Source organism: Zingiber officinale, chromosome 8B (genome assembly GCF_018446385.1).
Source record: "Zingiber officinale cultivar Zhangliang chromosome 8B, Zo_v1.1, whole genome shotgun sequence".
NCBI lineage: Eukaryota > Viridiplantae > Streptophyta > Magnoliopsida > Zingiberales > Zingiberaceae > Zingiber > Zingiber officinale.
This window is the reverse complement of record NC_056001.1, coordinates 71,426,944-71,499,032: the sequence shown is the minus strand read 5'-3', so window position 1 is coordinate 71,499,032 and position 72,089 is coordinate 71,426,944. Positions and strand designations below refer to the sequence as shown.

Sequence of the window (72,089 nt, the reverse complement as noted above, 5' to 3'; positions counted from 1 at the left end):
TCGAAATTTAATTTTAATTAATTTTAATTTAATTTGAAATTTGAAAATTAATTTTAATTTAATTTGAAATTTGAAATTTAATTTTAATTTAATTTGAAATTTGAAAATTAATTTTAATTTGAAAATTATTTAATTTAATCCTTATTCATCTCACCCGATCTAGATTATCAATCAGGGAATCCTATAATTTTGTGAGATGAATTAGATTTAATTACATAGTTTGGTTTAACTTGTGTTAGATTCAGGTTTGGCTTTGGTCTCAACAAATAGGCATTCTTCGGATAAACTTCTAAGCTTGGTGAGTCACCTGGACATCATTAGAAGTAACCAACCCTTCGAGGTTTTCCGAATAGTCCTATCCACGGAGCTTAGTACCAAACCTTGGTCTACCTAGTTAGGATCCGTAAGGGTAGCTTCGGTCAGTTCCACTTGGCCAAATGCACCAGGTCGAAGCCATATCTTTCTAGACATGCGATGCCCAAGCTTCCCAACGTACTATCATCCAAAACTTCACCAGTACTACGTCAAGTTAAACTTTTGTCCCTGTTTATTCTATTCCTAACTACCCTGCCGGGTAGGTTGGTTTTGGGTACCCTACCGGTAAGTTTGTTTCGGTTACCCTGCCGGGTAAATTATTTTGGAGGTGCCACTATTCGGAGCCTCCCCTAAATTGTTGATTTTTATTTTTAAGATTTCTTGTATAATTAGAGTTAGTTTTAGTTAAGTTTTAATGTTTAATTTGTAATTTAAATTTAAGTTTTTAATTTTGAATTAATTAAATTGGTCAAATTATCTTTCTTTAAAAGAGTATATTTAATATTTAAATTTTCTTTCAATTTTAATTTTATTGGGTTAATTGACTTATCTTTCTTTAGTAGCTTATTTTTAAAGTTTAGGTTTTTATTTAATTTTGAGTTAATTAAATTGTTTGAATTATATTTCTTTAAGGGTTTATCTTTTAACTTTTTATTGATTGTTAATTTTGAATTTTCTAGATTATTTTTGTTTAATATGTTATCTTTAACATTTAATTTTAAGTTTGTTAACTTCCGTTTTGATTTTATCAAAGTGTTTGATTTTATCAAAGTGTTTGATTTTATCCTTATATTTTCTTTACCTTTTAAGTTGATATAATTAGTGGAATTTATTAAATAAGTCTTATCATTAAAATTTAATTTTTTGTTAATTAAATTATCTTGGGTTTGGATAGAATTTTCTAGATTGATATTGTCTAGATTATTAAACAATTTATTAATTGTGTTTAGATTGATATTGACCTTGTCATCCTTTTTGTTTGAATTTTCAAATTTGTTTAGGTTTAAATTCAATTTTAGATTTATTAATTATTTTCAGATTTTCTGTATTTTCTAAATTAATTATATTTGTTTTATCAGAAAATATCCTAGGGGTATTTTCTGTATTTTCTGAATTAATTATATTTGTTTTATCAGAAAATGTCCTAGGGGTATTTTCGCAAGTATTGTCATGTACACTACTTTCACATATACTTTCAGATATATCCAAATTAACATGCACATATTTTAAACTACTACTAGCAAGGGTGTTTTGGTAAATATTACTAACCTTGAGCGCAACCCCTAATTCAGCAGGCTTCTCCGTTGTATCTGACTCGAGTCCGGATTCGACTTTAACTTGATCTTCTAGCTCCAATGGCGTCTCGTGAAGCTTGATCAACTAGGTCCACAGCTCATATGCATTCTTGTATTTTTCTAGTCTGCATATGATATTGTTAGGTAAAATATTACAAATAATTTTACTTACATTTTTATTTAGTTCCGAGTTCTGAGAAGGTTTTTTCAATATTAGCATATAATCGATATCTACGCTTCCTAAGAAGCATTCCATTCTTCGCCTCCAGTAGTTGAAATCTTCAACGTACGGTGGTGGTTCATTGGGGTTCCATCCTTCTTGAAAAGACATTATTCTTGCACACAATGAAACAAAGACAAAATCCCAAGACTTGGTCTTGGATTAGCAGTGCTGGAAAAAAATAATATTTCACTAATTTTTTTTTTTAAAAAAAAATAATAAAATATTATTAAAATATTAATAAAAAATATTATCTCAAATTTTTGAAAATGTAATATTTTGTCGATACTAAATAATAGTGAAAAGATGACGATGTATTTTTCAAAAACAGTTTTGGAGGGAAAAAACGAAAGGCGTACCTGCTCTGATTGGTGGAAAAAACAAAAACAGTGTTGATTTATTTTAAAAACGAACGATATATAATTTTTCTTTAAAAAGACCCCCTCTTTGTCTGATTGGTGGTTGCACCAAATCAGAGCGGTACCTGCTCTGATACCACTTGTAAGACCGTTAAATTCGATAGAGGGGGGTGAATATCGATTTGAAAAAGACGAGTATAAACGCAGCGGGAAAATAAAATAGACACAGATGTTTTTACTTCGTTCGGAACCTGTGACGACTCCTACTCGAAGGCCCGTACTCCGTGAGTACTTTCGTTGGGCAATCACTATCAATTCGAATATTACAAAGTTAAGTACAAGAATTGACAGATAAAGAAAATACCGACAATAGAATTAAAACAAAATCAACACTGAGTCAGAGAGCTTTTCGTGGCGTCGCAAGAGCACAGAACAGCAGATCTTGGATTCTTAGTTGATGTTGAAGCTCCACCCTTGCCCCTTCTTTTATATGAAGCTCAGGGCGCCCCGGATCCCTTCCAGGCGCCCTGGTGGGACGTGGCAGGTCCAACCAGTGAGCTCCACGTGGCGACGCGCAATCGGGATAAAACTTGCCTCCCGGGCGCCCGGACCTCCGGGCGCCCGGACCCCTCTTCTCCAAAAAGTCCTTCTCCTGCAAGAAAAGGTTAGTCCGAGGCAAATGTACCCTGCAGCAAAGATTGTTAGCACAGTTTTATAGATAAGCAAAGTATGACTTAGATTCCGTCTTTCCGAGACCGGAATCTAGTCACGATCTCGACTTAGATATCCGAAATGGATCTAAGCCGGATCGACGCCTAATGTTCCCTTTCCGGAAACGCGTCCTCGCAGTCACTCCCCTCCAGTGACTTACCTTACTTACTTGCCAGACGTCCGGTCAGCCCGTCGACCCGTCTGGACTTCTCGCCAAGCGTCCGGTCAGCCCGTCGACCCGCTTGGACTTCTCGCCAGCTATCCGGTCAGCCCGTCGACCTAGCTGGACTTCTCGCCAAGCGTCTGGTCAGCCCGTCGACCCGCTTGGACTTCTTGCCAGCTATCCGGTCAGCCCGTCGACCTAGCTGGACTTCGTGCCAGACATCCGGTCAGCCCGTCGACCTGTCTGGACTTATCCTGCACACTCGATCAGAGTGTTAGATAACGACAAACCTAACTTAACCTGATTTGTCATTCATCAAAACCTGAGTTAGACCGTTAGTGCTAACCGCACCAACAGTATTAAGTCTCAGACTTTGTTTCTTTCAAATTGGGTTAGTTCTTCCTACATGGCTATGATCCAGTCTAGGTCAAGTAAGGATTCTTCTATCGTTTTGGGTTCAATTTTTTAGATCAAGGATATTTGACTCAAATTTCTAAAGCATGACCTAGTCTGAACTCTTAGGTCTAAGTCACCAATTATTTGGTCAATTGCATGATTTGAGTTTACTCATATGGTTCGAGTAGGTTCATTTAGTTGAAGTTGATCTTCTTCTTCCTGACTTAGGTTTTCACTGGCTCCCCCTTCACTAGTGGTACATCGAACAAATTCGATCGTTTGGTTCTGGGTTTGTTCTAGGTTTTAGTTCGACTCTTCAAATTTTACATTTAAGGTTTCTTCAATTCTTAGTGTAACTTTGTTATATACTCTGTAACCTCTAATGTCTAGTGAGTAGTCTACAAAGATTCTATTTTCTATTTTTGAAATAAATTTTCCTAAGTATTCTCTTGTATTTAGTATATAAACTGGGCATTCAAATACTTTAAAGTATTAAATATTAGGTTGTTTATTATAATAGTGTAACGTCACAGCCCCTTGGGCGGCCACACTAGCGGTCCAACTGGCGGCCCAACCTGGTCCCTTGGGCGGCCACAATGGCGGCCCAACTGTCGACCCTTTATGTCATCAACCGACGACCCTTCGGTCGTGCTGTTACTCACAAGGACTTCCCACTCCTGGCCAGTGGATTTTTACCTTCCCCAGTATTTGAACTCTAGATCTCCAAGTTAAATACTAGAGTTTATGAATCCTGGTAGCCAAGTGAGTGGTAAATTGTCACGCCTCGGGGGAGTCCCTGTCCGAAGAAATTTCGGCAGCATCTCCCCTGTACGGCTGACAATATGAAACTTTATGCATTGCCTTCAGGGCCACATATACATCGGCCAACACAGCCAGAACAATAATAATAATAAAATACAACACATAGACATCCACGCAGTTTAATAGATAACAAAATTAGAACAGTGATAAGAAGACTCAAAAACAACCCTACTCAACTACACCCATAAAGCACAAAACTGATGTCCTACTCCACTACACCCATAAATCTCAATCTGACGATAAAATCAACTCACCTCTTCTACCGTCTAGGCAGGCATGTAGTAAAATAAATCCAAATAAAAACTCATCGACAATATCCATAAAGTAATACAAGTCCAGATAGTGCAATAAGAAACATAACAAAAGACCAAATAAATGTATCCTCTCTGGATCTTCAGGGGACTAGCGACTGGAACTCTCCGGACAGCCTCAACTTGAAAATAGTAAATACTCACGGGGTGAGTCAACTCCTCAGCGGGTAACTACTGATATGCATAATAAAGCAAATAACAACCAGCACTAATCATGCATACAGTCTTCTGATACAAGAAAGATAAATGCAACTGAAATAAGCAGGAGAAAACTGTACTAACCAGGACCAGGGTATCAGTATAACAGGGTCGTCAGACCGAGAGGTATCAAAATCCTGTATGCATGTCAAACATATGCATCCATCCAAATGCAACATATAAGTACAGCAAACACAATCAGAAAATGCATAAATGCATATAATGCCAATGATGGGTCCTGGTCACCCCTGACGCCAGTCAGCCATCTCACACATGATGGTGAGACCGAGTGGGTAGGGCTGTGATAACCATGCACTCTGATATCACTACTCCTGATGAGTGACCGAGTGGACGGGATGTTGTCGGAGTACACCTATCCTCCTACCCTAAATCATAAGTGGGGGAGCTCAATGCTCTCATCTCCCTGTGCACGATGACGGGGAGGGATCGCGGCATGCTACCATGCTGCAGTACACTACCCATGAGCGTCCCAACGGAGCACCACCGAGCAAACTGACGTGCTACCACGCTGCGTCACGCTACCCATGAGCGGACCAGCGGAGCATCGACAGAGATGAAACTGGCGATGTGCTCAACAATAATGGAGCAGACTATCGCGCAGCATGTAATCATGCGAATGGTGCATGACACTAAGCATGGCAAAATCCTGAGCAGCATAGCAATATCCATATATATGTAAAATGTGTACCATAGGCAATGAACTAAATCAAAGGTACACAGATCAGATAAGGTATAAAACCTAGGTCCTGAACATAATAAAAACATGGTTGTGTCACTACCCCTATAAGCATGTATAATCAGGTAGGTACTAACATGATGTGCTTAACAAATAAACAAACAAGCATGTAGCAGATCAGGTAATGACCAACCGAAGCAGATAAGAAGCACAATCATTGTTATTTGTTAAAACATTACTATGCATATCAAATGACATAAAGTCAAAGTACCTACCTCCAAACGAAAAGTCCAAACCGATCCAAATTCGACGTCGAGATACTCGTCTGGCGTCAAAGTCCTATGTCACCAATATAAATATATTTTATTTAGCTACAATTTACATAAATAGCTAAATAAAATTCTTAAGAACTATTTAGGGCAAAACCCTAAACCAACCTCCTCGACCTGCTTAAATTAAATCCAAATCATACCTAATTCAATCCATACCTCTAATCAAGCTATACATGATCATCTAACTACAAAACATATCAAATCCCTACCCCCTTACCTCGATTCTCAGCCGTGCTTTGTACCGGAATCCAAGGTTTGCTGTTGGAATACTTCACAGCAAAGCCTTCCTCTCCCTCACAGCCCCTGAATGTTGATGCACAGTACACAACACCCTGCTGCAAACCCTTCCCTACGGTTCAGTTCAAGGTGAAGTCAAGATAGAGATCACAAATGCAATAACAATAACCTAATCTTACCTCAACAGGGACCTAGGACACAGAGGAAAGGCTCGGCAGAACTTGGTGGCCGATGACAGTGAGGTGCAGAGGTGCGGCGGCAGCTGTAACCCAAAACTAGGGCACGACACCTTAAGGGAAGAGAGAAGAGATGGCCAGCGATGGTCAGAGAGCGCACAGCGGGTTACGACCGGCTCTCGTCGCTAGGGCAGAGGGAAGGGCTCTGCCCGGCGATCGGCGCTAGGGCTCGGCCACAGAGGAGGAAACACTTCGGCGAGGCGTCTGCGGTAGGGCGCCGGCGCTAAAGATCATCACTGCGAGGGGCGAGGGGCGACGGTGGCTAGCTAGGGAACAGTGGTGCCAATAAGAAGAGGATGAGGAATGAGAGGCTGGCTCAGGGGAGGAAGAAGGAGAAGAGAAGAGATGGGCACGGCTTTAATCGCGAGGCAAAAATGGAACCGTCGCGGCGCCGGTTAGGGCACGCGAGGAGAAGGCGCAGGCGGGCTCGGCACGCGGGGGAAGAAGCACAGGGAAAAGAAATAAAAAACAAAAAAAAAAGAGAAGAGGAAATATAAATAATTAAACATTTCCTCGTTAAACGGGGTAGCCTAAACAGGCTTTCTCGGCCCCGTTTTTTTTATCCCCGTAAACTCGTCCATACGAGCTCCGAAAAATTTCTAAAAATTTCAGAAAATTCCCTTATCGTTATTCGTCATTTTTTGGTATTTTACAAATAGATTTCAAATAATATTTTATTATGAGTTTTATTTATAGTAGTCCTATTTTGTACATAACAGGTTGTGCTAACAGCTTCTGTCCAAAAGTATTTTGGCAGGTTATACTCATTTAGCATTGTCCAAGAGGCTTCAAGTAGAGTTCTGTTTTTTCTTTCTACTATTTCATTTTGTTGGAGTATTTTAGGGCATGAATATTCGTGATGATAACCATTTTCAAGGCAGAATTGATTAAAGTTATAATTTCTAAATTCACCTCCGTTGTCACTTCTAATTCTTTTAATTTTTTGATCTTTTTTATTTTCAATTTGTTTGCAAAACTTACTAAAGATTTCAAATATTTCATCCTTATTTTTTAAGAATTTTATCCAGGTAAATCTGGTGTAATCATCTATTATTACTAGGCAATATAGGCTTCCATTATTGATTTAATCCCATGGGAGTCAAATAGATCTAAGTGCAATAGTTCTAGTATTGAATTTATTTGAAGTTGATTAGTTGATTAGTTGATTTGTAAGTAGACTTTGTTTGTTTTCCTTGTTGACAGCCATTACAAATTGTTGAGTCTAAGTTAGGTAATTTTGGTAAGTCTCTAACTAATTCATTTAATTTACTTAGATTTCTAAAGTTTGTGTGTGACAATTCTTCTATGTCATAACCAAGTTTCTTCCTTTTGTGTTAAGTAACACTTAGGTGAGGAAATGGTTAGGTTAATTACATAGATATTGTCTTTTTAAAACCCTTTTAGACTTATAGAAGAGTTATCTAAGTGCTTAATTAAGCATTCAGAGGATAAAAACCTAACTTTATATTCAAAATCACACAATTGACTAATGTTAAGAGGTTGTATTTGAGATTTTCAACAAGTAATACTTTCTTAATAGTAAAATTAGTTTTAAATTCAATATTACCTACCTCAATTACCTTGAGTTTGCTGTTGTTTCGAAAAGCAACTATTCCTAAGCTTTTGTATGTTAATTGAGTGAACTTGGTGTGATCCCCCGTTATGTGTTTGGAGCAACCATTGTACAATATCCACTTGGTTTCCTACCATAGGTAGGAGTTAATATCAATTTAATTTTAATTTTATTTTTATTTTTATTTTTATTTTTAAATTTTAAATTTTAAATTTTTAATTTTAAATTTAATTTTAAGTTTAATTTTTTTAATTTAAAATTTTGAGTTTTATGTTTAATTTTAATTTTAAATTTTTAAGTTTAATTTTTATTTTTAATTTTAAAGTTTAATTTTAAGTTTTAAGTTTTAATTTTAAATTTTAATTTTAAATCCTTAGTCATCTCACCTAATCTACGTTTTCAATCAGGGAATCCTATAATTTTGTGAGATGAGTTAAGTTTAATTTCAGGGTTAAGTTTAACTTTATGTTAGATGCAGATTTAGTTTTGGGTTCAACAAACAGGTATTCTTTGGATAAATTTCTGGGCTATGGTGAGTCACCTGGACATCATTAGAGTAACCATGACTTCGAGGTTTTCCAAATAGTCCTATCTATTGAACTTAGTACAAAATCTTGGTCTAACTAGTTAGGATCCGTAAGGGGTAGCTTTAGTTAGTTCCACTAAGCCAAATATACCAGGTCGAAGTCATATCTTCCTAAACATGCATAGACATAGTTTCCCTAACCTACTATCATCCAAAACTTCACCAGTACTTTTATCAAGTTATACTGTTGTCCCTATTTTAGCTAATCCTAATCACCCTACCGGGTAAGTTATTGTTTTAGAGGTGTCAACTAATTTGAAGTCTCCCTTTGAATTATTGAATATTTTGAGTTTAAGTTTTGAGTTTATGTTGATTACTTTTATAATATAGTATACTTGATTATAATTTTTGTTTATATTATATTTATTTAAGTTAGGTTTAAATAACTTAAGATTTTTTTTTGTTTTGTATTTATTTTTGAAAATTTGACTTTAGAGTTTAAGGGAGAGTTTTATTTATTTATTTTGATTTATATAATAAATTTTATATTTAGGTATGTAATCTTGATTAAGTCCTACTTGTGTAGTTAGACACGCTTTCGGAACCCAAGCTTTACTTTGATTTTTATTTTGTTTAACTAAAGATATAAAGGATTTGTTGGTTGAGCTGGGCTTATATTCAGTCAGGACTTGTTGTACACAGCTCTTTGTGATCCAAATATCATGTCAAGGTACTTGGATCTAGTTGTGAATTTTTCAAGTAATTCTTTTAGTTTAACTATTTCATTTTCAATCTAAAATTATCCTCCTCAAGTTTTGCAATTTGAGTTGGAATTTCAGTTTGAATTAATTCAGTTGTTGAGTTCAATTTTAATTGTTCATTAAATTTATCATTATCTTTTGTTAGTTCGTTTGTTTGATTTTCATAAGTAGTTAATTTCTTATTTAAGCATGCAATGATTTTAAAGATTTTTTTTATTTAAACTAAAGTATACCTCCTCGGAACCTTCAGAAACGATTACGGACTCATAGCTCGACTCGGGCTCGGACCCGTCTTCCGATTCACTTTCCGATTCTGATCTGTACGCCATCAGTGCGAGGTAGTTGGAATGCTTCGTTTCTTCGCTGCCTGAATCTTCCCCTGACGATTTGTCCCACGTTGCTTTAAGAGCCTTCTTCTTGTTCAGATTCGGGAAGTCGGTCTTGTAGTGCCCCTTCTTGTTGCATCCGAAGCAGGTCACGTTCTTGTTGTTGGAGTTGGAGGTGGAGTTGATCTTTTGCAGATCCTTGTTGTTGAAATTCTTCTTTCTCCTAGCGAATACTTTTCTTATCATGTTCACCAGGTGTTCTTTATCATTTGAGTCTGCGTCATACTTGACTTCAGGTTCTAGTTTCGATTTGGACTTGTCTTTTGATGACCCTGCAATAAGAGTAAGATCTTTCTCGGATTTGGCGTTAGTCTGTTCATGCAATTCTAGTTTATAGAATAATTCATCTAGTTTTAACTTTGACAAGTTCCTCGAAATCTTATAGGTATCCATGATGGATGCCCACAATCTATTTCGAGAAAATGCATTTAAGGTGTATCTTATCAGATCTCAGTTCTCTAATTGGTGACTGATTGTGTGGAGTCCGTTGAGGATGTCTTTTATCCTTGCGTACAGCTGACTGGCAGTCTCACCTTCTTGCATTTTGATATTAAACAATTTATTTAAAAATAAATCTCTCTTTGTTACCTTCGCGTCGTTGGTTCCCTCGTGCAGTTCTATGAGCTTATCCCAAAGTTCCTTTGCATTTTCATATGGGCTGACGCGATTCAACTCTTCTTTCGTTAGCGCACACTGAATTATGTTAAGAGCTTTGAAGTCGATCTGCACCTTTTTCTTCATTTTCGGATTCTAATGTTCCGGGTCCATTAGAATTCCGGCATTGTCGACGGGAGCTTTGTAGCCTCTGGTGATGCTGAACCACTGGTCGAAGTTGATCTTTAGGTACAGTTTAATCCGCTTCTTCCAGTAAGGAAAGCCGTCACCATTGAATAGGGGAGGGCAAACGGTGTTGTACTCTTCAAGTTGTGTCATTTCACAGCTGTAGAAAGAAAAACTAAAACGAGGTACCAAGACTTGGTCTTGGATTAGCAGTGCTTGAGATAAATAAAATGTAGAAAAATTTGAGAGGTGTTGCACCAATCTCAAATTAAAATCGAACAAAAACAATTATCTGAATAAGTAAAGTTTTACCAATTCAAATAGAACAAAAAAAATGGCAATTCTCCCGGCTTGATTGGTGGTTGCACCAAATCAAAGCAAACCTGCTTTGATATCACTTGTTGGATTGAGACGCACGTGAGAGGAGGGGGGGGTAAATCACGTGGTTTTCAAAAACTCGTCTTTTCGGTTTTGAAATCAAAGTATAAGCAACGGAAAAAGAAAATGAAAATAAAAAACGCAAGAAAAGCATGGGTGGTTTTACTTGGTTCGGAGCCTTCGATGACTCCTACTCCAAGACCCAGGTCCTGCAGATCTATCGATAGGTAAATCATTATAAACCTCTTCTGGTACCTCTGGAAGAGAGAATCAAGTACAGAGAAAGAAGGAACAAGTACTGTAACACCCTGTACTTGCCCTATTGCAAATAATTAAAACTTAATTACAGCTTGTTACCCAACACCTTAGAAGAATGTTAGCTTTGGCTCGATGTCGGTCGATTCCTCGACAGTAGTTGGGCGCAACAACGTCGTAGCAGGGTCACAACAATAGGCTGGAGCAGTCGAAACCTCAATTGGACGCGTAGAAGCTTGTATATTAGTTGTTGAAGAAGCTTTGGGCGAGCAACCAGAGCATGGAAGGCGCCTCCAATGAGGCAAATTTGATCCCGAACAGCCCGACACTTATCTGTTGCGACACTAAAATTTCATCCTATGGAAGACGCCTTTCATAACCATGGAAAACACCTTCTATGAATAGTACGAAGACGCCTTCACTGCTTGAAGACGCCTTTGGGCGCTGTTCATCCGAAGGCAATTTTCTTCTTTTTGTCTTGCAAAACAATGTTAGTCTAAAAATACCCTGCAAAATAAGTATTAGGATAATTTAATAATAATATAAAGTAGTAATTAGTTCCTGTCCTTCCAGGACCAGGAACTAATCAAGCTCTCAGCTTAGGGATCCCAAATGGACCTAAACTGGACCGACGCCTACTGTCCCTTCAACCGGGACACGTTCTCACTTGGTTACTCTCCTTCAGTGACTTACCTTAACTTACCAGTTTGCCAGACATCCGGTCAGTCTATCGACCTGTCTGGACTTCATGTCAGATATCTGGTCGGCCCGTTAACCTAGCCGGATTTCTTGCCAGATATTCGGCCAGTCCGTCAACCTATCTAGATTTCGTGCCAACTATCCGGTCAACCCGTCAATCTAACTGGATTTCATACCAGCTATCCGATCGGTCTGTCGACCTAGTTAGATTTCGTACCAGCTATCTAGTCGGTCCGTCGACCTAGTTGGATTTTCTGCGCACTTAATCAAGTGGTTAGATTATGACGAAACCTAACTTAACTTACTTATCATTCATCAAAATTTGAATTAGACCGTTAGGATAGATCATACCAATACAATACAAACTAGTAAACATTTTAGCTTCCTAATTAATTGCAACTATCCATGTTCTCAGTATGCGCAGTTTCTTCAAAAGAAGTATTCGCTTGGATCGTTCAACCTCCACGGGCATACAACACCAGCCCAAGCAGCATCACTGATAATTTTAGGCCCTTTTGTTGATTATTGGTTGACTAACATAAGGGTCGAGAAGTTAGATTACAATGTAACCGCTGTGGTAAGTACACGATGATGCTTTAACTGATACTACATTGAATGAAATTATTTTGTCAAATCACTTTTTCTTCCCTATTAAATGAAATTATTTTGTGCCGCAACATAGCATGTTTAACATGTAAATGTACTTTAAAGTCTTCTAACGTGTCATATCAAAAATTTATATGCTCACTTAAGAAATATCAAAATTTTATATGGTCATTTAAGAAAAGATATATACTTTTTTATTTATCTTTTTATAAGACGTTTTGAAAAACATATATATATTTTAAAACATGTACATAGACATTATAATGATATTATAAAAAAAGATTCACATCTAAGAGAAAGATATATGATATTTTATTATTCAAAACGTTCACTGTTATAATTTTTTTATTATTATCTACTAAATCGAGCATTGACTTAAACGTTGAGGGTCAACATTGAAAATCTTTTCTCAACCAGCACCAATCCTCCTGATTTTATAGAACAACGTAAAATTTTCATCCGATGAATCATAAAATCATAATCTCAGCCTATCATCTTGTCTATTTTTAGACAGGATCATTCCGTTTACCCAAAAGTTGCCACTTATGATGATCCCAGTAAAATTGGGATCCCGCTACAGGTTGCCTTCCTCCATTTAAAGTTCTTTATTAATTTTTTGATTGATTTAGTTCTGATTTCCCTTCTCTTAGTTTTTTTTTTCTTTTTTAATTTGAAAAAGACAGACAACGATGGACAGGATGAATGGTTTAACAACTAAGTCAGCTCAATCAAAGTCCCGGAAGTGAGGTGGCTAATTAGATCGTATCAATTTCTCTGAACAACAGTCAAATATTATTCTTGTTCCATTCAAAGTCAAATCTAAATCGGCCCTTTGTACCAGTCAAGATGGTTCAAAACTTCCATCGAACATTTTCTTTCTCGAGTGAAATTTCAAGGAAATTTCCAAGAGAATTTTAAAATTATAAATTAATTTCACTTAGAATTTGAATGGAAGTGTGTTTTAAGTTAATTTGTCTATAAACAGTGCGTGTGCTTTAAGTCTGCAGGAAACTGCTCTTTCAAAAAGCTCCGACCTTTCCTTTCCTTTCCTTTCCTTTCTTGTTGCTCCATTTCTATCTCCCAAACCCTAACAACCTTCTTCCAGTCGCAGCTCCTCCCGTTGCTCTTCGCCATGGCGTTCTCCTCGTCGCTGGTGGCGGCGATCGGCGCCTACACGACCCTAGCGCCCGCCGCCTTCTTCACCATCCTCGCCCTCATGGCCTGCGTCTACCACCTCGTCTCCGCCTTCTTCGTCTACCCGGACGATGAAGCTGCCGTCAAGAGGTCGCTCGCGCCGCCGATTCCATCGACGGAGGAAGTGCTCGTGCCGCCGCCTGAGCCTGTTCAGCTGGGGGACATCTCGCTGGAGGAGCTAAGGACTTACGACGGATCCGACCCCAAGAAGCCCCTGCTGATGGCGATCAAGGGCGTGGTCTACGACGTCTCGATCGGGAGGTACACTTTCTTATGCCAATCTTCTTTTCTCCCACATTCTCCTTTTTTTTTTCCCCTTGTCGGCAGTTGATTTTTTTTCTTCATCTTGACACAAAGAAAGTTAGAAAGCATCTCATAATAATTTATATCGAAATTTTCAAAATGAGATATTATTCTAATTGTGTTGGCAGTGTTGCCCATTTGAATCTGATAACTATGGCAAATTGTTCTTCTTCACATAACTTTTGGGGGTATGGGCTTTTAGATTCAGAGCATAAAATGAGGATCAATTAGATTTTTTTATTTTTTATTTTTTGTGCAAGTTTTGAGTTTTTTATGCTCTACAATGATTTACTCTTGTGAAATAAGAAAGTTAGTTATGCTAGGCATATGCTTTAAACTTTCATTATCTATGTAAACAATTCAAATAAGACTTGAGCTCTGCTTGTTTACCATGCCCCAGAGCATAAAATGAGGATCAGCTGGCCTCATTTATTTTGCAAGTTTTGAGTTTTAGTTTTAGTTCTGCATAATTTACTCTCGGGAAATAACGAAGTTTTATTCATTCTTTCAGTGCCCTTTTTTTTCTTTGTATCCCCCGTATGCAAGACTTTGGCGAAGCTTTGGTTAGTTTTCCGTGGTGATTTGTACCTATTTCTATTTTGTGAAGCTATATATCATTTGAAGGCACAGATATATTGGATAACGATTTAGCATCTGAAGGAAATTGATTTACGAGTCTTCTGATTGATGGAATACAAACTAATCATGCTGATTACATTTTTCTTCGGTATATGGCGGTTTGTGATAGGTTCAGTTCCTTAATGTGATCAGCCCAAACATAAATGAGATGTAGAATGAAGTTAAGTGCAATGCATTTTTTGGTTGGTGTTTACCAGGTTTAGTTAGGCAGTAATACTGGCATACGCATTTGCATTGTTATATTATGTATGATTGTTTTGGTGTACTAGGAGCAAGATTAGTAGTTGAATCAATTTGTATTGATATTGAAGTCGTTTAAGTAGGTTTTTAGAAAAAGTTGATGAATAAAAGAGAAAGTACAGTATCAGTTCCTTATACTGTTTTATCCCTACGAGATGCCATACAATGATTTTACTAGATCGATGGATCCAATAACTAAATTTAATAGATTAAAATAGAAAGCCATCTTATTCCAAATTCTCGTTATCTTCAATCAATTTTGTGCTTAAGAATAATTACCTAGAAATATGCTATAGCCTTTTCTCCCCTATCCGAACGGTGGCTCCTTCCCTTAGAAACATACATTTCACTTTTCCCGAAGATTGATGGAATATTTTTAGTGGAACCTCAAACTTCTCTATCTTTCTTCGGACAAATAGGTTTCGTCCAGTATTACAACTAATAGCACTTTGTTTTTGTTTTGTTTTCTTCAGGATGCTTTATGGCCCTGGTGGACCTTATGCTTTCTTTGCAGGAAGGGAAACTAGCCGAGCCTTGGCTCTTATGTCATTTGACCTAGGTGATCTTAATAGCGACTTGGACGATCTGGGTGAGGCCGAGCTCGAAGTCCTACAGGACTGGGAGGAGAAATTCAAGGAGAAGTATATAAAGGTTGGAAAAATTGTTCTTGAAAGATCTAAAGGTGGAGATGAAATGGAAAGCACCCAAGAAACCAAAGGAGGATCATAAATCAGGAGAGAACTTGAGAGCGGAATGCATTACGCGGAGAATCTACAGGCAACCTGGATGTAACTTGATTGCACAATCGACTGACTCTGCTTAACAGTGAGCTTGAGAATCACGAGTTATGAGAATGGCGTTTTATTACGTTTCTTTCCTCCACTTCTTCCGTAGATTTATATATTTGATATTGAATAATTACTACTCACGACCTCAAATTATTTCATTTCTGGTGTGAAATTTGTATCTTATCAATAGTTGACTTGCTTCACCCCATTGTTGATATACCCTAGGAAAAGTTGTACACATGCCATCTGTGGTGTTTTTGTTGTTGTTTTGATAATTCAGATGTTCAAGTTTCGTCTGGCTAATCTTTGAGGTGGATGACTTCCTTTTTTGGTTTATTTACCGGATAAATTTTAAGCACAATTTATGCACATTTAGAGGTTGATTTTTAAGATAGTCATTTCTATTGGGATTCTAATTTTGATCTTTTTGTTCTTCCAAGTGCTTTACTATCATATCACATCATTGGAGGCTCTACACATGCTACTCTAGATTGCTTTAATGAAACTATTCATGCTTGAGCTTTTTTATGTGATCCATTCATATGCATGATTAGGTGATAACTTCAGAGATTTTTATTTTTTTTTTTGCTTAGCATTCCCTAATATACTATTTTTTTGTAAGACTTGGAATTACAAATTAATTGCCAACAGTAGATAAATGCAAAATTATTAATATATATTTTTTTTCCGATATTTGCCTCTCGGATAAACATGGCTTACACATGCATGTAAATAGACTAGGGCAGAATTACCATCAAGGCCAAATCAACTCGGCCAGGACCTTTGTGCTGCTCAGATCCTCCTCGACCACTTGAGTGTTCTCGGCCTTTGATATTGATAAGGCGATGGCGGCGGCCTTCAACGGGTGACTCGCAGCGAGGAACTCATCCTTCTCGGGCAGGAGGAGCTCAGACAAGAGCAGAAGAAGAGAAGCCATTGTTGTGAGAGGAGTAAGTTGAAGTAGAAATCCTCTTTAACATGAAGACTTGGGTGAGTTAAATAACATGAAATAAGACAAGAAATCAGTTTTAAATTCTCAATTTTCAGTCGTTAAAAACAAGGCACGAAATATAATTAAAAAAATAACAACGCGAATGCCCCAAAATTCTATATATTTATTTAAAAATAAGAAATCCTCACTATATATATATATATAAACTGAAAAGCCGTGTTATTTTATTTTTTGAATTATACTATTTTAATATCTTCGGCGGACTCGCCGAAGTTAAATAAAGAAAAGCAAACGGCCATAAATAGACAGCATACAGGATTTCATGCTGACTCATGGTGGAGCGTGGTAAGCGCCCGGCTCTTTGTGGAGAGCGGAAAGTCGGCGTAGGATATTTCATGCGGAAATAGAGTAATAATTATGTTTTTCATACGATGATGGGAACCAATTACTAAGAAATCCAAATCCGGGTCTACAGAAATTTTTTAAGTATCCATAACCCATTTTTATTATAACACCATCATCTCATTTTATATATATATATATATATATATATATATATATATATATATATAGATATAAAATCTTACTATTATATATTTATTAAAATATTTATATATAATAAAATCTTACTATTAAAAATATTTTTTTCACCTACATTTATTTTAATATTAATATTTATTATTTATGAATATTATGATCTACTCAATTATCTTAAAATTATATTATAATAAATAAATATATATTAAAATTATTATTATATTTTTAATTTGAATTAAATAAAAAAATAAATTATAAATAAATAAAATAATATAAAATACAAGTCTAAATCATTAGAAAAAAATATGTAAAAAAATATATTATTTATCGTTTTAAAAAATAAATAATAATATTATTAAAAAATAATAATAACTTTTAATTTTACAATTTTTTTAATAATTAAAATTTAAATAATAATAATAATAATAATAATATACTCATAGGGTGAGCCAACTCTAACCCACCCCATGCTATCTTAAAGCATTCAAGAGTGAGCCAACTCTAACCCACCCCATGCTATCTTAAAGCATTCAAGATGAAAGAATAGTATAGTACCCTATTAATAGGAGCATTGTGGATGCTCTTATCACCTCATGTATAATAGTGTGATATTCAATCTCTTATTACCTAGGAAGATCCAATATCATAAATAATTCAAACACCTCACATAATATTTAGATATTCAAACTTTTATTATCTAGGAAACCTATCGCACCATTGAATTGATACTTGAAAGAAGAAAAGTGTTTGAAACAGATAAAGGATCTTGGAGAAAACTCATACAAGGAATCAATTTAAGCCTCGACTAGGAAAACAGAAATAGATGCAATGATGAATGTTTTAAATTTACAAAATTTGAAAAGTTACCGAAAAGATTGAACACCTCGCAACCTCTCTTCTAACCGCTTCTCTAAAGGAACAACCAATGAGCATGGCTGAATTTTAAACCATATTATTGGTCAATTTCCAAGATTCCAGATACAGTATGGTTTCTATCTTTGGCGTTATATACAAAATCTGGGATGGAGAAAGAATTCCTGACTCAGCCAAAATTTACCAGCGGCAAGGATCTTAAAACCTCCATATATCTGAAATGTACAGACCCTCTAATCCATACTAACAAGTTGGAAACTAAGTTTGCAGGAAACGGTGCCAAGGCTGAAAAACTGCATGATACAGAGCAGCGAAAGCAAGGCTGTAGCAGCAGCTCAACCTATGGCACGACTCCATGGTCATTAAAACCACCACACTTATTGTTGTTGCAGCCACCACTGCTGCTGCTGCACTCTTTTCCTGAAGCTGTGCCAGCCTTTTCCTTAGCCCTGAAATCTTCCAGAGTGCGATATTCTTCTCGAAGAAGCCTCTCCAACTCTGGGTGCTTTCTTAGAGCATCAGTTCTGCGGTGACCTCTATAATGATGAAATGCCCTACGATACAAAAACAAATTTTGCAATCAGTGAGGAATCGGAGCAAGTTTATGAACCATCAACTAAAATGGTTGCCACAGAGCACACTCCACGGCATTCATCTGACTTCGCAAATTGCAAAATGCGTATGGCCAAACCATTTGAATGCCAGACTACCATGCAACTTCCCTTCTAAAAAAAAGACAAATATCGGACAAGCAGTGTAGCAATAAATTCCTTTAGCTCTTTATTTTACGAACATATAAATAAACTAGAAAAACAAATTACAAAGGTCATTTCGTGCTTATGATTAAAAGATCATTAATAGTCCAACAACAATAGATTATTCTAGCATATCAGATATATTTGGGTCACAGGGTAGAAAATATTATACCGTATGGTTAAAACTATTTAAGTACAAGCATTTTGTCATTTGAAGAATTACCTTCTGCAAACAATCCACATGTCATTTGGAAGTTGCAGCATTTGCTTTTAGCTGCAGTAACTACTTGTAATTCATTTATCATAGGTTAACAGATGACAATATCATAAATGTTAAATGTATAATTAAAAAAAGTATGACACATTCGAGTGAAATAGTTTAAAACCAACCAACAATTGAGTGAGGTAGTACAACACATTCTCCTGGCCAATGATGCATCTGTTGTGTATAAAATCAATACCTACCATGAGTCCATCAATATGTTGATTATTAAGTTTAATTATGTATTTTGATATGTATGTGGTGATCTCTGATAACTGCAGTGCGCAGGTTTACACATTGCTTCAAGATATCAAGCAAGCTAGTTTAGTTAATGAACGTAATGAATTGGGCATGAAGCAATGTGGAACTTCTACCTTGAAGATGGTCATCAAACTTGAAGGTTGGACCCAAAGACTTCCGTGCTTCTGTTCTAATCTTTGGTTTTTGTTGGGGGGTAGAATGATTGTAAAGCTAATGTTTAGCATCTAAATAGAGTTAGTACTTAAAAGAGCTTCCACATAAAAGTATGGCAATCTAGAAATACTTGAGTAGCATTAGGTTGATGTCTCAAGGTTCTAGAGTGCCCTACGGGATTGTACTTTTACCTCCCCATTACGAACTACGAGGATTCAACCAGTTATAAAAATTTTCCACCTTCAATTAACCTGACTCCATTGATTTGAGACACATTTGAATGGGGTTCGACCTCAATTCAGCCTAAATCATTTTGGGCCCCAAATTGACCCAAACATGGACCAAATAGAATCTAACTCGAAAATCTTCCCTGTAGAACCCAACTCAACACCATAAATACTTTGTTAGGCTGACTTTCTTTCAAATTTGAACTTGTTCAACTTTGAGGTTGATAATTAAATTCCTAAAATAATTGCAGAATAGCAACAAAATTTATGAATTAACACATCGATCTAACAAGGAAATAGAGGTATAGTATTATTACCACAATAAACAAAATGTTAGACATGTTACCAGTATTTTTCAAGGCCATAAAGATTGCATTTCTTGTAAGATTCAAGTGTGAGTCGTTCAAAATCATCATACAGATCATCCCTAAATTGTTTCTCCAACCCATAACTGGAAAAGCATAAACATAAAAAAAAAATTAGAGTTGAAATTACTAATAGAAGATTAAAACAAGCAGTTTCGAAAACAAAAGCTCAAGTTTAGCAAGGTTCTCTCATGATGCTTAAAATATATTAGCAGTACCTGTAAAATCTGAAGAGACACTCCAGCCCATAGTTATAATTAGCATTTGCATCTTCCATTGCAAATTTACAAAATTCATCATACATTGATTTGTTGAACATATCTCGTAGGAAATATGACCAAAATCGGTAAAGAGTATTCATTTCCTGCATAGAGAAACCATAAATTTTCCAACATAGGTAAGAAGAACTATGATAAGCAAAATTCAACCAATGGCAAGTAACAGAGGTAAGCACATAGAATGTAAGGGATTAAGAACAAGGTCAATTTCCCAATGTTTAATCTACACTTGTCTCCCTTTTGGAATATACGTTATTAAAATGATTTTAAGAGAAAAATAGAAGTCAAGACCTACCTCACTGCAACCAATCCCTAATTTCTTTCGATCATTAAGGCAACGTTTGTGGAACTTCAGATACCTTCACCAAGAACATCAGTAGCAAACAGCGTGAATAGATCAAAGATAGTGATAATATGAGAGCAATAAAAGTTCAATGAAAAATCATATACTTTTGCTGCTTAAATTGATTTTTCTCTAGAAGGTGATGGCTTGGATGCTGAAATGGTGGAAAAGATTTTGGCATTGATCCCACAGGTGGGCTCCCAGGATGAATATTATGTGGTGAGACACTCAACTTAGAAGGCATAAAGCTGGAAAACAGTGAATGTGAAAGTAAGGCCAACAAGACAAGTTAATTTAACTAATAATAGAATCATATCTAAAACTAACTAGCAGTACTAACCAGATATTTTCTGGTGGTGTTGAACCAAAGAAAAAGCCAACCGAGTTGCTTGGTGGGCTCTCAGATGCAACTCCATGACGATTTCTAAAATTACTTGGAAAAAGACGCCTATGAGAGGCATGTGATTTGTTCACGCCTTTATTTTGGCGCTGTCGAGGGCTAGCTTGTCCAACGTCGTCAGAGGCATAATTTGTGATATTTAGGTTTGTCTTCAGATGCAAGGATGAGGTTACATTGGAGGGACCAGATTTAGTCATTTTTGTGTTGGTATTTCTATTATTACCGGATCTTTTGGCATGCAACTCCTGCAAATTAAATAAAAAATTATAACTATTTTTTTATTAGAAGTAGATCTGTTATAGCAAAAGTAGACAGAACATCACAAACACAAATGGCCTAGAACCAAATAGAACTATGTGAAAGAGAACAAACAATTACCTGCTCATAAAAATAAAGACCATCATTGATAGCAGAAGCAAGTTCATTAGATATAATTTCTGGTTTCCCTGAGCTAGTGCTATCATCTTTGTTGACCCTGGTATCCTGTATCGAAGTTATGCAAGACACCGTTAGTGCAGGAAAATCGATTCGTTATTTCTTACTAAAACGAAACAAAAATAACTAAAGGAAACAATGTGCAAAAAACTTCGCCTGCAAGGTGTTTCTAGAGATTTGCAATGTCAATGCATCTGAAAGGGCAGGGAGAAATGATTCTTACATTGGAAAAAAAACCAAGACAAAAAAGAAAGTTGTCCAGAGAGAGGGAGAATATTGAAATTAACATTATGAAAATCCAATTCATGAAGGTAAGCCTATCTGATAACAGTCGATCAAGAAAAACAAAATGCACTTTGCCTACTTCGCACCAGCTTGACATGTAATAGTAAAGCATAAATTCAATAAGCAATATGTTAAAAAGTCAACTAAAATAATGTAAATAAATAAGGAGTGACATAACAAACTTGTGTAACAATTATAAGCCTGTGCACGTCTTGATCATTAACATTCATTTCATCCTCTTCGTCATCAACCCTATTGAAGATTGAAACATGTAAGTGCAAAATTGAAAATAAATTAAAATAAGAGAAATATACAGAATCGTATTGAGGAAAGTGGAGTAAAAATTCAAATATAAGAAAGCTTCAAGGGTCAATGGCCACAAGTGGAATTATGTGGATGAACATAATTACAGTAAAGAAAAACACAAGATAACTAAATTAGAGTGAAAGCAAAATATCAGTCTTAACAAAAGATTGTTTGTTTAGTTTCAGTTTTGAATCATTTGAATACAATTGAATCAAATTGCCTTATTTCAAATTTGTTAATATCTAATAGTAAAGAAGACCTTTCTTGAGTATTCTCATTGATTATGTGCTGCCATTCTAGGTCTGGTTGCATGATTAGTTTGCTATATATAGCCTACAAACAAGGTTCTTTTGGACCCTAAAACACAACCTGCACTTTATAACTTACTAGCATCTCTCTCTTGATCTTGCCAACCTAGATCCTATTATTTTTGCAATAAGCTAACGTTTTTTCTCTTAAAAAAAGATATGATTTTGGCAACAAAATGATCCTGTTATTTATTAGGTATGACTATTTTGAAAGGAAGGAAGTAATCTTCCAATATTATATATTATGCAAAATTATGTACAGGTTGAGTAATATTTGATTACAGACTGATAATATCTACTGTATGAAAGCAGGGAATATGTAAGCGGTGGTCAATGGTCAGAGGCTTCTTGATATAGAGGATCTTGGATCAGCCAAATGAGAAACTGGCAGACATGGCATTGGTTTAAAATTCTTTCCTTTTCTTACACCAAATAGCCCTAGTATATCCCAGAAACTTCTTGTTGAACAGAAATATTTGATGGCTGAGAAGATGCTAATGGTTGATAAGTATACTTGGACTATGTTAGCAATGACTAATGCAACTTAAGAGCCTGCTGTCACTTGCAGATGGAAGATACTTATTAAAAACTAGGGGGAAAATAGGATATAGCAAGAAAAACAAAGACAAATTTAGTCAAATAAAGAGACTTGAAGAAGAGATTTCGAGAAGCCGCCTTGTAACCTTCTATTTAATGAAAGACGATCAATCTCATTTGCCGTATGCTCCAATTCAAGCTCCTCATCAAGCATAAAAGTACTTTGAGAATTGTACACATGAGGACTATCAAGAAAACCATTATCATACTCAGCACCATCTGTTGTCACCTTGTCTAATTTTGGACCAATGTCACAGGAGTTGAGATTGACCTCCAAGTTGTTAGAGATTTGAGAATCATTAATTATATAATCAACATCAACATTGCTGGCAATAGAGTTATTATTAGGCGTACATCTGCAATCACCAAGAGGATCTTTCTGTCCCTCCAAAAGTGTGTTACAGTCCATCTCCTTATCGTTCTTTCTATCTCCATTTTGATCAACTTCTTCAACACTAATAAGCACATTTCCTGTACTAGACTCTGAGAAAGTATTAGATTCTTTTGTAGAATAAAAAGGTGTTGAATTTGAATATCCATCTTGATCTTCACAATGGGTCCCATGAATTTGAGCACTATTACTTCTTTCATTAATGTTGATATTCACCCTTACAGGAGATTGGCCTTGTGTGGACTGAAATTGTGAAGAAACAACAGGAGATGGGGCTGAAATCCACTTGGACCAATCGCCACGCCGTCTTATGTTGTCATCCTGCCCATTAAACTGTGAATAAGGACATAGATATACCAAAGAATCATACTGTTACATAGCTTGTAGGTCAAACAAACTAAAAGGTGGAAGACAAAAAAATTCATTTTCAAAGAGTAAAACCAAATTATTATAACCTGAATTTCTATCAAATTTGAGCTACGTAAAGCATCAAGAATCAAGGGTATACTAGTCGTCATCTTCTTGAGCTGCAATGCCATTGTAATATTAGCAGCAAAATGTAAAATGTTCCAACGTCAAAATATATTCAATTGGGAATATAAAAATATTTAGCAACATAACCAATCATACCCTATTAAAATCAGCAATTTTGGTTATAGAAACCCATCCCTGCTCATCCAGTAATGATATCAGGTATCGATCCTTTTGCAAGTTCTCATCACTACAAATGAAAGAAGATTGTAAGCATATTTAAGTTCAAGGAATCATCTGGCTAGTATTTATACAGAGATAGAGATTATTACAAAACTGCTGTGTAAAGTCTGACACATTGAACATACTATTCAGAAGAATGTCTAATTAGTATATTGTAAATGTTCATGAGAAAAAACAAGAAATACAAGTGAGGATAACACCAATGATGCTTATGCCAAGAGGTCTCAAACAAACCTGAAATAATACTCAATTTGTTTTACTATATTAGTTTGCAAAGCTACCATCTCTGGTGTCATATTGGGATGGACTGGAGGAGAAGGGTGTGAAGGAAATCGAGGAGGGCCATGCAGCACTTCAAGAGTAGAAGCAGGAACATAATACATAGGAGGGCCTGAGTTTGAGCAATGTACAAAAGCTTAGACAAGAAAAGATATTCATAAAAAGAAAATATGTTCAGATTGAAAAAATACCAGGGAAACCAGGTCCACTGATAAATCTAGGTGCATGACCTAGAAATTGAGGAACAGGCCTGAAGAAAGTTCTTGGTCCAATGCCATGAGGCATATCTATGCTGTCCCTTGGACCAAAAGGCCGCCTCCACATTTGAGGAGGTTCATGGACATTATATGGTCTGCCACCATATGGAACATTGGGATGCCAATTGTTTGGATCTTGTTGCAGAGGCTTAAAATTTCTATTTCCATCATTTCCTCCAGGTTGGCTGGTTGGGACTAATCCCCGCATGTGAGGTTCGCCCGAATTCACAATATGTGGTTGAACATTAGGAAATGGTACATGATTAGACTGATAAGCATAATCAGGAACCATCAGAGTTGGAGGTTGTAAAACAGGATACACCATTGGCTGCCCTGGTTGTTGGTATGTGAAATGTACAGGAAGCGGTGGTCCACCATTAACTGGTCCATTACGTCTAGGGCCATTTTTGTGATGATGTTGCTTGGGAGAATTGTTACTTACAAAACCACCAGATTTCCGAATGCCCATTGATCCCTACCAAAGAAGAGGAGAAATAAGTTAACAAATGTCCATAAAGCACAAACAAAAATTATAACAGAAAAAAAACAGACAATTTAGAAAATTGCTATTTTAAAAACTAATTTGAGTAGTAAATGTATTTTCTGAAGATAAATAATGAAAACCATCTGATGATTCCATTTCTGCAAACATATTTAACTCTCTTAATAGAACCATGTATAACATAACCAGTTGCACAAATATTTTATAAATTAACTCGCCAGAAGAAATGACATCCATGGAATCATATTTCTTGAGGACACTGGAGTAACAATACATACTGTCACTAATTGGCACTCATTGATTATCCCACTAGCAAGTCAAAATTTTTCTATTTAGAGCAAAAAAGTAAAAATTTATCAGTTGGTACAGCACTTGATATGCAGTCTCACCAAATCCTGATGGAAACCATTTAAGTGTGCTAACCAAACTTGTCATTTGTTCACCAATTCAAAAGCTAACAACTAAAGTGCAAACAAAGTTTCAAGATACAGATTCCATTCACAAACATAGCACAAATGCATCTGTATTTGTAGATTGTAACTCAAAGACCAAACTTATTTTTCCATAATCTGGAGAGGTTAATTGTTGAGTTATTAAAAAAACATGTAGTTTATAATTGAATGCCCATAACATTCAATTTTGAAATTTATTCTTAATGGGATTATGTATCACCAGAAAAAACATAAACTTTCTCAAAGAATTTCCTGCTCCAACCTTAGCTCTTGACATATAGTAGTAGTTGAAATGCTGATAAATAAATAGTTAAACCAGTTCCAAATTTTTTTTAAAAAAAGTCCAGACATAAATTTTTTAAAAAATATATTTTCAATAAAAATCAACACAGGAAATGTGGGACAGGCTAACATAGCTTCATCAATTGCAGTTCAGAACAATAAATAAAAATCTGATGAGAACATTCTCCAAAAGTCTAAATAAAAGAAAAAGACCATGATATAGATAGGCAGACATAGCACTGAAGTTAAAATTGAATTTTACATTACAAAGCGAGGCAAATATGATATATAATAAAAAGGAGATACCTTCACTCCACCCTTTTAAATATTCTAAATTCAACAAGGGCCAAAAATACATACTTCTAATTAAAAATTATGTTTTCAGTCTGTTTTGCAAAAGAAACTCCTAATCCATCCTATGAAAGAATATTATCATCATCATCATCATCATGTGGTGTCCCAACTAATTTAGGTTGTCTAGGTGTAAGACAACGCTTGACAATTGCATCGACTAGGACATCAAATTTGGCAAACTGAGGCAAGAGATTACTGTTAATGCAATCAACCTCTAGGGTTTCGATGTTTGACAATATACCTAAGTTTAGTCAATTTAACCAAGGGTTTATCCAAACAACACTTGATGTTTGGAGAGAAGTCTAGTCAGGACTAGATGACTAGCAAAGGTAAGTCCTACCCAAAGGATAGGCAGGTGATAAGCCTACTAAGCGACTAGTCCTAACTGGAAGTTAGGCAAAGTGGAAGTCCTGGTGAGTGAAGCCAGGCTCTAGTGAGTGAAGCTAGGTGGTGGAAGTCCTGCTGAGTGAAGCTAGGTGGTGGAAGTCCTGGTGAGTGAAGTCGGGCCCTAGTGAGTGAAGTTAGGTGTTGGAAGTCCTGGTGAGTGAAGTCAGGCAATGGAAGTCTTATTGAGTAAAGCTAGGCAGCCCTAGGGAGGTAACCCTGGTTATATGTAACCGACTGGTTTTCGATGGACCGCGCGCGATCGCCGGGACCAGCGAATCTTAAAATCTGTTAAACACTATCTTACTTTACTGTGTTATCTATTGTGCTAACTCAGTGTTGCAGGAAGTCCAGCTAGGTCAACGGACCGATCGGATAGCTGGCATGAAGTCCAGACAGGTCGACGAGCTGACCGGATGTCTGGCAAGACGATAAGTTAAGATAAGTCACTGGAGGAGAGTGACTTTGTGAAGACGCGTTCCCCGTTTGAGGGACAGTAGCCGTCGATCTAACTTAGATCCATTTGGGAAATCTAAATTGAGATCTTGACTAGATTCTAGTTTCGAGAAGGCACTGGAGGAGAGTGACTTTGTGAGGACGCGTTCCCCGTTTGAGGGAACAGTAGCAGTCGATCCAACTTAGATCCATTTGAGAAATCTAAATTGAGATCTTGACTAGATTCTGGTTTCGAGAAGGCAGAATCGAATTACTACTCTATTTTGTTATATTGTGCTAACTTTGTTTGGAGTATACTTTTTATTGCCTCAGACTAGCCTTTTCTGGCAGAAAAAGAGTTGTTGGAAAAGGGGGGGCCCAAGCACCCGGAAGGGATCCGGGCGCCCGGACCGCGCTCGGAGTGATCCGAGCGCCGGGAATATCCAAGGCTTATCCGCTCGCCAACTTAGAGCTCGCTGATTGGTAGGTCGACGTCACGATCCAGGCGCCCGGAAAGGATCCAGGTGCCCGGAACTGCTTATATAAGCAGTCTTCCACCAAGAGTCAAACACAACTTCTTCTACGATTGCTCTCTTGCGTGCTACTCCAAAGACGCTGCGAAGCTTCTCCGACAACCTGCGACTCAATTTTATTTTCTTTGTTGTCAATGACTTTTATAGTTCTTGTACTTATCGTGTAATACTTTTCCAAACTATTAGTGAATTGTCCACCGAAAGCACTCTCACGTGCGGGGCTTGGAGTAGGAGTCGACGAAGACTCCGGACCAAGTAAAACTTGGTGTGTTAGCGTTGCTTCAATTTTTCTCTTCTACTGCGTACTCGATTTAATTTACAATTTTCGACGAACGCTATCCCCCCCCCCCCCCCCCCCCCTTCTAGCATTTTTCACGATCCAACAATTACAATTTAACACATGGAAAAGCAATTTGACCTTCATAATTAATTCATATGGCCATTTTCAGAAGACATGAACAGAGAACATACTATTAATCGTGCTAGGTTCTCATGTCAATTTACTTGAAATATACTTCATAGAGTATCATGAGTATTTAGATTTTTTTACTTTAAAAAAATACAAAATGAAAGCGACTAAAACTACTTTATAATTCATGGAGTCAGATGAAATTATGACAAAGACAGAAAAAGTAATGATAAGAGGTCAATTTATGATGTGTACTACAAAGTTCACATCTAAAAAAAAAACAATGTATCATATCGTAAAGTTTAAAGTTTGTGTGTATATGAATAGTATGGTATTGTGATTGATGCAAACACAATAATAGTTTAGCATGATGACAGATAATATAGCATTAGGTATAATAAGGAAGCTTCAAAAAAAACATTTATAATCTTCTTCTTTCCGAAAATAAAAATTCTTTTTGAAAATGTATTTTGTAGGAATTTCCAGGAAAATGAATACTACAAAACCCAAAATAAATAAAAAGTTTAATACTTATAGAAAGAGTCATGCATCTTTTGTGTAAAAATAATTTTCATTTCTTTTCATTTATAGATTCTCACTTTTTCTCTACAAAAGGAATACTAAAAACAAAAGAACATGAACCAAACCAAACTAAGTGCAATTAGGAACAAAACACAAAAAAAGAAATTGTGGCATAAATAAATAATCATAAAATGCTTGTGCAGAGTTAGAAATCCGTAAACTAGTATGACATCTTCAAATACGGTTAATAGACTATATAATAAGACAAAATAAATCAACTAAAATTGTGCCAAAAGTAAAGGAATGGCAAAGAAAACTCAAAATGGCGTTCAATGGAGGGTTACAATTTAAGGAGCTGAAGTCAAATAGTCAGGACATAGCTTGCTGATCATGTATATTTATTTAGAAAAACTGAGAACGAACATACAGATGCATTTAGATGGAATTTCATTCTAAGGCTGACAGGTTGGGAGCTACTTCCGTCCTAACCCTATATCTTTTGCATTGACTTGGTTAGCATCAAACAATCGTCAAAACGCCCATCTCACTATTAAATATCAACATCTCCTCTTATATTAGCACCCAAAAGTTCTTAGCAAAAGTATAGCACGTTAAAAGAATAGTAGTACAGGAAAATAAACCAATGGAATGACGAACAGCTATAAACAGGAAAGATCTACCTAGAGGAGCAGAAAAAAAATACCTGAATTGGAGCAGCAGGTGGTTGAAAACCCGGGTTAAGCATCGCCCTTGGTGGCGGCATAGCAGCAGGTGCCGCCTTAGTCGCAATATTCGACGAATCATTGGGCTTAGAATCCCCAAGGGCAGGCCACGACTCCGCACCCATCAACAGATCTCCCTCCTTCCCTTCCTCAGCCGTCGCCGCCGCTTTCCTCCACGGCGATGGCCCAGCTTTCGCCGGAGCCAGTGCTGGCTCTTGCGCCTCTGTCGTTCCAGGACCCGCAACGGCCGCCGCGGCTGGCAGCGCGGTGCCGCTCTCCGACGCCAGGGTATGAGTCTGCGGAAAAACCTACTCCACGAGAGATCACAATGCGCTGTACTCGAATCTAATATACCGTCTACGGCACAAGGAGCGGAATGACGGGGAGCGGCGATCCAGGAGCAGCCATCGGCGTGTAATCGTAGATGCCGCAGCGGCGGGATCACCGGGATTAGGGTTTTGAGGCAGTGAGCGTCGCAGAAGGCGGGATTAGGGTTTTTAGAATCGGCGGAGAGTGACAGTGCGGTGGATAAAAGAGGACGGGGGAGATCACAGAGACGGCGAATTTATAGGGTCAGATGAGGAAGAGAGGCTATTGGATGATTAATTGCTTCGTGTCCGGCCACTGATTTGAGATCTGAATAGAATCCAACTAATTGCCTTGCCAGTTTTATCCCAGGCCGGATCCTTGGATGGTAAACAGTGATCAGAGAATACTCTATTGGTGGAGATGAATAATTTTTATTTGTAAAATAAGTGGGGATCATTTGAGTCCGGATTTTTTATCACTTTTTGTGATGTAAGAGATAGATCATTCATATTTACGGTCGGATTATAATCATAATCCGATCGTAATTGGTTGTGATCTCTTTCTGGGTTCACCGTCCCTATCAGATTATAGTTTAGTTCGGAATGGACGTCCGGAGGTCGTCCAGAGGAGACCCTCGCTCAACGCCCAACAACCTAATCACTTATCCACCACCGATATCCTCCGGACGGCCTCTGGCCGTTCGCTCCGAACCAAACTATAATCTGATGAGAACGATGAACCCGGGAAGAGATCGTAACAATTACGACTGGATCACGGCCACGATCTAGCCGCAAAATATGAGTGGTCCATCCCCTGGACCATAAAAAAGTAGTCCAAGAGATCTACTTTCGGATCATCCATCCCCACTAATGAGGTCAGATCCTCTGGTCTAGAATTTTCTGGACCAGAAAAGACCCTGTCTATTTATTGGCTGGATAAATTAGACTCCACTTATTAAATAGGTGGGATCCAATTTATCCAACTAATGAATAAAGAAGGAACCAAAACTAATCCATCCTAGACCAAAAAATCCTTACCCCCACTAATACATGCAAAGGGACCGCTTTTTGCAGTCAAAGGATCTCCTCTCATTACTTTTTTATTATTTTAATCAATTTTAGGAACTCACAATTTATTCAGTTTTATTATATTTTTTCCATCCAAAATTTAGATATTCTAAACTTATCTGTAACGAACGGTAATCTCTTTTTCATTTTGATCCTTCGACCTTCGCTAATCGCTATAACTGTTAATGAAGTGTCTTTTAAATATTTTCTTTAATATGAAGCGTTTTTTTTAAGATATCAAAAAGAAGCAGGACATTTTTAAATTTTTGCTGAAAACTTGGGGGTGTGCTCGCAAAACAAAGACTCTGGTGGATGCGTCATTGTCATTTCCTCTCTAATTATTTAATTATTACGTAATTAATTGCATTTAATTAATAAACATTTTCCCACTTCGGCAGTCACGTGGCGATGCCAGCTCGCACGTGCCTTGGGCTTCTTTTGATCTTTAAAGCGAAGAAGCCGTCGCCGTTCCCCGTTCCCCGTCCAATAGAGCTCAAGAAGAGGAAGGCGAAACTGAGGCGTCCCTCCGCCAGATCGATCTCTCTGCTTTGGCTCCGTCGCTGAGTTCTCCAGGTACTCGAATTTTCCTCTCTATCGTTTCCTGTGATATTCTCATGTGGTTGGAAACTTGGAATTGTCCTTTACTCTGTAGATCCCCCCCCCCCTCGACATCTAGCAATAACTTCTTAGGTCGTTGATTCATTGTCTCTCTTGCCCGTTTTCTCCTTCATTTGTGGCGTAGGTCCTGGATCTAGACACGCTCGCTGCTTTATTTCGAGATCCGGGTGTAGATCTTAACATTTTCACCACTTTGGTTTGGTAATCCGAATTCGATGATATAAGTCTTCTACTAGATCTCTCCATTCCTGTTTGAAACTTTTTTTTTAATAAGAAAGTTCTTTCCTATAATTCAGATCTAGCAATCTTTACTTATGGTTGTCTAACTGCTGAGGAACAGGAACTATGGGTCTCACCTTTACAAAGTTGTTCAGTCGCCTCTTTGCAAAGAAAGAGATGCGGATCCTGATGGTTGGTCTCGACGCCGCTGGTAAGACAACCATCCTCTACAAGCTCAAGCTTGGAGAAATAGTCACTACCATTCCCACTATTGGTGAGTCATTTATCTCCCTATTTATTTTCTGTTTCACTGTATCGGTAGTTTCCAGGTATTGGCTATGGGAAAGTATTTAATATTTGCTTAAAATGTTTGCTATTCTTTGATCGGTCCTTGATGTGATTATACGTAGAATGGATCTATTTAACTAAGGGTCCTTTTGTTTAGTTAGTTAGTTTGGCAATTGGATGACTTTTGTTTTCTTGGTTCTTTTAGTCATACCTGTGCGCATTTTCTTCTCATTTGGCAAAAGTTGGAACTTGGACCAGCAAGAGTAGGCATTTACTCTAGTATGTATTTATATTAGCATCTCGTGAACAGAAGCAAATAATTGTTTTGCTTTTCGTTTTTTTCCTAACATTCTTAGTCCAGTTTTCCAAGGAAAAAAAATATTCTAAAAATAATTGCCCTATGTGGCAAAAGCTGTGTGCTCACCCTAGGCACCCTACGTTATTTTTCTTCCTGCGTTCCTCCGTGGAAAAATAAAGCAAAACTTTTCCAGTTTACATTTATGATGGGAAAGTATGGTGGTAATATTTCTGTCCCTTACACTGCCTTGCTTGTAAATCATTGTGTATAAATTGAAATTGATTCTGTTATTCTGGATGCTTAAATAGTCTTTCTAATGATATGGATATATTTTCTTGAACAGAAGATGGTGTGCTAATGTTGAAAGAGGACATAATTTCTTGTTATACTAGTTGAATTAATTAGTTTGAAAGACATGATATCACTTGGAGGTAGAGGAACAAGGATGCCTTTACTTTAACATGACTAGGAGAGATCTAATGAATTTGGTTTTAGCAATGTGATTTTACATGGACCTCAATAATGGAATAACCAAATAAGATCCATAAAATGAAACTCAGATAGTTGAGAAATGCAACTTATTGTTGTTAATAATGAACTTAAATGGTTCCAAGAGGATGGTTTGTGTTGGTCATGTTAGTAATTTGATGTTTTCGTGCAGGGTTCAATGTGGAGACTGTTGAGTATAAAAATATTAGCTTCACTGTTTGGGATGTTGGCGGTCAAGACAAGGTAAGGTTTATTTTATTACCTTTTGTAATTGTGTAAGAGTACATACTCAAATTGTTTGTTTAACCATCATGGTTTTTATGAGAGTTTACTGATGCTGTTTGACTTATGATACCTATTCAAGCATCTGTTTACCAGATTCTTCTGGGTGTTTATTCTCAAAACAAAACAACTTTCATTATATTCAATTATATTTTGGGCGTTTATCCCACGGGTTGGCGAAGTTGGTTCATGCACAGGTGTTGCTGCCAATAGGTCTAGGTCGATTCAGCCAGTGCACAATGCCCCGCTAGTTGTCTCAACCCCTTCTTGCATGTGCTGCTGTTGCTGGGCGAAACCCTCCATGATTTATCTCCCTTCCAGACAATGGGGGGCCACCCTGGAGTGTGACGGTTTCACCTTTAGTGTCAATTAAATGGCATATTATTCCTTATCATTAATGTTATTTAACTATATTGTTGAAGGCAATCATTAAGCTTCTTGGATCTAATTAATTACTATGATGTATTCTGCAAAACAGATCAGACCTCTTTGGAGGCATTACTTTCAGAATACTCAGGGCCTTATCTTCGTCGTTGATAGTAATGACAGAGATCGAGTTGTTGAAGCAAGGGATGAGCTCCACAGAATGCTTAATGAGGTGAATTTATGTTTATTGATCTTTTCGATGTAGTTAGCAATTTGGTAGTAGTAATAAATACAATGCTAGCCCCTTATTAGCAGCTATCTTGATGCTATCTCTTTGATGTACTTCTAGCCTTTGACTTCTGAAAATTTCCTAACATGAGAACATTTAAATTATGCTTCCCCAAAAATTGGAGTAAATATGCATTTATGCAATTTCAGGTTTCCAGAATATGCAATGAAGTATTTATCATATTTCTTACTATGATGGAATGATAGTTATGTTATATCATTTTCTGCCATGTGCACTTTCTGCTAAGTTTGTTTCATTCCTGCGATTTGGAAAAGGTTTTTATTTTTGATTTTTTTTTATGGGAAGGATGAATTACGGGATGCCGTGTTGCTTGTTTTTGCGAACAAACAAGACCTTCCAAATGCAATGAATGCAGCTGAAATCACTGATAAGCTTGGTCTTCACTCCCTGCGCCAACGACATTGGTAAGCCTCTCTTGCTAGTGTTAAGCTTGAATTCCATCACTGAAGTTGTTCTAGTAATGCAAAGTCGCATAAGTTATGACTTATTAAGATCGAACTAATAATGTAAACAAATTGCACAACACTGGCACTTTCATTTTGTCAAATAACCTTGAATATATAGATAACTCTTGTATAAGCATTCCAAACTGGAAAGATTATTATTCTTATATAACTAAGTTCAGCTTGTTTTCTATAATGTTCGCCCATCAAAGGCTAATTCTTTTGGGTTTTTATTCCTCTATTTATATAAAGTAACCATAATTCTCTTGCACTTGTCTATAATTTGTAACATTCAGATAGGATTTGGCCAACACTTGTTATGCTTGTTCGCAATTTGAAGACCATAACTAAGAAGATCATTCATTGTTATCCTGTCTAACTTGGCACCCCCTTTGTGTCATCCTCTTCAGGTACATCCAGAGCACCTGTGCCACATCCGGCGAGGGCTTGTACGAGGGACTTGATTGGCTCTCCAGCAACATCGCTAGCAAGGTATTTCCGCATTCTTTCTCTCATTAACTCTATCGCCCGTCCGTGCACTGATGCACTGGTTCTATCTTCGATATGCAATTGAAACAAATCGTTCTTCACTGATACATTACCGATCTTCTGCTCATTTACCAGGCTTAACGTTTCCCACAATGCATACGAGCATATCTTCTCTAGCTTGGGTAATTTCTAGCTCATCGTCTGCGGACTGTTTTTCCAATGCTTTTTCTGTTTAGCATTTTAAGTTTTTGTTGCTCAGAAATGTAGTCTTGTTCGCTAATGCTAGTTATCCAGTTGCATTCGTGGTTGCTAGTGATTTTTCTAAATGCTTGCATATTAATTTGTATCATTAACAAATAATGTCTGGAGTTGCTTATGGGTTAGGGTTGATTTCTAGAATTAAAAGGGAAATAATTAATTAATTAATCAAAGGTTTTTCATCAATCATCCTAAAGCCTCCTAATATGGGGTACTTCTTTACATGCACCTAAAAGTTTAATAGCTTTTTCTTAAAATACTCTCCAAAATTCCATTGATATAAATATTTCTTTCCTAACAAGGAAACAAAATTATTTTAGATTTAAGGGCCTATTTTGATAATAAAAATTTAACAAAATATATTATTATTTTAATAATTTTCTTCAAAGAAAGGGCTAATTTAATTACACGTGACACAATCTATTTAATCAAAATAACTATGCAAGTTTCTAAGAGGCTTGTTTAATTAATTTGGTCCAGGTAGGGTTGAGTTAGTTATTACAGGGTATGATTTGTTATAATGGGTAAGGGTTGATTTTTAGTAAAGTCAAAATGAATAATATTTTTTAGTGGTTAGTTGTAATTTTTTAATTTATTTCTTCATATATAGTTGTGAGGTTGATCCTCTGATGTTCATGTTGGGATGGATTTTATTTTTTTAGTTTTTTTTTACAATTGTTTAATTGATTAAACTGGATCATGAATGAGTTTTGAGAAAAAATAAAATGAAGACTATATTAGTTTAGATAATTATGCATATATTTTTTTTATAAAAAAACCACATCGTAGTAAATTTAAATATTCCTAATTTTCAATTATTTTTAAAGGTCAGCCTTGTTTGTGCTGAAGACCACGTGGGACAAAGCACTCACACAATTATCTTAATTATTTTTAAAAAAAAAACTAAACCCAGATTAAAAGGCTATTAAACTACTGAAAATTGTAAAGATATAGAAACCATATATTTTAAAATATAATTCATTTTATTTATTTTTTCTAGTGAACGGTTTGGCTGTTTTTTTTTTCCTTCTCTCACATAGGATTGTAATTGAGCTTAGCCAAATCGAATTTTTGAATATTTAAATTTAATTTATTTATAATCAGTCAAATTCATTTTATTTAATGAATAAATTCATGAATAATTTATTTATAATCAGTCAAATTCATTTTATTTAATGAATATATTCATAATTCATGAATTTATTTGAACTTTTATCGATCATAAACGAGCTTAATAAATATAAATTATAAATTTAAATATTTATTAAAAATTAAATTATATATTTAGAGAAAATTATAATATTCTTATTAAAATTTATAATTTATTTTAATAAATAAATTTAATATATTTGTCTATATGTTTTATAAGTAGAGTATAAAATTTATAAATTTAATATTAAAATTATTATTTTTTTTATTTAAAAGTTTATTCATGTGCTTAACGAACATGTTCAACTAACGAGTCGAATATTGTGAAGTCTGAGCTTGATTTGTTTATTTTAACGAGTCTTATTAAACGAGCTTTAGTGAATTTTTATCGAATCGATATTTGAATAGTTCATGAACAACTTGTTTCATTTAGACCCCTACTCCCACATAATTAATGAACCTCCATAATTAATTATCCCACTAGTTATCCTTTTCTTCCTTAGTGTTATAGTAACAAGTCATTACTTATTCAACTAGCAATATCCCTTAATTTATAAATCAAGTTATTTTTATAATTAAGTTAAAGTAATTTTTTAAAATATTATTAATTTTTCACTAAACCAATTATGAATCTATATGGGTCAATCATTCACATTTCACATGCCTTTTTGTGTCCTTCATATGCATCGTAACAATATTATTATAAATATAACTCATTTATTATTAAATTAACAAATTATTAATTAACTAGCTAGATTTGTAGGAAATCTATTAATTATTCAGCTAGATATTAGACCAACTAAATTAATTAGCGTTTGGTTCCGCAATTATAAATTTATAATTGGAAGCCGATAATTATCTGATACGGTGGTGAATATCGAAATGACCGACTTAAGAAAATGGACAATAAAAATTTTTTTATTGGTAATCCTAGTTAGTTTTATTTATTATTCTTGGGGGTGATCAATTCGGTTCTATAGAAGTCTTCCATCGATCATCTAGATAAATCAGGAAACGCGTGTGGTGGTCAGCCCAGAAGTTCATTATCCTTTGGTTACGTCCCCTATTTGGAGGAAAAATTCCTGTAAATATGCCGTAGTCGGGGTTCGAACCGCGAGTACTTGGGTGACAACTTGGATAGCCTACCACGGCACCATGGAAAATGGATAATAAAAAAAAAATGATTAATCAGGCTGGGTAACGTCGAGCCTGGGATGACCGGTCCGACCCCACTGAAGTTTCCCACCGGCCATCAGGATAAATCGGGAAGCGCTCACAGTGGGCAACCCAAGAGCCCAGCATCCTTTAGTTGCATGTCCCATTTGGAGGAAAAAATTATACAAATTTGTCATAGCTAGGGCTCGAACCGCAGGTGCTTGGGTGACAACCTGGATTACCCTGCCACTGCACCATAGAGCTTGTATAGGTGGTGGTCAAAGTCTATGATGGATTAGAAAATTGAATAGTTGATTTAGATGGTCCCACACTCCTGATCAACCCTATCGATCGGATAGGTTCTATGTGGACATTGTTGGTGCAATATCCCTTGCAAGGTTCATCAAGTTAACTAGGCTTGAGTTAGCTTAAGTCTGAGTCGTGGTATTTGGGTTTCGATATTTGACAATATGTGGAGATTGCTAGTGTAATTCCCCTCTGCTCACGGTTTGACCAGATTGGTGTGAAGAAGAGTCAAGTAGGTCAAAGCTGACCGGGTACTTGATTGGGAAAGTCTTAACTAGAGGTTAGACAGTTGGAAAGTCTTGGTGAGTGAAGCCAGATGAAAATCCTAGTGAGTGAAGCTAGGTGTAAGTCCTGGTGAGTGAAGTCAGTCAGTTGGGAAATCCTGGTGACTGAAGCTAGGTGAAAATCCTAGTGAGTGAAGGTAGGTGAAAGTTCTTGTGAGTAAAGTCAGGTGAAAATCCTAGTGAGTGAATCTAGGTGAAAGTCCTGGTGAGTGAAGTCGGGCAGTTGGGAAATCCTGGTGAGTGAAGCCAGGTGAAAATCCTAGTGAAGCCAAGCAGATTGAAAGTCCTGATGAATGAAGCCAAGTAGGTGAAAGTCCTGGTGAGTGAAGCCAGACAAATTGAAAGTTCTAAATAGATATTAGGCAGTTGAAAATCCTGGTGAGTGAAGCCAGGCAGATTAAAAGTCCTAACTAGATGTTAGGCAGTTGAAAGTCCTGGTGAGTGAAACTAGACACGTGGAAAACCAGGTGGGTTAAGGTTGACCGGACGCCTAGTGTTGGGAAGTCCAAGTAGATCAAAGGATTGATCGGATACTTGGCACGACACTACAACAAAAACCCTCATAGACATCGGGTTTCCACCGGTGTCTATTATATTTTCGACCGATGTCTATGAAGGCGATGTAAAAGGTCTGTCATTTTAGACATCGGGTTAAAACTGGTGTAGTATCACTTAACGACACTGGTGTTCGAATCGATTATTAACCGGTGTAGTATCACTTAACGACACCGTTTCATCAACAGTGTAAAACCGATGTAATATTATATGTTAATAACACCAGTTTTGGCAGCGGTATACGACCGATGTAATATTAGTTAATGACACCGGTTTTACAGCGGTTGAAAACCGATGTAATATCAGTATTTTTTAACAACACAAATTTGATTTCCGAAACAGTGAAAAACCGACAGTAACAAAAAAAATACACAAATATTCACAAATTACACAAATATTCTTCATTCAACAGTATCCATAAAATACACAAATATTCACAAATTACATAAATATTCTTCTTACAACAGTATCCATAAAATACACAAACATTCTTCCATAAAATGAGGCAATATGCAACAGGCTATCGCTTTTGCATTAAACAGTCGGGTTAAAACTGGTGTAGTATCACTTAACGACACTGGTGTTCGAATCGATTATTAACCGGTGTAGTATCACTTAACGACACCGTTTCATCAACAGTGTAAAACCGATGTAATATTATATGTTAATAACATCAGTTTTGGCAGCGGTATACGACCGATGTAATATTAGTTAATGACACCGGTTTTACAGCGGTTGAAAACCGATGTAATATCAGTATTTTTTAACAACACAAATTTGATTTCCGAAACAGTGAAAAACCGACAGTAACAAAAAAAATACACAAATATTCACAAATTACACAAATATTCTTCATTCAACAGTATCCATAAAATACACAAATATTCACAAATTACATAAATATTCTTCTTACAACAGTATCCATAAAATACACAAACATTCTTCCATTAAATGAGGCAATATGCAACAGGCTATCGCTTTTGCATTAAACAGTCTGCGAAGAACTTCATTGTAACAGGCTATTGCTTCTGCATAAGTTCCCTGGTGTAATACAAGAGAACTATCAATTTCCAACTAGGGGCAAAGACAGCAAAGAAGAAGATAGACAAATTATATGACTTTCTTCCATTAAATGAGGCAATATGCAATAACTCGCAAACTAGCGATGAAAAAGGCAGATATAGTACTCTACCTGTTGCTTGTATATAATAGCCAAGTTGTTGAAGGGCACATATATCCCTGTTGTAACTGCTAAAGTTGCCTTATAGAATGATGCAGCAACACTCATCATGTTGCAGCATGAAGAGAAGTTTCATTAAGGAACAAAAATAAACTATCCGCACAGTTGTCATCAAACATTTCTAAAGCTTGTCATCATGTTGCCAAGGCTTGACAATGCTTGTGGATGGTTGGGTTGTAAAGCAAGGCATGACTTGGGAAAAATTATTAAAATGAAGTTATTCAACAAGGAAAAAAACTTAAGAGAATAAAAATATCCAAATTAAAAAGTCACCCTATAGAAGTTGATAGCCTCTTCCACATGTCCAGCGTCTTTGAGAGCATTCCCCTTTTAATGTGCAAGAAAGTCGATCATTAACTAACCTGGCTCACCATCAAGAAGGATACCACATTTTGACATATTAGACCATTATCAACTTACCAGATTATTGTAAGCTTCAATAAAGGTAGAATCACAGTTGATAGCTTGCTTGTAATGCAGAATTGCCATGTCAAGTTGACTTTGTTCATAATAGATGCCAGCAAGGTTTCCTGCGTCCAGATATCCCCAATGCATAGTTGACATAATAAACTCTCTTCAGAGCATAGTTTGTAGCAAAGTTATCCACAAAATCAAAAAGAGATTAACAATCCAGTGGAAAAATAGGAGTTATTGAATCACGTAACATATTCCAGTGAAAGTATTCTGCAACAACAATGTTATGAAGAACCTGAAATAAATAGAAAATGATTAAGAGTTCACACAAACAAGAACTACACATAGTAAATAAACTTCTCTTCTTTTGTATGCAAGTCAACAACAAATCATCATGTACTTTAAAAATGAGTAAGCTATTAGTTAAAAAAAAATAATTAGAGGACAAAATAGACATGTTTCATATAGCAGCCAATTAATACATTTTGACATGGAGAAACAATATCAAATCCTTAGTTGCAACTATTAAGGAGACCTAAAGACAAACAGTGTAAAAGCCTTCACACAAAAAGTAGAAGTGTGGATACCAAATATATAATTTCTTCTTTCATATCAAACCCAGCAAAGAATCATTGGATCACTGTCATCTTTGGGAAGCAATGAGATTTCAATTAAAATAGAATAAATTTGAGGAATTTTACATTCTTGATTTGTATAATAACTGGTCAATTGATTTTCGTATGGAGAAAAACCAAATATGGTCAGTGTAAAATCCTTATGAGTTGAAGTCGAATTATATTTCAACTAAAATATAGATTAAATCAATGACAAATGATAATCAAAGTGAAGAAATAAACAAGTAGACAATATGTTCCATTATCACAACAGTTCATATAACCGAAACATTCTAAAAACACTAAATCTAATAATTTATTTGTGGTAAAGAATCTAAGCTTGCTGCGCATGAAATGTAATGAATCTGGAATGCAAATACTAAACGCACTAGGAGTTGAAGTCTTATGAATGGTCAGGTGCAAGAAAAGGTGAGGAGTGCCCCTTGAGGTTTAATCTTAACAACTTAACATCTAATATTTGGATGCTAAAGTTAATGCATGCTGATGACTTTGACTCTGAAATCTACAATATTCACAGTTCACACATGATTACAGTACACTCTTCTTCATAGCAAACAACACAGAGTAGGAATCTACAAGTTCCGTTATGCAAGGTTGACCATAGAGAAAATTAAAATCCTGTTGCTCTTACTTGTTGGTCTCACCGCAGAATTACATCCGTCATGCATTTGCTGTAATTTCATAAAAGATATCCTTAGGTCATTAAGCCATGTGCAAGCTCTGTTCATCTTTTCACCATTTTTAAGTCCCAAAATCTTATATATTTTTCATCATAAAGGACCTTTCGTTTGCTCATAGCTTGGATATGTGGTAGCGCTGATCAAACAATTTCTTAGATTTAGGTTCAAATGACATCAATCTATATGACTGAGGTAATCTTGCAATAACTTGAACAGAAATTTGAAATAATCTGTATTTTTTTCAGGAGGGATAACTCTAAAATGATAATAGTCATTCCATATCAACTATGTGAGTTGAAGTGCTAACTAAGAGAAAAACCACAAAGGTATACAAACTTTCAAAAAAAAATTGTAAAATGTCAATTCTAATTGACATAAAAAATCATTACCTAGGCCGAGGGCTACAACTTCTTGACCTTTCTCTTGTCTTTGGAACTGCTTCCATAATTTTTCCTTTATGTCTAGAAGATATTAAAAAAATAGATACATACAACTTATTAGATTTCATGTTAAATAGAAAAGAAACATCACATTGCTTAGTGTTTACATCCATAGAAGAAAACACATTGTACAAGTAAGGAAATCTAGTCTAACTTAAACTATGATTGCAAGGAAATTAAAGACAATAAAAAGTAAGCAACTAGAGAAATTAAGCACAGAACATAATCTAACCATATCTAATTGCAAGTAAATGAAGACATAACATAAGAGAACCATGCATAATTCAATTAACAAAGCGTTGCAAGAATCAAAACTAAGAAAATACAAAACTAGGATGACAAAGATGGTTGGGGCATTTCAACAAACACTTGATGAGCATTCAGTAAACTAAGCTAAGTACGTGCAAATTTAAAACAGCATCAACCAACTAAAAGAAATGCCAATTACATCAAATCTTCAACCATGCAAACCACAGAATCAACAATAGGAGAATAAACTTGCTGTTCGGACTTGGTGGAACGAAGAGGCTGCTGTTCGGGATCTGATGAAGGCGGAGCTGTGAGGTTCTGTCCAGGTCTGTTGGAGAAGAGCTGCTGCTGGGAAAACGGCAGGGATGGCCGGAAGGTGAAGAATCTCACCGGAGAACCCCTCCGGTGAGGTGGATGATCGGAGCCGAAGCTTGCCGCCTGGAATGGCTTGCCGTCGTTGTCGCCCTAGCCCGCACGCCGTTGGAAATCCCGAAGAGGAAGTGTGGCTGTGGATAGGAGATGACCGCGGGAGGTGAGGGACAAGCTCCGGCCGGCGGCAGTGAATCAGGAGAAGTGGCCGCCGACCGTTGGTGCCCTAGCTCTGTCGCGAGGAAGAAACGCGCACAATGATTTGCCAAACGGAATGAGAGAAAGCTTTGGGGATTTTATTTCTCCAAATTTGATCCGACGGTCCTGATCAATCCAGATTTGATGGAACGGTTGAGATCAAATATGAATTAATGGTCGAGATCAACTAGAACTCATTAAATGGTCAGGATGGCTAGAACAAGATGAGCGGCTTAGATCATTCCAGATCTACACAGATTGGCCAGAATCAATCAGATCTTGATGAACGGCTAGAATTAATCATATCTGAATCTTTCATTTAATTTGCTTCCGATTTGATCCAATGACTCAGATTTCTTCAGATTGGACTTCTCATTAACTCAAGCCTTTATGTTCATTTTGGTTCAACTTGAGCTCAATCCCTATAAAAATAAAAATGCACAATTATAAGTAGAAATCCATAAAAATAGGAAGCATTATAACAAAACTCAAAATGTAAATCTAACTCAATAAATATGATAAGAAGCAACAATTAATCATATGAAAGATTAAAATATGAAAATTAAGGACAGAAATAATGCATCAAAATGCTAATTATCATGGCGCTGCGACGGTATATGGTGGACGGCGCGATAAAAGTTTAGATTTAGGTTTGGAGGGAAGCGTGAAGTGTTACAAATTTCGGTTAAGTATTGGTGGAAAATTTAAATTATTTTATTTTATCATAGACACCGGATTTTAAAAACTGCTGTTAAAATCAGTGTCTATTAACGGAAAAAAGGCGCTCATAGACATCGGCTAAAAAAATCGATGTCTATGAGCGAAAATCTACGCTCATAGACATCGGTTTTTGAAAAAATCGATGTAAAATACTCAAAGACATCAGTTTTTGTTTAAAACCATTGTTGTTCCACCGATGTCTATGAGGGTTTTTCTTGTAGTGCGAGGAAATCCAGATGGGTCAAGGGTGACCGGACATCTGGTTGAAGTCCAAGTAGGTAAAAGGATTGATCGGACACTTGACACGAGACAGTAAGTCCAAGTGGGTCAAAGTTGACCGAACATTTGGCATGAGAAGAAAAGTCCAAGTGAGTCAAAGGGATTGACCGGACACTTGGTGAAGAAGTCCTAGCAGGTCAAGGTTGATCGGATACTAAGCATGAGGTTCCAACAGGTTACGGTTGACTGGATGTTTTGGGGACTTTGGACTTGAGTTTAGGCAAGTCAAAGGTGGGTCAATTGATCAACCGATCGATTGAACCGTAGTCCAATCGATTAGTTGATCGATTAGATTTGTGCCACGAAGAAGATTTGGCCCAATCGATTGATTGAAAGTAATTGTCGCGAGCACAGAACATTTCCCAATCGATCAGCCGATCGATTGGGCACCTCCAATCGATCGGCCGATCGATTAAGGAGCTGGAAATCATGCGATAGAGGCTGAATCTATCAGGCAATCGATTCAGGCGTTTTCCAGTGAGCACATATGCATTCTGAATCGATCAGCCGATCATTTCACAGCCTCCCCAATCGATTGAGAGTCATTCAATCGATTGGGATCCGACTGTTGCACAGGTTATAGCCGTTGGCCAGCGTCTTCTCCAGGCATTCTTCTCTAGCGACTACAATGCATCTTAGCAACGATTCACGAGCTCTCTCCACACTTTCACAGCCAATTCTTAAAGGCTCTTGGAGACTAGTGTAGTTACACTTCCAAGGTTCAAGAGGCAACAAGCAAGCAAGAAGAAAGAGTTTCCATTTGTATCTTTTGTATTTTCTTCTTGTGAGTGTTGTATATTGTTGTGTGAGTTTGTAAGAGGCTTCTTCGCCTTCGGCTGCGACCGAGAAGGAGTATTTTTATTAGTGGAGAGTGTGTCGTGTGTGGATCTTTGGATTAGTCACATTTTCTTGAGGTGGATACCAAGTAAATCCTTTGTGTTAGCGTTGTAAGTTTGCTTCGAGTTCATTTCACTGCATATCATCATCAAAGAAGCAAGCAATCAAGCATGACGAGCTATTCACCCCCCCTCTAGTACATTTCGACCCTAACAAGTGGTATCAGAGCTAGGTTGCTCTTCACCAGAATCATCGCCGAAAGGGGCAACAAGGCTAGAGGGTGAAAAAGTTGAAGCAAGTTCATCAAAGTCAAAGAATTCAAAAAACTCAACTTCAAGATGGAATTTCGAGATGGACTCGGATTCGACACAAGGGTGCCTCCACCATTAACAATGACGAGCTTCGATTTTTGGAAATCAAGAATCGAAAATTTCTTTATGATGGAGATAGAGCAATGATTTGCTCTAATGGAAAGCTTCCAAGCTTCAACAAATAGAAAAGGCAAAATTCTCAAGAAGAGCAAGTGAAGCCAAGAGCAAATCCAAATATGTGAGATCAATGATAAAGTAACCAAACTATTGGTCAATCTATTGCCAAGCGACATCTTGGAGCAAATTGGTGAATTGAAGACGTCAAAGAGTTATGGAGCAAATTGGCAAAAATTCACGAGATCCCCTCCACTGTACAAAATCAAGAGGAATCCAAATAGGGAAACTCATTAGAGCAAGACCAAGAAAAGGAGGATTCCGAGGTTGAGAGATGCTCAATATCGGAAGAAGAAGAAGTCCTAGAAGTTTCATCCTCAAAGAAGTGCAACCAAAAGAGCAAGGAGGGAGTACATTCCTTGGTTCATATACAAGAGGATGAAGAAGAAGAAGAAGCCTCAATCTCAGAATCAAGAAGGGATAAAGATGAAGAAGCTTCCACCTCCAAAAGTCAAGTCAATCAATTGGAGGATCATTATTGTCGGATCAAGAGGAAGCCTCTACATCTGGATTAAAAAGAGAAGATGTCATCCCTACAAGCAAAGGTATAATAATTTCAATTGTAAATAACAAAAATTATATCAATTGCTTTGAGTGTAAGGAACATGTACACTACAATAGCAAGTGCCCCAAATTGACCAAAAAGAAGGGTTAAGTGGCACCAAAGGGCAAGGAGAAGCTCAAGGAGACCGCCCCCACAACAAAGAAGTGTTGGTGCGGGTAGCAATAACGGTCTAACTCAAGTTTTGATGAATGACAAAGTACGTTAAGTTAGTTTCATATTGATCTAACACTTTGACGAAGTGTGCAGGAGAAGTCCAGCTAGGTCAACCGGTTGACTTGATAACTGCACGAAGCCCAGACTGGTCGACGGACTGACCAGATGTTTGGCACGAAGTCCATCTAGATCAACGGGTCGACCTGATAGCTGGCACGAAGCCCAGACTGGTCGATGGACTGATCGGATGTCTGGCACGAAGTCTAGCTAGGTCGACGGGCTGACCTGATAGCTGGCACGAAGTCCAGACGGGTCGAAGGGCTGACCGGACGTCTGGAAGGTAGGTTAACGTAAGTCACTGGAGGGGAGTGACTGTGAGGACGCGTTCCCGGGAAGGGAACATTAAGCGTCGATCCAACTTAGATCCATTTCGGAAATCTAAGTTGAGATTGTGACTAAATTCCGGTCTCGAGGAGACGAAATCTAATTACTGCTTTTATTACTATTATAACTTAACTAAGCTAACACCTTGTTTTGCAGGGTAGTTTTGCATTTTACCTCGGACTAATATTTTTTGCAGGTTGTTGAAAAAACAAAGGTCTAGGCGCCCGAAATGTAAAGTTTATCCTCGTCGCTGCTTAGCCACGTGGAGCTTCATGGTTGGCTGGGCTACGTCACACTCCAGGCGCCCGGAAGGGATCCAGACGCCCGGAGCCTCCTATATAAGGAGGATGCACCCTGGAGCAAAGAACTCAGAACAAGATCTTCCAACGATTACTCTACTATGCTGTGCTCCTGCGACACTACGAGGCTTCTCCGACAAGTGTTGTTTTTATTTTCCTTATTATTGTCGGTATTGTTTATTTATTAGCATTCCAGTAATTTAAATTGTGTAAACATCTTTTCGAATTGCTAGTAAATTGCCCAACGAAAGCACTCAACGAGTGCGGGCCTTGGAGTAAGAGTCGACATGTAACGCCCGAAAATTCTCAAAACTATATTAGAATTATTGTACGATTTTTCTGGAATTTTTAGATATTTTTCCGGAATTTTTCCGAGTAGCGGAAGTAGCAAAAATAATTAGAACCGTAAAATAGCTTGGGCGGGAATCGAACCCGAGACCTATGGTTTACGGATAAGTTTAGTAACCGGTGAACCCAGCAGGGCCGTGCTGAAAGAAAGGAGAACCAAATATATTTATATTAGAGTTGGGTTCATTAAACCACTTAATATAAATAATAAACTTAAGTTGGGGTTTGGGTTATTTTGGTTCGGCACATTCTTCTCCACCGAAACCCAACACCACCGCCGCCTCTCTTTTCTTCTCCTCTTCCTCACGCACGACACACCAAGCCAAGGGTCAAGGGATCACCTTCCGGTGACGACTCCAACACGAAAAAGGTTCATCTCCGCGAGAGGAACGCGAAGACGTGAACGGATCGTCGAGAGGATCAGTTTTCCGGAAGACCTAGCGGATAGAATTGTAAGAAAACCTTGCGATTGAGGTAAGAAACCCCTCACCTGCAGTATAATTGCTCTCGCTTGTTAGTTTTGGCGTTAGTTCAGTAATTTTATAGTTTTCAGTTTTAGGGTGTGCTTTTAGTGCACACCAAGCATTCGGTAGAATGCCCAGTTCAGAAGGATGCACCAATAGGCGTCCTAACAGCATGTAAAATATATTAGAAACATTTTTATTCAGTTATTTATCAGTTATCACAGCGATATGGATCAGATATCCATTGGGTAGGCTCCCACAGTAGCCTCTAGGTTCAGATAACCTAGCTCTAGGTTCAGATAACCTAGAAAGTAAAATAAAACAGTATTCAGTATTTTACTTTTATTCGGTTGGCATCATGCTTGGATCAGATATCCATGGGCTAGACTCCCACAGTCGTCCCTAGGTTCAGATAACCTAGTAACCCTGCTGGATTCGGAACTTGCAATCCCGGGTCTCGTAGGGATGCGCGCACAATAAGTACAGTTGCCAGGGCCCAACAGCATGTTTAGTATTTTCATCTATTATATGTATAGTTTTCAAATTTGAAACCAATGATGAGAACGCTAATTTAGCTTTCAGTTCAGTTCAGGTTCAGTTTACTTGATTTGAGTTCGTGTACAGATTTAGATATATGCTTGACTAGTTCAGTTTCATGCTCAGTTTATAAGTATGCCATGATCAGTTTAGAGCATGCTCAGTTTATATGTTATGCGATGCTTTGTGTGATACCATGCCATGTCATGCTTGCATATTCAGTATATTTTTCAAACAGCATGATTTAAAATCATATTTGCATCGTATGCATGCTTTTGTGAGGTAGATGGTTTCTTACTAAGCTTATTGGTTTACAGATACTACTTTTCTTATACTGCAGATACCGGTAAAAGGAAAGTGGATTAGCGGAGGCTGGAGGGCGATGCTACGATGATGTGTGTGTGCAAGGGGTCTGGAATAAAGATTCTTGGGATCTATACGCTTTTATTTCAGTTTTAGCACTTAACATGTCTAGTTTCATACTTAGTCTTGTTACTAATTGTTCTAGCTTAGTAACTATGTCTTGTTTAGCTTATCACGTTTAGAACATTAGTACTTATATGCTAGAATGTATCTCCATTGTTTTAGAACTGTTGTGTGATGATTTGGCACGCCAAAGTGCTGAAATCAGAACTCTCGAGTGAAATCAGACACTGATCGGTCCCCAGACCGATCAGGGTCTGAGCTGTTCCACTGGATCGGTCAGCCGACCGATCCAGCTCGATACAGTAGTCTCGGAGGAGATTTCCAGGTGCCTGGATCGGTCAGCCGACCGATCCAGCATCGAACAGAGGGCATCCCAGCGTCTCCAGGTGCCTGGATCGGTCCGCAGACCGAGCCAGACACACCTGGATCGGTCCTTCCGACCGATCTAGCCTCTACTGAATCTGTCCGCAGACCGATCCAGCAGGGCATAGAATCGTAGTAAGCTTGATCGATCCGTGGATCGATCAGCAGCTAGCTGGGAAGTTAGTTTGAGTTCCTAGCTCAGATGGGAGGTCAAGAATCCTCCTTAGCACATGTACACCAACCGGAAAGGGTCTTGAATCCTTCCTTATAACCGCATGGGTACATCAGTTGTCAGATTAACAGAGTCAGTTAGTGAAATTTTATTTTACCCAGTTTTCCGCACAGTACGGCACAGTAGTTCAGTAGTTAATGTAGCGATCCGGCTCACAGCCTAGTACCCAGGAGTTGGGTCGTTACAGAGTGGTATCAGAGCAGTGTTCCTTACTTCCTACACACACATCAGCATTGCCCCTACAGCTTCCAAGTAAGAACATCTCTCACTTAGTTTTGTTTTCAGCTTTCATAACAGTTATATGTGCTTCATGTTTTGCTCTCATGTTAGTAGTTAATTAATTCATGTTTACAGTGATAGTATTTAACATGCTACCAGTAGTTAACTATAACATGATAGCCTAGTTATATATATGTGTTCTCTGCTATTTAGAAAATGGTACGAGGACGTCCAGCTAAGAAAGCAGCAGCGGCTGAGCCCTAGCATGAGGCAGGCAGTTCAGTGCCTCCCCCAGACCTTACAACATTAGTGACTCAGCTACAGCAGCAGTTAGCTGAACAACAGCAGGAGATAGCCTCCTTAAAGGCTAACCAGCAGACTACTCCCCCAGTCACTCCAGTACCGAACCTCACCACTCCAGTAATCACAGAGGTTGTACCAGCTCAACCTGCAGCACCAGTCCCAGTAGCCCCAGTAGCAGGGGCTAAGAGAGAAGCTTACCTTATCCAGTGGCAGAGAATTAAACCCGAGAACTTCTCAGGCACCAGCGAACCATGGGATGCACAAGCATGGTTTAAAACCCTGGAAAGCACGATGGAGCTTCTAGACTGGCCAGAGCACGAAAAGGTGAAGTGTGCCTCTTTCTGTTTAACAGGAGATGCACGCATGTGGTGGGAGCGGATTAAATCGAAGTGGCCAGTAAATCAGATGACATGGGCCAACTTCGAGAAAGAATTCTTCGAGGAATTCTTTCACATGCAAGTCACGAACCGACACTATGACGAGTTTACGGAATTTCGTCAGGGCAACCTATCAGTTCAGGAGGCCGTGAAGAAATTCAACAGGTTGGCCCGTCTGTGTCCAGAACTAGTCAGCTCAGAGAAGGAACGAGTACGGTTGATGCTGAAGATGCTCAGACCAGAGATCGCAATGAATGTGGCTGGTGGCGTTCATAGGCCACAAACCACAGAGGAGCTAGTGAGTAGTGCTCTGATCACCGAGCACTATCAGCACAGCATCACCCAGCAGAAGCAGGTTTCCACAGAGCCCAAGGGACAAGCTAGCTCAGGTACTCAGCAGAAACAACAGGGACATAGCTCCAACTGGAAGGGGAAACGCAAGGCAAGCAGTGACCCAAAAGGAGGACCAGCTGGAAAACATTCCAGACATCCCAAGTGTGCTACTTGTGGGAAACATCATCCAGGAGTTTGCCGCAAGGGTACGCGAGGTTGTTTTGAATGTGGACAGGAAGGGCACATGGCTAAGCAGTGCCCGAACAAGAACAGTCTTCCTCAGCCTCAGCCGATACAGTATGGAGCTCAGCCAGCGCAGCTACACCAGATGTATGCAGCCTTAGATGGTCCACAGATCAGTCAGGGCAGATTAGAAGCCCCCACAGCTAATGCCAGGATTTTCTCACTGACCAGAGAGGACGTAGCAAATGCCTCGACAGTTGTCACAGGTCAGGTCAATATTTTACAGCATAATGCAACTGTCTTATTCGATACTGGGGCAACCCACTCTTATGTATCCAGGGCATTTGCCGAGAAACTAGCAACACCTCCAGAAGTACTCAATAGTCAGTTTCTGACAACGCTACCCTCAGGAGACATTATGGCATCTACGCACTGGCTCAGAGCAGTGCCAGTCATTATAGCAGACAGGGAACTTTTTGGTGATCTGATAGTGCTAGAAATGACTGACTACGATGTCATCTTTGGAATGGATTTTCTGATCAGATACGACGCTTCTATAGAGTGCCGTAAACAGAAGGTCATATTCCAACCTGAAGCAGGAGTACAGTTTGAGTACACGGGGAAGCCAAAGAGAAAAGCCAGGAAGTTTATCTCAGCACTGAAAGCACAACAGTTAATGGATTCAGGATGCATGGGATTTTTAGCAAATGTAGCAACACCAGCCAGGAACCAACAACTTTCAGAGGTTCGAGTCGTTTGTGACTACCAGAGTTTTCCCTGAAGAGGGCTTAGCACCAGACAGGGAGATTAAATTTGAGATAGAGCTCATTCCGGCACAAATCCAATTTCCAAGGCACCGTCTGCATGGCTCCAGCAGAATGAAGGAACTTCAGGAGCAATTACAGGAGCTTCTTGACAAGGGTTTCATCCCCTAGTCACTCACCATGGGAGCACTATGTTGTTCGTGAAGAAGAAGGATGGAAGTATGCGCTTATGCATAGACTACCGTGCCTTGAACCAGGTCACAATTAAAAACAGGTACCCTCTCCCCAGGATAGATGACCTGTTTGACCAGCTAAAGGGAGCCACAGTGTTCTCTAAAATTGACCTCAGATCAGGATATCACCAGGTTAGAGTCAAGGAAGGTGATATACCTAAAACAGCTTTCAGGACCATACGGACATTATGAGTTCGTAGTCATGCCTTCGGCGTGACAAATGCTCCAGCTACTTTCATGGACCTCATGAATAGAGTATTCAGAGAATACTTAGACAAGTTTGTCATCGTGTTCATCGATGACATTCTTATCTATTCGGGCACTCAGGAGGACCATGCAGAGCATCTGAAGACAGTTTTGCAGATCCTTCAGCAGAACCAGCTGTACGCCAAATTCACGAAATGTGAATTTTGGCTAGACCAGGTAGCCTTTCTAGGTCACATCATCTCCAAGGATGGTGTTATGGTAGATCCCAGCAAAATAGAAGCAGTAAGTAACTGGAAGAGACCCAGGAACGCCAGTGAAATCAGAAGCTTTCTGGGATTAGCAGGCTACTACAGGAAATTCGTAGAGGACTTCTCCAGGATAGCCTCCCCACTGACAGCTCTCACCAGGAAGAACAAGAAATTTCAGTGGACAGAGGACTGCGAGAACAGCTTCAGTGAACTAAAACGGAGATTGACCAGTGCTCCTATTTTAGCTATACCAGAAAACACAGACAGCTTCGACATCTACAGTGACGCCTCTAAATTGGGATTAGGAGCAGTACTGATGCAGCAGGGCAAGGTGATCGCCTATGCCTCCAGACAACTCAAGGATTATGAGAGGAATTATCCTACTCACGACCTTGAGCTTGCAGCAGTGGTGTTCGCTCTCAAGATTTGGAGACATTATTTGTACGGAGCTCAGTGCAGAGTGTATACAGATCATCAAAGTCTGAAGTATTTCTTTACTCAGAAGGATCTGAATATGCGATAGCGCAGATGGTTAGAGCTAGTCAAGGATTATGACATAGATATCCTCTACCATCTAGGGAAAGCTATTAAGGTAGCAGACGCACTCAGCAGGAAGTCCAGTACTACCTTATTATCTTTAGCAGCTATGTCACCACCCCTTAGGAAGGAGATTACAGATTTTAGTCTCGAGCTTATGGTCGGGCAGCTTTCCACTATGTCCTTAGCATCTACCTTGCTTGATGATATCCAGACAGCTCAGGAGCAGGATCCTGAAATCCAAAAAATTAAGCAAGGGTTAGCAGAATCAGAAAGTGGAGAGTTCAGAGTGTCCGCCAGTGGGGTAGTGTACTGTGGTGACAGACTTTGTGTTTCAGATCAGGAGGAACTACGAAAACAGATTCTAGACGAGGCTCACAGGACTCCCTATGCGATGCATCCTGGTTCCACCAAAATATATCAGGATCTAAAGAAACGATTTTGGTGGCCTGGGATGAAGCGAGATATCGCCAGATACGTCAGCATCTGTCTAACCTGTCAGAGGGTTAAGGCAGAACATCAGCGACCAGGAGGAGTTATACAGCCGATATAGATTCCAGAATGGAAGTGGGAGGATATCTCTATGGATTTCATAGTGGGATTACCCAGAACCACGAATGGTTTTGATGCTATATGGGTAATAGTCGACAGGTTGACTAAATCAGCCCACTTCTTAGCTATCAGAATATCCTATTCCATGGAGCAGTTAGCTCAGTTGTATCTCAAGGAGATTGTCAGGCTGCATGGAGTCCCACGAACCATTATATCAGACAGGGACAGCAGATTTACATCACACTTCTAGAAGTGTGTACAGTCAGCTATGGGCACCCAGTTAAAATTCAGCACAGCCTTCCATCCTCAGACAGATGGTCAGACAGAGCGAGTAAATCAGGTACTCGAAGATATGCTCCGAGCTTATGCCCTAGATTTCAAGGGAAGTTGGTGTAAATATCTGAGTCTAGCAGAATTTGCATACAACAACAGTTATCAGGCCACTATCGGCATGACACCTTATGAGGCACTCTATGGGCGGAGGTGCAGATCACAAATCTGCTGGTATGAGAGTGGCGAACAGAAGGAACTAGAGCTTCAGACAGATCTAGTAGCAGATACCACAGCAGCCATACAGCAGATTCGCCAGAGGATAGAGACAGCACAGAGCCGTCAGAAGAGCTATGCTGATACACGACGCAGACCCCTAGAGTTTTCAGTTGGGGATACAGTTTTCCTCAGAGTAGCTCCCATGAAGGGAGTCATGCGTTTTGGGAAGAAGGGCAAGCTAGCTCCCAGATATGTGGGACCATACCTTATCACGAAGAGAGTGGACAAGGTAGCATATGAGCTAGAGCTACCTCAGGAGATGTCAGCTGTCCACAACGTATTTCATGTCTCCATGCTGAAGAAGCATATTCCAGACGCCACCCAGGTGATTGAGCCCCAGTTGGTACAGGTCCGTGATGATCTCAGCTATGATAGTCGGCCTACTCAGATAATAGACCGAGCAGTAAAGAAATTACTGAACAAGGAAGTACCATTAGTCAAAGTCAGCTGGCAAAATCACACAGCAGCAGAGGCGACTTGGGAGACAGAGGCCAGCATGAGACAGAAGTACCCAGAATTGTTTTAAGTTCGGGGACGAACTTTTTATAAGGTATGGGGATTGTAACGCTCGAAAATTCTCAAAACTATATTAGAATTATTGTACGATTTTTCTGGAATTTTTAGATATTTTTCCGAGTAGCGGAAGTAGCAAAAATAATTAGAACCGTAAAATAGCTTGGGCGGGAATCGAACCTGAGACCTATGGTTTACGGATAAGTTTAGTAACCGGTGAACCCAGCAGGGCCGTGCTGAAAGAAAGGAGAACCAAATATATTTATATTAGAGTTTGGTTCATTAAACCACTTAATATAAATAATAAACTTAAGTTGGGGTTTGGGTTATTTTGGTTCGGCACATTCTTCTCCACCGAAACCCAACACCACCGCCGCCTCTCTTTTCTTCTCCTCTTCCTCACGCACGACACACCAAGCCAAGGGTCAAGGGATCACCTTCCGGCGACGACTCCAACATGAAAAAGGTTCATCTCCGCGAGAGGAACGCGAATACGTGAACGGATCGTCGAGAGGATCAGTTTTTCCGGAAGACCTAGCGGATAGAATTGTAATAAAACCTTGCGATTGAGGTAAGAAACCCCTCACCTGCAGTATAATTGCTCTCGCTTGTTAGTTTTGGCGTTAGTTCAGTAATTTTACAGTTTTTAGTTTTAGGGTGTGCTTTTAGTGCACACCAAGCATTCGGTAGAATGCCCAGTTCAGAAGGATGCACCAATAGGCGTCCTAACAGCATGTAAAATATATTAGAAATATTTTTATTCAGTTATTTATCAGTTATCACAGCTATATGGATCAGATATCCATTGGGTAGGCTCCCACAGTAGCCTCTAGGTTCAGATAACCTAGCTCTAGGTTCAGATAACCTAGAACAGCAAAGTAAAATAAAACAGTATTCAGTATTTTACTTTTATTCAGTTGGCACTGTACTTGGATCAGATATCCATGGGCTGGACTCCCACAGTCGTCCCTAGGTTCAGATAACCTAGTAACCCTGCTGGATTCGGAACTTGCAATCCCGGGTCTCGTAGGGATGCGCGCACAGTAAGTACAGTTGTCAGGGCCCAACAGCATGTTTAGTATTTTCATCTATTATATGTATAGTTTTCAAATTTGAAACCAGTGATGAGAACACTAATTTAGCTTTCAGTTCAGTTCAGGTTCAGTTTACTTGATTTGAGTTCGTGTACAGATTTAGATATATGCTTGACTAGTTCAGTTTCATGCTCAGTTTATAAGTATGCCATGATCAGTTTAGAGCATGCTCAGTTTATATGTTATGCGATGCTTTGTGTGATACCATGCCATGCCATGCTTGCATATTCAGTATATTTTTCAAACAGCATGATTTAAAATCATATTTGCATCGTATGCATGCTTTTGTGAGGTAGATGGTTTCTTACTAAGCTTATTGGCTTACAGATACTACTTTTCTTATACTGCAGATACCGGTAAAAGGAAAGTGGATTAGCGGAGGCTGGAGGGCGATGCTACGATGATGTGTGTGTGCAAGGGGTCTGGAATAAAGATCCTTGGGATCTATACGCTTTTATTTCAGTTTTAGCACTTAACATGTCTAGTTTCATACTTAGTCTTGTTACTAATTGTTCTAGCTTAGTAACTATGTCTTGTTTAGCTTATCACGTTTAGAACATTAGTACTTATATGCTAGAATGTATCTCCATTGTTTTAGAACTGTTGTGTGATGATTTGGCACGCCAAAGTGCTGAAATCAGAACTCTCGAGTGAAATCAGACACTGATCGGTCCCCAGACCGATCAGGGTCTGAGCTGTTCCACTGGATCGGTCAGCCGACCGATCCAGCGAGATACAGTATGCTACTGTATCCTCCTGGATCGGTCAGCCGACCGATCCAGCTCGATACAGTAGTCTCGGAGGAGATTTCCAGGTGCCTGGATCGGTCAGCCGACCGATCCAGCATCGAACAGAGGGCATCCCAGCGTCTCCAGGTGCCTGGATCGGTCCGCAGACCGAGCCAGACACACCTGGATCGGTCCTTCCGACCGATCCAGCCTCTACTGAATCGGTCCGCAGACCGATCCAGCAGGGCATAGAATCGTAGTAACCTTGATCGATCCGTGGATCGATCAGCAGCTAGCTGGGAAGTTAGTTTGAGTTCCTAGCTCAGATGGGAGGTCAAGAATCCTCCTTAGCACATGTACACCAACCGGAAAGGGTCTTGAATCCTTCCTTATAACCGCATGGGTACATCAGTTGTCAGATTAACAGAGTCAGTTAGTGAAATTTTATTTTACCCAGTTTTTCGCACAGTACGGCACAGTAGTTCAGTAGTTAATGTAGCGATCCGGCTCACAGCCTAGTACCCAGGAGTTGGGTCGTTACACGACAAAAGCTCCGAACCAAGTAAAACGACTCTTGTTAGCATTGATCATTTTATTCTTCCGCTATGCACTCGACTCGAGTTTTTACGATAGTTTTTAATTCACTATTCACCCCCCTCTAGCAAATTCATCGATCCAACAAGTGGTATCAGAGCAGGTACCGCTCTTAATTGGTGCAACCACCAATCGAGCAAGGGGGTTCTTTTTTTTAAAAAAAATAGATATCATTTGTGTTTAAAATAAATTCTTACGCCTTTCATTTTTTCTCTCCAAAATTATTTTTGAAAAAGTCATTTTCATCTTTTCACCATTCGTCAATATTAGCAAAATAGTGTATTTTTCAAAATTTATAACAATGTTTTTTTATTAATATTTTATTTTAAAAAAATTAAATTTTTCGCATATTTCCTTATCTCCCACATTGCTTACCCCAAGACAAAGTTGGAAATTGTCTCTTGTCTATTTTTTGCATATACCAATGTCTATTCAAGAAGGACAGAGCATCCACGAACCATCACCATACGATCAAGAAGATTTCAACTACTGGAAGCGAAGAATGGAATCTTTCTTAGGAAGTATAAATTTTGATTATTGACTGATATTGAGAAAACCTTCTCGGGACTCGGAACTAAACAAATATGTAAGTAAAATTATTTATAATATTTTACCTAACAATGTTTTATGCAGACTAGAAAAGTACAAGAATGCACATGAGCTTTGGACCCAAGCTTTACGAGGAGCCAATGGAACTAGAAGATCAAGTCAAAATCAAATCTAGACTCGAGTCAAATCCAATCGAAAAACCTACTGAATTAGGGGTTGCGCTCAAGGTTAGTAATATTTACTAAAATACCCCTGCTAGTAGTAGTTTAAAAAATATGCATGTTAATATTTCTAAAAATATACGTGAAAATAGCGTATTTGATAATACATGTAAAAATACCCTTATGATATTATCTGATAAAACAAATCTATTTGAAAACAATTATATTTAGAAAATTCAGAAAATCTAAAAATAATTAATAACCCTAAAAATTCAAATGATAATCAAATCAATTTGAATGACTCTATCTCTCAGAAAAATTCAACTAATAATATTAAAAATATTATTGTACACAAAAAATTGAATTAATTAACAAATTCAGAAAAATTTAATATTAAAAATTTAAATTTAAACTTAAATAAATCTTAAAATTCAAATGATAATGATGACAAGTTCAATATTCATCTAGATAAAATTAATAAATTATTTAATAATCTAGACAATATCAATCAAGAAAATCTTATTCAAAACTAAGATAATTTAATTAACAAAAAATTAAATTTTAAAGACAAAACTAATCTAATAAATTCAACTAATCATATCAACTTAAAAAGAAAAGAAAATATAAGGATAAAATCAAACACTTTGACAAAATCAAAATTAAATTTAATAAACTTAAATGTTAAAGATAATATGTTAAACAAAGATAGTTTAGAAAATTCAAAATTAATGATTAATAAAAGATTAAAAGATAAACTCTTAAAGAGATATAATTCAATTAATTTAAAATTAAAAATGAATAAAAACTTAAACATTAAATATACTTTTTTTTAAAAAAAATGACAATTTGACCAATTCAATTAATTCAAAATTTAAAACTTAAATTTAAATTTACAAATTAAACATTAAATTTTAACCAAAACTAAAACCTAAATCAGATCAATAATTTAGGGGAAGACTCTAGAATAGCTGACACCTCTAAAATAAACCTACCCGATAGGGTAACCAAAACCAACCTACCCGGCAGGGTAATTAGGACTAGTTCAAAGGGATACTAGTTTAACTTGATCTATTGTACTGATGAAGTTTTGGATGATAGTAGGTTAGGGAAGCTTAGTCTATGCTTGTCTAGGAAGATATGGCTTCGACCTAGTGCATTTGACTAAGTGACATGAACTACTGAAGCTACCCCTTATGGATCATAACTAGTTAGACCAAGGTTTTGTACTAAGTTTAGTGGATAGGACTATTTGGAAAACCTTGAAGGTATGGTTACTCTAATGATGTCCAAGTGATTCACCATATCCCAGAAGTTTATCCAAAAAATGGCTATTTGTTGAGTCCAAAGCTAAATCTGAATCTAACACAAAGTTAAACCAAATCCTAAAAACTTAACTTCATCTCACAAAGATTATAAGTTTCCCTGATTGAAAACATAGATTTGTGAGATGACTAAATACTTCAAATCAAATCGAATCGAATCGAATTGAACTAAATCTAATTAAATTAAATCTAACTAAAATTAAAGTAAATTTAATTTAAATTAAATTAAATATAATTAAATTTAAATTTAAAAACTAAAATAAAATAAATTAGAATCAATTAAAATTAAACTAAAAAACTAAAATAAAATAAATTAGAATCAAATCAAATTTAAAAAAATTAAGCTAAAAATATAATTTAAAATTTTAAAAAAAAAAATTTAAAAATTATTTTAAGAAATTATTTAAAAATACTTTTAAAAATCCTTTTAAAATTATTTTAAGAAATTCTTTTAAAATCCTTTTAAAAATTATTTAAAAAATTATTTTATATTTTTAAAAAAATTATTTAAAGAAATTCTTTAAAAAACCTTTTAAAAATTATTTAAAATCATTTAAAAATCTTTAAAAATTATTTTAAGAAATTCTTTAAAAATCATTTTAAAAATCCTTTTAAAAATTATTTTAAAAATATTTTAACAATTATTTTAAGAAATTCTTTAAAAGTATTTTAAAAATTGTTTTAAAATTTATTTTAAAAATATTTTAAAAAATTATTTTAAGAAATTCTTTAAAAATCATTTAAAAATTATTTTAAAAATCTTTTAAATATTATTTTATGAAATTCTTTAAAAATCATTTTGAAAATCCTTTTAAAAATTATTTTAAAAATATTTAAAAAATAATTTTAAGAAATTCTTTAAAAATCATTATAAAAATCTTTTTAAAAATTCTTTTAAAAATCACTTAAAAAAATTATTTTAAAAATTATTTTAAGAAATTCGTTAAAATTCATTTTAAAAATTCTTTTAAAAATTATTTTAAAAATCATTTTAAAAAATTATTTTGAAAATATTTTTAAAAGATTATTTTGAAAATATTTTTAAAAAATTATTTTGAAAATATTTTTAAAAAATTATTTTGAAAATATTTTTAAAATTATTTTAAGAAATTCTTTAAAATTCATTTTAAAAATCCTTTAAAAAATTATTTTTAAAATTATTTTAAAAATCATTTAAAAAATTATTTTAAAAATCTTTTAAAAATTATTTTAAGAAATTATGTAAAAATATTTTTAAAAATTATTTTAAAAATCATTTAAAAATTATTTTGAAAAATCTTTTAAAAATTATTTTAAGAAATTATTTTAAAATAATTTAAAATATTTTAAAAATCCTTCTAAAAATTCTTTTAAAATATTTTTAAAATCCTTTTAAAAATATTTTTAAAATCCTTTTAAAAATTATTTAAAACTATTTTAAAAATCCTTTATAAAATATTTAAAAATATTTTTAAAATCCTTTTAAAAATTCTTTTACATTACTTAAAAATTATTTTAATTTTTTTAAAAAAATTATTTGAAAATCATTTTAAAAATTATTTTAAATTTATTTTAAATAATTCTTTTAAAAATTAGTTTTAAAAAATATTTTAACTTAAAAAGCATTTGAAAAAATTTAAAGTTAAACTAAATGTAAATCCTAATGAAATTATTAACATTTGATTAACTTAAATTTCTAAACTAAATTAAATAATTAATAAGTAAATAATTGAAGTAAAAACTTCAAAAATTAACTGTAATCTAAATTAAATCTAACCTTAAAACTTAATCTTAATTTAACTCAATCATTCTTAATTTTAACATTAGTCAAAATCTTAACTTCACTATAATTAAATCATAATTAAATTCAAATTGAATCTTAATAAATTAATACTAATTTTAAACTTAGCTAATCCTAATTAAATGTAACGTAAAATACTTAATCAAAACTTAAAGATTAAGTAAATGATAAATAAAATATAAATTATAACCATTATTTTTTATCCATTGATATTAAGTCAATTAATATGAAATTTAATCAGATAAGTTAAGTAAATAAAAGTTAATCAATAAATTATTGATAATGATTAACTATTATTAAGTTTGTAAAAAATTACTTATTAGTTATTATTGAGAATAATTGATTATTGATTAATTTCAATAATCTTAGTTTTATCAAACAATTGTACCAAGTGTATAGAAATACTTATGTAAATAATATACTCGATAAAAATAAGTGTTACTAACACTGAATTCCTTAAACACTTAGGTAGAAAAATGTGGTAAGGCTTTGAAAGTTGACCCAAATCTTAGTGTTAACTTAAGGGGGAGAGATAAATTAAGAGGAAGTAATAAATTCAGGAGAATATCAAATTTAGAGAGAGAATCAATTTTTTTTTAAAAAAAATTGTCTCCTAAAGTATATTTAAATTTCTTAGATTGCTTTTCTAAAAACCTACCTCAAATTTAAAATATATATACTTTGAAAATCTTACTTTAAATATTTTTCTGGTAAATATTGTCAAAAATCTTATTTTAAAATTATGTCAGGTTCAAGGGGAGGATTAATTGCCCTCATACTTATTTTCTCATAATTAAAAATATTTTTGAAATTAGTTTTTGAAAAATATTTCCTTAAAGGCATTTTAAATCCTTTTAAACTAACTAAGTTTTTTTGAAAATTGGATTTGAAAATTGGATTTTACAAACTTAAGTTTGAAAATTGAGTTTATCCACTTAGTGTTGAAATTTGGATTTTATACACTTGACCTTGACAACCTTACTTTTTGTAAAGTCAGTATACTTGAAAATTAGTCTTTATGTTCGAAAAGTGTTTTAAATTTACAAGCTTGAAATTAAGGTTAATTTTGTAAAGTTTATATTTAAAAATTACTCTAAAGTTTACAAAGTTATCTTTCTAAATTATCTTTCTAAACTTAACTATTTTGAAAAAGAATTTTTAAAACAAAATTTTCAATATTTTTCTATGTTAAACTCCCCTAAGTCGATCTGACCTTAATTCAATTTTTCTATCGCATTGTCTTTTACTTCTTTAATCACTTATTTTTATATATGTTCTATATTATTTTTGATGAATATCAAAAGGGGAGGATTAGGTGGTTTAAGTTAGTTAAATAACAAAATACCACAAATAAAACATGACTAACTTAAAAAAATCTTATAATTGCTTGTTTTACTTGCATATTTTTTCACTAAATTAACCCAGGTTGTCATTGCATCAAAAAGGGGGAGATTGTTGGTGCAGGTAGCACTAACGGTCTAACTCAAGTTTTGATGAATGACAAAGTAGGTTAAGTTAGTTTCATATTGATCTAACACTTTGACGAAGTGTGCAGGAGAAGTCTAGTTAGGTCAACGGGTCGACCTGATAGCTGGCACGAAGCCCAGACTGGTCGACGGGTTGACCGAATGTCTGGCATGAAGTCCAGCTAGGTCAACGGGTCGACCTGATAGCTGGCACGAAGCTCGGACTGGTCGACGGGCTGACCAGATGTCTGGCATGAAGTCCAGCTAGGTCGACGGGCTGACTTGATTGCTGGCACGAAGCCCAAATGGGTCGAAGGGCTGGCCGGACGTCTGACAGGTAGGTTAAGGTAAGTCACTGGAGAGGAGTGACTGTGAGGACGCGTTCCCCGGAAGGGAACATTAGGTGCCAATCCAACTTAGATCCATTTCGAAAATCTAAGTTGAGATCGTGACTAGATTCCGGTCTCGAGGAGACGAAATCTAATTACTACTTTTATTACTATTACAACTTAACTGAGCTAACACTTTGTTTTGCAAAGTAGTTTTGCATTTTGCCTCGGACTAATGTTTTTTGCAGGTTGCTGAAAAAACAAAGGTTCGGGCGCTCGGAAGGGATCCGGGCACCTGGAATGCAAAGTTTATCCTCGTCGCCGCTTCGCAACGTGTAGCTTCATGGTTGGCTGGGCTACGTCACACTCCAGGCGCTCGGAAGGGATCCGGACGCCCGGAGCCTCCTATATAAGGAGGATGCACCCTGGAGCAAAGAACTCAGAACAAGATCTTCCAACGATTGCTCTTCTGTGCTATGCTCCTGCGACGCTACGAGGCTTCTCCGACAAGTGTTGGTTTTCTTTTCCTTATTATTGTCGGTATTGTTTATTTATTAGCATTCCTGTAATTTAAATTGTGTAAACATCTTTTCGAATTGATAGTAAATTGTCCAACGAAAGCACTCAACGAATGCGGACCTTAGAGTAGGAGTCGACAAAGGCTTCGAACTAAGTAAAATGACTCTTGTTAGCATTGATCATTTTATTCTTCTGCTGTGCACTCGACTCGAGTTTTTATGATAATTTTTAATTCGCTATTCACTCCCTCTAGCGAATTCATCGATCCAACAAGAATAGCAAGGAGCACATTGTGTGCTTCTTGTGTAATCAAAAAACACATTATTGGAGCCAATGTTCAAAGGAAAAGAAGCCAGTTAAGCCTAAGGGAGAAAGCACAAGTCAAGGGAGAGCTTCCAAGGTAAAACCCAAGGTATCATTTATTGAGCCTACCCCTTTAAATCATGATAAAAAACATGCTAGTTCTAATTTATATCATTTTAATACTATTTACCATAAAAATAAGAGGCATGATAGAATTAAGAAAAATCATGTGGCTCTTCATTCCAAGACTACCACACCTAGGGTTAGGAAGGTAGATAAAAATTCGGGCAAGAACACTAAGGATAGTAGATACAAGCCCAAAAATAGAAATGCTCAAGAATTTAAAGAAAAATCCAAAACTAAGGATTTAATGATGGAAAATCAAGTCTTGAGGTCAAGCCTTGATAACATGGAAAAGACCTTAAAGAGAATCGAAGATTTTCTTAAGGGCCAAAATGGGCACCACCTAGGGCTAGGAACACAAAAGTCATCCAATGGTCATAGAGGTTTGGGATACAAAATTAAGGCTAAGAAGGATATAACTTCTTATCACATGGTTCTATATAGCTATGGAACCAATCTTACATCTAGGAGTCAAGTCAAGGATACAAGGGAAGTTATCCCTAGGAGTATCTTTGCAACAACAAATGTGACTAAGACTTCTAAGAAGTTTAAGAAAGTCACCAAGAAGGTCACAAGGGAAGTTATCCCTAGAGTTGACCTAGAGAAAGTGATCAAGGTTTCTAAGAAACCTAACAAGGTCACTAGGAAGGTATCTAGGGAAGTCATCCCTAGTGAATACCTAGAGCATCCAAGGAGCACAAATAGGTTTTGGGTTCCTATGAGCATTTTCTCTACCCCTAGATGGGTTAGAGAGTGTCAACTCTATTTGGAAGGATGCTTGACCCAACTTTAATAAAGTTGACACTTTGAGACATTTTCAAGGTTTTTGTTAACCTTTGAAAATGTAAAGGATAAATTTTTTCCTTTTTGGAAGAGTAAAATGTGTCAAAATTTGAGGAATTGGACTTAATTTAAATTGGCACACTTGAGAAAAATAAAAGAAATGTCAAGTTGAAATTTAGGCCTTAATTTAAGATGTTTACTCTTGTAAGAGTAAAATGTGTCAAATCTTGAGGAATTATGCTTAATTTAAATTGACACAAATTAAGAAAAGCAAAAGAAATGTTAAAATTAAGAGTTTGACATTTTCATGAGAAAAAGTTAGCAATCTAGGATTTAATTTTAAGTTAGCTAAGGTTTAAGGATACTTAGATAGGTAATCTAGGTATATTTTATTTATGCAAATTTTTCATGATTATTTGCCCATTATATGTCATGACATTATATTTTGCATTCATACTTTATTATGAGAAAAACAAAAATACCATGTCATGTCATACATATATCATTTAGTTATAGCAAATTTTCTTTTGAAAATTATTCATTTTGATGTATGCCAAAAATCATTATGCATTAGTTTAATTTCCTTAAAATTAAAGACAAATAACATTTATTAACAAGTAACACCCTAGGTGGATGTTCATAAATTAAAATACCTAGATAGATATGCATGATCCCTAATTTAGGACAAAACCAAACTTTACATCTCACAAAGAACTATAAGGTGACTTGTAAGTGTTTTAGTACATATTAGATACAAGTGAGATGTCATGATGAACAAAACTCGAGATATTGATTTAGTATATTCTTTTTGAGTTTTAGGTTCATTAAAACACATAACTATGTGTTTTCCGATCATTGGGAAAGCTAATGTACAAGTCATGTGCATTGAGCCCAAAGAACATGGTTGGATACTGGTTTTGAAAATGATTTTAAATATACTTTGGAAAACATTGGTGAAGACTATCTTTTGATAGTAATCATCATTGAAAAGTTAGACACAAACTTGAAAGAAACATTAAAGTTTTTACAAGTTTTCAAATTTGTCTCAATCCTTGAAAATATGAAGTATTTTCATAGAAAACTATTTTTCCATTATAGTATATACCCTAAGTAATATCTACATGAGTTTTTATGATTTTTAGAATTTTGTAGAATTTTTAGGGTATTTCTAAAATTTGGATGAAATTGGATTTCAGAATTTTAGAAACCCAATCGATCAGTCAATCGATCAGCCGATCGATTGAACTGCATTTCTTCGCGAGCAGAACCTCGCTGGATCGATCAGCCGATCGATTCAATCTGCCTGGATCGATCAGTGGATCGATTCAGAGGTAATTTCTACGAACAGAAGCTCACGGAATCGATCAGGTGATCGATTGAAATGGTTTCAATCGATTGAGACTCAACTTCAATCGATTGGGAATGCTGATTTTGGCTGGGAAAGCCTGATTTCAGCATTTTAAATCATTTTTAGTCTAGGTAATCATTCCTAGCCCGTTGACACACATTCGTATCCATTTAGGGGGAGTTGTCATGATAAAAACACGAATCAATTGGTTAAGAGCGACTAAGTAGAAGTTTAGGTCGAGGTTTGGTTTTAATATTGAATTTTTGAACCTCAAAACTTCTAAATTTGGGTTTCCTAAAGCTTTAGGGATTCCAAATCATTGTTGGTGCAATGACAGAAGTTTGGAGCATGTCTTTAGGGGGAGTCACTCGCTAAGGACATGGAAATTATTTTCCGAAACTATGGAAGGTGGTATATCCTTCGCTTGAAAAATGCTCAAGAATGAGCATTGGATACAATGAAGGGAATGAGACCTTCATTGTATTTGTGAAGAGATTTAATGCTCAAGGGTGGGCATCGAAGATAATGAAGGGTATGAGACCTTCATTGTTGGATTGGTTGATGTTCAAGGGTGAGCATTAGAGATAATGAAGGGAATGTGGCCTTCATTATGGTGTTGTAAACAACATGTGAGGTTGTGAACACCATTGGGTAACTCTTTAGGGGGAGAGTTTTTGATGTGTGTCAATAGAGGGAGAATATAGGGTTTATGTTAGGTCTTTGCCCCTCTAGGAAAGTTAGGGGGAGAATGCAGGGTATGCACTATGTCTTCATTACCTTAAGAGGGAGTCCTCCCTCTAGGGGGAGAATGAAGGAAACCCTCATTCATGCTTTGGCAGGTTGAAGAAGTTGAGGCTATGAATTAGTCTAATTTAAAGATATTGCCAAACATCAAAAAGGGGGAGATTGTTGGTGCAATATCCCTTGGGTCAAGGTTAACCAAGTTAACTAGGCTTGAGTTGGCTCAAGTCTGAGTCTTGGTGTTTGGATTTCGATGTTTGATAATATATGGAGATTACTGGTGCAATTCCCCTCTGGTCAGGATTTGACCATATTGGTGTGAAGAAGAGTCAAGTAGATCAAGGCTGACCAGATACTTGACTGGGAAAGTTCTAACTGGAGGTTAGGTAGTTGGAAAGTCCTAGTGAGTGAAGCTAGGTGAAAATTCTAGTGAGTGAAGTTAGGTGAAAGTCCTGGTGAGTGAAGCCAGATAGTTGGGAAATCCTGGTGGCTGAAGTTAGGTGAAAATCCTAGTGAGTGAAGGTAGGTGAAAGTCCTGGTGAGTAAAGTCAGGTGAAAATCCTAGTGAGTGAAGCTAGGTGAAAGTCCTGGTGAGTGAAGCCAGGCAGTTGGGAAATCCTGGTGAGTGAAGCCAGGTGAAAATCTAAGTGAGTGAAGCTAGGTGAAAGTCCTGGTGAGTGAAGCGAGGCAGGTGAAAGTCCTGGTGAGTGAAACCATGCAGATTGAAAGTCCTGGTGAGTGAAGCCAGGCAAGTGAAAGTCCTGGTGAGTGAAGTCAGGTAGATTGAAAGTCATAACTGGAGGTTAGACAGTTAAAAGTCCTGGTGAGTGAAGCCAGGGACGTGGAAAACCTGGTGGGTCAAGGTTGACCAGACACCTGGTGTTGGGAAGTCCAAGAAGGTCAAATGATTGATCGGATACTTAGCACGAGAAAATCCAGGTGGGTTAAGGGTGACCGGATATCTGGTTAAAGTCTAAGTATGTTAAAGGATTGATCGGACACTTGGCACGAGACGGTAAGTCCAAGTGGGTCAAGGTTGGCCGAACATTTGGCATGAGAAGAAAAGTCCAAGTGGGTCAAAGGGATTGACCGGACACTTGGTGAAGAAGTCCTAGCAGGTCAAGATTGACCAAATACTAGGCATGAGGTTCCAACAAGTCACGGTTGACTGGATATTGGAATTGGGGACCTGAGTTTAGCCAAGTCAAAGGCATAGTCCAATTGATCAGTTGATCGATTGGATGCTTGTCATGAAGAAGATTTGGCCCAATCAATCGGTTAATCGATTGGGAGTAATTGTCGCGAGCACAAAACCTTTCCCAATCGATTGGGCACCTCCAATAGATCGACCGATCGATTAGGGAGCTGAAAATCACGCGATAGAGGCTGAATCAATCAGGCAATCAATTCAAGCATTTTCCAGTGAGCACAAAGCTGCTCTGAATCGATCAGCCGATCATTTCACAGCTTTCCCAATCGATTGAGAGTCATTCAATCGATTGAGATCCGACCGTTGCGCAGGTTATAGCCGTTGGCGAGCGTCTTCTCCAGACATTCTTCTCCAGTGACTACAGTGCATCTTAGCAATGATTCACGAGCTCTCTCCACACTTTCACAGCCAGTTCTTGAAGGCTCTTGAAGACAAGTGTAGTTACACTTCCAAGGTTCAAGAGGTAACAACAAGCAACAAGTAAGCAAGAAGAAAAAGTTTCTATTTGTATCTTTTGTATTTTCTTCTTGTGGGTGTTGTATATTGTTGTGTGAGTTTGTACGAGGCTTCTCCGCCTCTGGCTACGATCGAGAAGGAGTGTTTTTATTAGTAGAGAGTGTGTCATGTGTGGATCCTTGGATTAGTCATCTCTTCTTGAGGTGAATACCAAGTAAATCCTTTGTGTTAGCGTTGTAAGTTTGCTTCGAGTTCATTCCACTGCATATCTTCATCAACTAAGCAAGCAATCAAGCGCGACGAGCTATTCACCCCCCCCCCCCTTCTAGGACTTTTTGACCCTAACAGATCTCACTCCCGGCACGAGCTAAACTCGCTCGGGACTTAACTTCCTTCATTCCCGATCGGTCTTGCCGATCGAACAAGTTCCATCTGGACCCTACTCCTGGTGTAGACTAAACTCGTTTGAGACTCAACTCCCTTCACTTCCGATTGGCAATGCCAATCAAACAGGTTTTATGTGCACCCGACTCCCGGTGTGAACTGGACTCTCTCGGGACTTAGCTCCCTTCACTCCTGATCTGACGATCAGAAATGCTATCGTGGGCCTCATTCTTGGCTTGGACCGAATTCACTCGAGGTTCTATTTCCACTCTCTTGATCAGCCCTACCGATCAGACGAACATTAAAAGAGTTAATGTTGACTTACGAGACCACCAATAAACTCTCCTCCTTTTGAGGATATTGCTATGACCCAATTAGGTTATACATATAAATGGGATCCCTAAGAAGCCCATCTTGCTAGTAGCCCAAGAAGCCTCCCAATCCAAAGCCCAGTTATTGCCATTAATATAGCATATGGGTTGGTTAGAGGATCATATCTATATATAGATACTTACACCACCTACATATTGATGTGATTGATGGATGTGGTATAAGTATGATGATGAGACAGATTGATTGATTGCAGAATAATGCCTCATTAATGTGGAGATTGTGAGGAGCATTATAAAAGGAGATACTTCTTTATTGCACAGATACACGCACACCTACGTATTTCTTCCTCTTTGTTGCTGCTTGCCCTGCTCTGCTATGCTCGCCATCATTTTTTGACTTGATCATCGGAGTATCTGTGCCAGAACCCCCTAGCTTGCTTACTGACTATTTCCTTCTCTTCTTAGGAGTTCTTGGAGTCAGTCAATCTGCACGCCACATCACCGGTGGTCCATCCTCATCGCTTCTAGATATAATCAAATTTGACGCCGTCTATGGGAACCTCTCCATCTTAGCCAAAATATGAAGATGGACAGCACCATAAGAGTAGTTGTCACCTTATCACAAAAAGATCTCGATTTGCTTATGTTGGCTAAAGTGCAAGTGCTGGTGTAAAAGCAGTAGACAACAGTTCCTTCCCCTTCGAAGGCATCCACTGCACCTACCATGTCATTTGAAGAACCACCTACTGTTAAGTGAAGATCTAAGTTCAAACAGCCAATGGAGTTTCCCCGGGCATTTTATCTAAATGCCCGTGTAAGGTTGCCTTGGAGCCGAGTGGTCTCAAGGATCTTCAACTAGAGATTCACCCCTAGGGATCTGAAACGGGGCAAGAACCCAGCTAGTGCTAGCTCACCCGAGCGACTGGGAACGCCCCTTTCACAAGAAATCCCAGAAGATAAACTATCCAAACGCTTTTGGCCCTTGCTGAATGTTTAGATAGCAGGAGGTCTATTTCAGGTTATGTCTTCATGTTAGCGGAAGGGGGTATATCATGGAAAAATGTCAAATAGATGCTAATAGTCACTTCCACTATAGAGGCAAAGTTTATAGCCTGCTATGAAGCTTCCAACCATGGGATATGGATACGGAACCTTGTCACAGGGCTACAACTCATTGGAGGCATTAACATGCCATTAAGGATGAACTGTGATAACAAAGTTGTAAAATTATATTCTAAGAATAACCGCAGTTCGTCGAAGTCTAAACATATCGACATAAAATTTTTTATGGTTAAAGAAAGAGTTCAGAATGGTCAAATAATGATAGAGCATATAAGGACAGATTCCATGTTAGTGGATCCACTCACTAAAGGTTTTCCATCCAAGGTGTTTTATCAGCATATGCTGAATATGGGGGTTCTTCCTTTTGATGAAGTACTCATTGTGTAGGAATCTGTATTTTGTGTGATGCTCTATGTTCATGAACACATATTTTTGGCTCATTGCATATACTGCAATTTTCCTATATGTGTGTATGATTTTGACTTTCTTTGACATATGTATGTCATATTTACTATTGCGGTTTTACATTTAGTTGTTGTAAATATGATGAGGATTCCATTTGGAGTTATAAAGTCGAATCATAATTTACCATTGCAATTTAACATAAGGTTTTGGTAATATAATTTGGATCCATTTGGGTTATAAAGAGGATTTATTGAAAATAGACACTTGTATATCACATTCTGTGTTATTCTTGTGCTACACATCCACATTTAATCTATGTCGGTAATGATATTAGTACTGTGATTACTGTTGGGTCTTGTTACAGCTATAGTAGTTATGACTTCTGTGGTCCTGTACTAATTGATTTAATGGATGAGATTATTTAAAGGAGTATTTAACCATAAAGTTTGGCATATTGAGCTCAACTTAGGGGTTGTGTGGTGTATCAGAAATCAAGTATAGCCCAAGTGGGAGATTGTAGGATTAAGTCCATATGGGTAGACTAGATCTAATTGAGTCCACATGGGTGGACTTAATCTCCTTAAAGTTGGGCTCACACTTGATTAACACACACAATTAATTTCCATTAATATAACTAAACACAATTAAGTGATCTAATGTTTCAAGCACATAAAGAGAGTTTGGTGTAAATGGATGTGGATTCTATGTGTAGATCCAAAACCTGGTTTATTAATATTGATGAGTTGTTAATAATGGATGAGTTTTAAGGAGGATAATCCCTATAGGATGAGCTTGGTACATAAAGGATGAGACTCAGGAATTAGGGCATGTTCTACAGTCTTTTCAACCTCTTCTCTTCCTCATCAAGAGAAAGTAAAGGATTACCACCGCCCACTCCTATAGAAGATTTCTTTGCAATCATAGTATACTTCGACAACAAGTAAGAGGCCATAACATAGCGATGGATTCAAGTCAACGATTCATGAACTATTATCTCATTTTCTATTATGCTTTAAAGATGAATAGAACAAGATCCTATTATAAATACATCCTTTAGTTCATACATGATATATTGTAAGTCTAACACCAATGCCTTAAAACCAGTAAGTATAGGACAACCAGTAAGTATCAGTCCTATAGTAATCCTAAAGATATAGGGATAGTGACTAGGAAATGAATGGCCATCAACAAACAAAATATTAATAAGATGGTCTTACAAAATATTTCCTCTTCAAGGGGGGAATCAATTTCAAGGTCGAGCTACCTTGCGAATAATGGCTTGATGGCCTTACAAAGTCATCCTTCCCTAATAGAGATGGTAAAGTTAATTGAACTCTTCACCCTTAAAGAAGTACATATGCTTAGGACCTTATAAAGCAACATTGGAATTTGTTACTATGCTATTCCGTGGGAGGCTTGAAGACGAATAACTTCTCAGGTGCATGCTCGATGGCTCGAACCCAAGAAAGAAGAGTCCTTCAGAGCAGGGGTACACAGCTTCTTCAAATTGAGATATACAATCGTTTGAATCTCGTTTTTAAGCACGAGAATATGCGGTCCACAAGGAAGCTAGTAACTTTTGGAGCCGACCAGAACTTTACCTCTCCTATGATCTCCTTAGGAACACAATCTTTTGTCCCTGTCAGCCAACTCAACTTTCAGATTTTGAGCCATATGCTTGCAAAATTCTTTGCGCGACTGGGCTGAATAAAGCCTGTTAAGGGATTGGGTTCTGGCCTCTTCAGCTTCTTGGGTGTGATGGTCAATATCTTCTACCCACCCTTCCAGCTTAGAGACAATCCTTCTCAATATGTCTATCTCCCTAGTAGAGGCTTGTTCTCACTCTTAAGTGGCAGATAGTTCCTCCATAGATGGGTCCTCATCTTATCTAAGTCTTCAGCCTGAGCCTTGGCGGAGGCCAGGTCCAGATGAACAGAGAGAGAATGCTGGCCAACTAAAGGAATAGGGTCGTTCACGACAGCTATAGGGTCTGGCCCCCCACCAAGATGGTTATGCATCTCTTGAACTACTTCCAGCCCATGTATGTTGAAAAGAAGGAAGAATCTCAAGAGCCAAAAGGATAGTAGGAAGATTGGGAGCCATGAGATTTCAAGAAATTACCTGTGACATTCATTGCCTCATAATATCACACATTTGTCTCCAACTCAATGAAGACAAGGAGCCGGATATCAAGGGACTAGTTGTCCTACCAATAGACGATGTTGTACCACTCGTACAGGGTGCTGAAATAGCGGGACCATGCGGGTTACAAGCAGCAAGGGCCGACCCCATAGTACCATCCTCTTTAGGAACCTCAGAGTATGCGTTGGGAACATCCACAGCAATCCTTGCTGACTTATCTAAAGACAGGGAACAGACCAAGGATGAACAAGGACTAGCCACCCCCTCCTGTGGAAAATTTGGTTGGTCCTGATGTGTACGCCCGAAGGGTCGTACGGTTCATTCAAGGAGGAGGAGACAGGAGACGAAACCTTTGAAAGGATGATAGGCGAAGAAGGGGCAGCTAATGAAGATCGTGTAATGAGGGACTTGATCTAGGCTAAGCAATGACATATCCTGGTCAGAGCAATCACTAAAATGGGTCTAAAGATGGACAGGGGCGAGCTCCTAGCTAGAGGGATGAAATTATGAAACAAAAAGGAACAAGAAGCTTGCTCCGAGGAATGATCAGTAGATACCATGTGGATAAGAGAAGATTAGTGAAAACTGTTGAGATTGTTCCAATAGAGGAAAGTTTAGGGTCTCCCAGCTCCTTAGCCTTCTGGCCCTCGACTCTCAGGTCTCCTGGCCTCTCAGGCCCCCTAGTACCCAACTCGAGCCTCCCATCCCCTGACTCTCAGGGCTCCTTAGCCTCCCGACTCCTCAGGCCTTTCGGTTCCCATAGACCCGGCCCGGGCTCGTAATCGGGTCGAACTGGAACCGGCCCGGCAAGTTGCCGGGCCAGTTCCGGTTCATTGGTTGTAAAACCGGCGAACCGCCGGTTAACCGGCGGGCTGAACCGACGGTTCAGCCGTAAATTTTTTTTTTTAAAACGGTTTGAACCGGCGGTTCATAGCCGTTGGAACCGCCGGTTAACCGGCGGTTTGTAACCGTTGGGAGGATTTTTTGGGTATTTTTTTCAACAGTTAGGATTATTTGACCGTTTTTTTATCAATGACTATGATTT

At 37.3% G+C, this 72,089-nt stretch overlaps 3 protein-coding genes and 1 long non-coding RNA gene across 5 annotated transcripts; 2 read left to right on the top strand and 2 right to left on the bottom strand.

Moving 5' to 3' along the window:
* The first annotated feature begins 13,259 nt into the window (after nucleotides 1-13,259).
* On the top strand, nucleotides 13,260-15,723 carry LOC122017596 (membrane steroid-binding protein 2-like). Its single transcript, XM_042575242.1, has 2 exons — nucleotides 13,260-13,711; nucleotides 15,106-15,723. The coding sequence occupies exons 1-2, from the start codon at nucleotides 13,389-13,391 to the stop codon at nucleotides 15,359-15,361; spliced, it is 579 nt and encodes a 192-aa protein (XP_042431176.1). The 5' UTR covers nucleotides 13,260-13,388; the 3' UTR covers nucleotides 15,362-15,723.
* Nucleotides 15,724-17,841: 2,118 nt separating this feature from the next.
* Nucleotides 17,842-29,539, bottom strand: LOC122014449 (la-related protein 1A-like). The gene is made up of 14 exons (XM_042570680.1): nucleotides 28,975-29,539; nucleotides 24,333-24,873; nucleotides 24,097-24,253; nucleotides 23,779-23,869; nucleotides 23,604-23,675; nucleotides 22,844-23,469; nucleotides 21,729-21,798; nucleotides 21,205-21,309; nucleotides 20,767-21,071; nucleotides 20,534-20,674; nucleotides 20,379-20,442; nucleotides 20,024-20,169; nucleotides 19,787-19,891; nucleotides 17,842-18,336 (listed from the first exon to the last, which is right to left on the bottom strand). Exons 1-14 carry the CDS (start codon nucleotides 29,116-29,118, stop codon nucleotides 18,123-18,125), a joined length of 2,781 nt encoding a protein of 926 aa, XP_042426614.1. The 5' UTR covers nucleotides 29,119-29,539; the 3' UTR covers nucleotides 17,842-18,122.
* A 1,270-nt stretch (nucleotides 29,540-30,809) lies between these two features.
* LOC122015372 (ADP-ribosylation factor 1) lies at nucleotides 30,810-34,531 on the top strand. Its single transcript, XM_042572232.1, has 7 exons — nucleotides 30,810-30,942; nucleotides 31,328-31,480; nucleotides 32,454-32,524; nucleotides 33,042-33,161; nucleotides 33,525-33,643; nucleotides 34,093-34,174; nucleotides 34,307-34,531. Exons 2-7 carry the CDS (start codon nucleotides 31,333-31,335, stop codon nucleotides 34,310-34,312), a joined length of 546 nt encoding a protein of 181 aa, XP_042428166.1. The 5' UTR covers nucleotides 30,810-30,942; nucleotides 31,328-31,332; the 3' UTR covers nucleotides 34,313-34,531.
* A 4,182-nt stretch (nucleotides 34,532-38,713) lies between these two features.
* LOC122016191 lies at nucleotides 38,714-42,170 on the bottom strand. Of its 2 annotated transcripts, none has more exons than XR_006121082.1 (6): nucleotides 41,736-42,170; nucleotides 41,237-41,308; nucleotides 39,539-39,827; nucleotides 39,392-39,445; nucleotides 39,071-39,310; nucleotides 38,714-38,919 (listed from the first exon to the last, which is right to left on the bottom strand). It is a non-coding gene; the product is annotated as an uncharacterized LOC122016191 (long non-coding RNA). The 2 variants fall into 2 exon arrangements; XR_006121083.1 differs by having other exon boundaries at nucleotides 41,799-42,170.
* Nucleotides 42,171-72,089: the final 29,919 nt, after the last annotated feature.

Excerpts from the sequence above, each read along its gene's own strand:
- LOC122017596 (XM_042575242.1), top strand. The coding sequence starts at position 13,389 with ATGGCGTTCTCCTCGTCGCTGGTGGCGGCGATCGGCGCCTACACGACC. Across the intron at positions 13,712-15,105 it reads TACGACGTCTCGATCGGGAG|GATGCTTTATGGCCCTGGTG; the intron begins GTACACTTTCTT and ends TGTTTTCTTCAG.
- LOC122015372 (XM_042572232.1), top strand. The coding sequence starts at position 31,333 with ATGGGTCTCACCTTTACAAAGTTGTTCAGTCGCCTCTTTGCAAAGAAA. Across the intron at positions 31,481-32,453 it reads CACTACCATTCCCACTATTG|GGTTCAATGTGGAGACTGTT; the intron begins GTGAGTCATTTA and ends GTTTTCGTGCAG. Across the intron at positions 33,162-33,524 it reads TCCACAGAATGCTTAATGAG|GATGAATTACGGGATGCCGT; the intron begins GTGAATTTATGT and ends TTTTATGGGAAG.
- LOC122014449 (XM_042570680.1), bottom strand. The coding sequence starts at position 29,118 with ATGGGTGCGGAGTCGTGGCCTGCCCTTGGGGATTCTAAGCCCAATGAT. Across the intron at positions 23,870-24,096 it reads CAAATTGAGTATTATTTCAG|TGATGAGAACTTGCAAAAGG; the intron begins GTTTGTTTGAGA and ends TTTCATTTGTAG. Across the intron at positions 23,470-23,603 it reads CAAATTTGATAGAAATTCAG|GATGACAACATAAGACGGCG; the intron begins GTTATAATAATT and ends TTTAATGGGCAG.